At 38.5% G+C, this 67,792-nt stretch overlaps 2 protein-coding genes across 3 annotated transcripts; both read right to left on the reverse strand.

The window, feature by feature from the left end:
* Nucleotides 1–33,864: 33,864 nt before the first annotated feature.
* LOC145797050 (uncharacterized) lies at nt 33,865–59,010 on the reverse strand. Of its 2 annotated transcripts, XM_082883177.1 has the most exons (17): nt 58,667–59,010; nt 57,720–58,056; nt 56,744–56,842; nt 56,299–56,362; nt 55,918–55,945; nt 55,510–55,556; nt 54,639–54,698; nt 52,734–52,830; nt 51,945–52,209; nt 51,340–51,382; nt 51,165–51,227; nt 50,992–51,070; nt 50,805–50,850; nt 50,617–50,715; nt 50,450–50,518; nt 50,048–50,360; nt 33,865–35,471 (listed from the first exon to the last, which is right to left on the reverse strand). In XM_082883177.1, the coding sequence occupies exons 5-17, from the start codon at nt 55,929–55,931 to the stop codon at nt 35,299–35,301; spliced, it is 1,368 nt and encodes a 455-aa protein (XP_082739303.1). In that variant the 5' UTR covers nt 55,932–55,945; nt 56,299–56,362; nt 56,744–56,842; nt 57,720–58,056; nt 58,667–59,010; the 3' UTR covers nt 33,865–35,298. The 2 variants fall into 2 exon arrangements, with proteins under 2 accessions (XP_082739303.1, XP_082739304.1); XM_082883178.1 differs by lacking the exons at nt 50,048–50,360; nt 50,450–50,518 and having other exon boundaries at nt 55,471–55,556; nt 58,667–59,009.
* On the reverse strand, nt 33,956–34,981 carry LOC114261110 (uncharacterized). The gene has a single exon (XM_082885425.1). The coding sequence runs from the start codon at nt 34,979–34,981 to the stop codon at nt 33,956–33,958; it is 1,026 nt and encodes a 341-aa protein (XP_082741551.1).
* Nucleotides 59,011–67,792: the final 8,782 nt, after the last annotated feature.

The following is a 67,792-nucleotide window of genomic DNA, read 5'->3' on the forward strand; positions in this document are numbered from 1 at the left end:
TCATCCAAGACGCCCTGGTTCTCCGGTCCCTCAATCATTTGAACAAATCCTTTGGCAGTCCGGCTCCCGTTGACTGCTACGAAGCACTGTTTTGACATGACCTGATCGCCTCAAATCTCCTCGATTGCCCCAATAACCGAGGGGATCTCATTACTTGGTGAAAAGTCGATGCCACGGCTTGCATGGCGTGAAGCCACCCCCTTCCAAGGATCAAATTGTAAGTAGATGGCACCCGCAACACCCAGAACTCCACCTGTTTGACCACGGATCCCGCTTTGACCAGCAAGATAATCTTTCCCAAAGGCCACTTCGGTTGTGAGTTGAAACCAACCAATGACGAAGTCGCCGGGGCCAAATCCATATCTCGGAGCTTGAGCTGTTTGAAAGTGTCGTAGTACATGATCTCGACTGAGCTTCCCTGATCGATCAAGATCCGTTTGACTTCAAAATCTTTGACGCGGAGTGTAACTACTAAGGCGTCATTGTGCGGTGTCTGAATGCGCTCCAGGTCCCTTGAGGAGAAGCTGATCACATCTTTCGCTTCTGTCTTCCCTCTCTTGAGCGCAGGCTGAACTGATAAGACTTCCGGCTTGTGCTCTGCCTTCTTGATCATACCACGGAGCTCGCAAACACGCGCCGGTTCCACTATGCCGTGGATGACATTTACAACCCCTTGAGGAGGTGCATCTCGGTCATCCGGTCCCCGCGGATCAGCCGGAACCTGATTTGCCTTGACGCCCCCATCAATGTAAAGATCCAGGTGCCCGGCTGCGACTAGCTCTTCCAAGTGTTGCCTCAAAGGCAAACAATCCTCTGTTCGGTGGCCCCGCTCCCGATGAAATGTGCAACGATACCGTGGATTGTAACCCTTTTGTCCATCGCCCAACTTAGCAGGAAACCGGACATATTTCTCGTCTCGGATTTCGCTAAGTATGCGATAGATTGGAATCTTGAAGACTGTGGTTATGCCAGTTCGTGCCTTCAATCTTCTGTTTGCATCCGCTACGTCATCTCGGGGGTAGTCATCCCGGTCAGTCCGACGTCCTCTACCCTGGTTTTTGCGATTTGAGCCACAGTCCGATTCCTCTGCTCGGTCACTTGAGCGGCTGGACTCTTGCCCAACTGCGTGCACTTTGCCTGCTGTCTTCTTGTCCGTTACTACCGGAGTTGCCTTCACGGTAGATGCTGATGCGTCATCCTCTACTCGGATGTGCTCATTGATGCGCTGTATGAGCTGGCCCATGGAGGTCGGTTGGTGCATGGTAAGCGAGTCCCGCAATCTATGGCCGACCGGGAGACCACGCTTATATTGCGTGATTGCGAGGTTAACCGAGCAATCCAAGATCTCGTTGAAGGTTTCCCAATACCTTGAGTTGTATGCCTTCAGTTTGTCGCTCTGTTCCATCTTGACACTTAGTAAGTGATCGACTTCCTTTGGTGTTTTTGTGTTGGTTTTGAAGTGTGTAACAAACGCCTCGGCCAACTGATGCCACCTTTGTACGCTCCCTTCCGGCAACCTCTCGAACCACTTTAAGCCCAGCTCGCCTAAACTTGACGGGAAGATTAGGCACATAAGTCCGTCATTTCGCCTATGTTCGGCCATAACCTGTCGGAAGTGGCTCACATGCATGTAAGGATCGGTTTTTCCGTCGTAGAGTGTGAACTTAGGCTGGTGGAAGCCTGCCGGAAGCGGTGTTGTTTCTATTTCCAGGGAAAAAGGGGTGGCACTCAGCCTGGCCAAGTCCGTATCTTCTGAGCTTCGCGCCGGCGAGCCCGCTCCTTTAAGACCGCCCGTAAAACCTCTGAATGAGCGGAGTAAGAGTACCTCGACGTCGTCACCGGACGTGAGGGTTTGTAGGTGCTGTCTTGTGCGCTAGATTTTTCTGCATGCGTGTCGGAATCACCAACCTGGTAACTTCTGGTAATAGATATGGACTGAGTGCGTCGCTGACTCTGACCGCCTGAACGGTGGGATGGGGTGCGCTCACTGTGGTCACCCACTCCAACTACACCTTTCCTTTTGACATGCTGCTTCAGATCCTCCATCTCCGCCGCCATTCACCGGATGACAGCGTCTTGGTCCCTCAACTTATTTTCCAGATGTCTGGCGTGTGAGTCTCTCCTCCGCCGGTGACCGTCTGGGCTCCGTGAATGACCATGACTTCTTCCGCGCTTATCCCGCGCGTCTCCTGACTGTCCTCCGGTGGACGTCCCCAAGTCCGCCATTGGATGGATGGCGGGAGGGCCTTCTCTCCTTCGGGTGAACTCCGGGGTGGCTCCGTCTATGGCAGACAACGGAAACTCGTCGTTGTTCGCCATGGACAGCGATCAGATGAACCTGGAAGACAAGGTTTTGTCTGTCAAGCTTCCCACAGACGGCGCCAAATGTACGGGGAGCAAATATTCAGGCAAGCCCGTATTCCTTCCTTCCAAGTTCCTGTCTGTCCGATTGACCTGCAAGCACTACGGCGTTGAGCTACCCGGCGGTGTGTGGTCGGAAAACCCCTCCGACGGTCAAGTTAGCACACACCTTAGGATAAAGAGAGAGAGAGGAATGTTAGAGTGTAGGAGTTCCTTACAAAGTGTTCATCTATCTTTTGTATGGGGGGCGCAAACATGCTTATATACCCTTCTGCGTCTCCAACCTGCTCCCAATGGTCTCTCGACACGTGGCTCTGCTATCCCATCTGTCAGCACGAATCCTGCTGAGCGTCACCTAATCTCAACTGCCCGCTCACTCTATTGGGAGCTTGACAGCCGAGCTACACCATCTTGTCTGCCAACGGTCGTGCTGTGCTTCATGTGCAAGCACTCCACTAGCTAAGTTTAACGAGGACCGGGCTGGGCAACATTTCGGCAAAGCCAAGCAAACAGGTACCTCGGCTGACCACGCATTTCCGGACGCCGGTCACTTAACTTGACTAGCTTCGCCTCCGCCAAACATGTAGCTCGGTCCAACCAAACGTTGCCTTAACCGAGCAACTTCTTTCCAAACTGGGCCACACATCCTCGCCCTAACACTTGCCCGACCCAAATCTGTCCGGCAAAACCCTGTCTGGCCTAGATCTGTCCGGCCCAGTACCAGATCATTAATCTCCCTCTTAACAACCAATAAAACATATACACGTTCATAAGGAAATAACTAAAGTAATACATATTACCAATTCCATCTCCACCGGCCTATAGCACAAATGAAAGATTTTACAACACAAATCATCCAATACATTTTTCTAGCCTCACCTGGACGGGGGTGCCTATTAGGTCACACTTTTCCGGACGCAAACCGGAAGGGAAAAGAACCTATGTCAATGCACCATGCTTTACTGGCCCCATCTGGAGAGAAACGGACCTCATTTCACACTTCATCGAGCATAAACTGGTAGGGAGAGGAAACCTCTGTCAAGACGTCACGCTTTATCGGCTTAACTGGCGAGAAACAGACCTCCCAAACAACATACAAATAAAGCATAACACGCTAACCAATAAAGTAATACAATGGTGTAATACATACACCTAGTCCAATTATCACAACTACAACCTTTAACAATTAAATGCATTAACTCACTTCTTTCAAAATGTGGTCCATGCACCGCCGTTCAGCGGCGGGTTTTTCTATATTTTCAAAATGTTTCCAAAACACAATACGAATTACTAATCACCAAAACCATAACAATCCCTACAGTCTCATAACATGACCATATCCACAGGCATTCCAGTTCTTTCTAATAACTTAATCTATAACGCAATAATGGAATTGTCTATTCACAATGTCTATCTACAATTAACATCACATCATCCTACATTACATAGCCCGTCCTACAATAGTACTCATAACCTATATCTAGCAACAAGCAATACCATTCTCCACTGATGGCTAAGGACAAAACTCTAGACGCCAATCACGTATAGAAGTAATAAATACACCTTTAGGTAATTCCATATCCCTGTTCATTGCAAACTCTCGTGTTTTATAAAAAGGTAAATAAGTTCTACTTTATTTTGAAGACAAAACCTCATTACTCCAAATCCCAACAACACCAAAATAACCAACATCCACCAATATTAATCTAAAATCCCAATATTCGTAAACAACAACAACACAACCCAATTTCTATTCAACATTAAACTTTCCTTTAACATTCCAAAATTTACAAATGAAATACCAAACCCTTCCAATTTATATCCTAAACATGAATTTACAACCCATAATCAATTATTAACATAACCTACAAACCCACCAATTTAAACCCAAATCAACCCATATGCTTTTTAACAAAATCAACTATAAACTATGTTTTTAAATGCCATAAAAATTACCACAAGTCTATCTATAGCAAGGTATTGAAAAGAAGCTCTAGAATCCCTATTTTTTGAAGCGAAGAGGAGAAAAGTCAAAAATCCACCGGCGACGAAAACATGATCCGAACAAATTAAATCGAAGCCCTCGTAACCCTCTACGTTTTGATCTATGGGACTAGGGGTAGAAAATGTGTGTAGCTAGATGAAATCAAAGGTTTTAGGTCCAAGAAATCCTAACAATGGCAGAAAGAGGAAAAAAGAGAGAGAGAGAGAGAGAGAGAGAGAGAGAAAGTGACTTTTTCAGTGCACTACGGACTTAAATAGATGACTCATTAAGGTCGCGGTCCACACCATCGCGGGCGCAAACTTACTACCTCAATAGGTCGCGGGTGCGACCTCCAACATCACAGGCACGACCAGCTACCCTTCACGATCACGGGCGCAACTAGGCTTGCCAACAAATTGTGGTTGTTGCTCTGTAGCAAACCTGTTGCCCCACTACGGTCCAAACCATACTAGTAAGGTTAAAAACAATTGGGACAACCCCGTGCCTTGACTGAAAGAACAAAATGGATTGGTTCTTGACTCGGGCCATTACGCATTCCACTACTACAATTCAAATCACCATACTCGAAACCCTCTGTTGAATTGAATCTCCCGTTTATTCTCTAAGGTCTAACCTCCTATCAAACACCTATGACTGCAACTTATCGAGGCTCCCAAGTGAAAGCCCTAATAGATCTGGATACTCAAGCTCCAGATCTTGGGCGCCTCTCATTGGACTCTGAAAACCCTAACTCAAGCTCGCAAACTCTTGTAGTAGACTCCAAATTTGGATTTGGATCTTCTAGATCTAGAGTTTGATAGAGTTAGAGACGAAGTCGTTGGAGACTTTGCTGTCATCGATGCTAGAGACGAGGCAACAGATGGAGGTGATAAAAGAGAAGAAGGGCGAGAAAGAGAGAGAGAGAAAAAAAAATGCGTAGTGGTGTTGATAGCGACGGAGGTAGTAATGTCGGCAGTTGAAGAGGAAAGAAGAGAGAGAGAGAGAGAGAGTGTGTGTGTGTGTGTGTCGTGTTGACTATTTGTTTAGGGAGTAAATTACATGTACACCCCTTGAGGTTTACACTTAATACAGATTTTCCCTCCATATTTGAGAAATTACAACCCCCTCCCCAAGTTTTCCAATCACATTACAAGGTGCCCCTTGCCATTAAATGATTGTTAAAAACTAAACAGCAATTGATGATGTCATGGTCCTAAAATTTTTAAAAGACTATATTACCCTCATCTTTACAAACCCTAATCCTATTCTAACAACTCTTTTGTATTCTTCCATTATCTTCTCTTTATGCTTTACTCTCTTTCATTTCCTCTCTCACAGAGCAACTACCACAAACACTAAGGTTATCTTTATAAACTATCATCCGCCATCACTGACTACCATCTGCAACAACCACCGAGCAACAAAAGATCATTTTCGCAGCCACCACATGCATCTGCTACGCTTATGGTGAGATCCTCCGCGACAACCATCATTTCTAGGCTAAGCTTGTCTGTAAATCGAACATGGCTACAATCCCTCGAAGCCTAAATCTCAATCATCACCCATCTTAAAAATCTCTACACCACCACACCACCACCACACCATCTCTCCATCTTTGCTCTCATCACCATCACCACTCTCTCTCTCTCTCTCTCTCTCTCTCTCTCTCTCTCTCTGTATATATATATATATATATATAATCTTGCGTTTTGATTTGAGATTTTATTTGGAGTATTTGAAAGGTGTTGAAAAGTGCTTCGATTGAAACCCTGTTTGATGATATTGGATTCCACAACATTCACTAGATAAACTCCTAATGTGTTGTTTCTGTTTTGAATTTTATTAAAGAATTCATTAATTGAGCTTCTCTAATTTTAGATAACAACATAACACCGGTTCAACAAGCTCATGTTCAAAGTCATGTGAATTTCAAAAGTTAGGTCAAAAAGCATGCTCGCATGGATTGATAATAAGGCATATATAAAATAAATAAATAAACAATAAATAAAAAAAGATGATATCATTTAGAAGTTGCTAGACCAGATTTTCTTTATTTTTGTGTTTTTGATTTTATTTATTTATTGTTTGATTGATCATAGGGCTCAAGATTTTGTATATTATTGTTTGAGGGTAACTGGTGTAGGTGCATACCAAGTGTTTGAAGGAATTCTTGAAGGCAGTTATGTGGATTTTTGTTTTGTTTTTTGGGGGCTGAATTATGTTATCTAGGCTTGGCAAAGACTTGGACAAATTGTTGTGATGTATAGTGGCCAGTTGTTATGGGTTGAGGGGCTTGCAAGATTAGATTCTTATTCACAATATTGATGATCTCTGTCAACACACCCATGAAAGCAATCTCAACATTTGTTGCTTTACATCAGGTTATGGTGCAATACAAAACATTAAAGGGTAATACAATCATTTTGATTTTTTTGTTAAGGATGTTAGTCAACAAATGCTGAGAAAGGGGCAGTTGTAATTTCTGAAACCTCAAGAGGGAATCTGTATTAATGACAAACCTCAAGGGATGTGGGTATAATTTACCCTTGTTTAGGGTTTAGTTTAGAAAACAATATATATATATATATATATATGGGTATTTTGGTCATTTCGATTAAGTATGTCTTTATAGATAAAGTATTTTAGAGTATGAATTTTTATACAAATAAAATTCGCATTTAGATTTATGGATCGAGTGCCTTTCATTATATGAAATATTGATTTTTCTTTATTATCTTTTTGAATTGTTTATAGGTATTATGTGTAATTATATATAACTATGTAAAGTTTAAATAAAATATAATCTTTCATAATAAGGTATTTTGTATTAGTTCAACAAAAAAAAAAAAAAAAATGAAAGGAATTTCATGTTAAATATAAAACTCAATATAATTAATATTAAAATATAAATAAGATAAACATAAAAATAAGAAATATCTTTAATATTTAATTTAAAAAATTAAATACTTGAATAAAAATAAGAAAAATAAAATAAAATTAATTCGTAAAGTATTTCTTAGTTCGTATAATTCTATTAAGTTTTGGTTATGAGTAGTTTAGATTAAATAAAAGTCTTTTTTAATTATTAAATTTTAAAAATAATTAGGTATAAGGGTATTGTTGTGGCATTTAAAAAGAGAGAGAGAAGAGATGCATTACATACGAGAGATAAATATGTTAGAGCAAACGCCCAACTTTTAATATATATATATATATATATATGATATGCTACTTTTTTATGCTATTAATAATTTTACCCAAAAATAAGGTCTAATTTTAATGAATTAATTAGTCTAGCTACCAAAAATAAAAAATAAAATATCAAATCTATAAAATCTTCGTGCAAATGGTTGGATTAACTTTTGAACTTTGGTTCTACTACTGTCACCGTCATATCATAACTGGTTTGCATATACTAATAGTGTCATTCAGTTCCTCGATATGTACTAATCACTTACTTCATGTAAAGTACGCAGAAGCCGTATAGCATTCGCTCCATTTAATTGTAGATTTTTCATGATACAACTAAGGTCATTTGTACACTGTAAAGATATTATGGCCTCCAAATATAACTAGTTACTTAGTTGCAAAGGTAAAGCATGAGCCTAGTCTCTAAGAGGCAAACCACCATAGCGCCACACCCTAGCATTGACCTCAAGAAACAAGGCACTATATAGATCTCCAGTTGCAAGTCTTGGTGGCACCACAACATCTCCATTGATTGATATCTCCAAGGGCAGCCATCATAGTGCCACCATATCACCATAGATTGATTACTGAGGTTATGAGCCTAGCCTAATTGGGGGCACATAAACTATAGCGATCCTAGATTTTAACTCGGGTCTTGTGGTTTAATGTTGTTACTTATGTCTTTTCCTTCTCTTACTCTTTGAAATTGAGTTTTGGAATGTCTTAAGCGTGTAATAACCCTGCTACAGATTGGCATCCCATCGAGCTACACTCAGCTTGACCCATCACCCAGCTAATCATCTCGGTCAGACAAAGCCTTGCCCTCCCAATTAAGTCCCACTTTCAGCAACTTATCCAACCGTCCTGGTACCTATCTCAGCCCAAATCCGAAATACAAAATGCCTTCTTGGCCCATAGCGCGGCCCATCTTCCAAGAAAGACTTATCCTAGCTCAGCCCAATTTGTTCACAAATTACCCTCTCAGATTTTGTCGTAGATTATACAACAATGGTCCTCGTCTTGCTCTAGCCATGCCCACGAGCACAGAATCAAGATAAATGCATTGCCTAAATAGCATGAGAATGAAGCATCCGTCAACCAAGAACATTTTCACAAATTTTTCACTGCTTATTTCAATGTTCTCTGCATAACACGGTCAGACACTTTCTTCCAATTGTTCAAGTAAATTAACGAGTCTTTCAAAGTCTTTCCTGGAACAAAAGCATTGAGGGTCTATTTTTTCAACTCATCATTTATAGAATCCAAATTTGGGCTTGAAGCATGCAATGGGCCTATCAAAACGGTTGTCAAATTGTAGTGTTTTTCATTGTCATTCTAGAGTTCGTTGGGAACCTTGAAGACATACGGAGATGTTCGAGGATGAGGTAAATTATTTAAACACTCGTTACGAAAAGTAGCAACCTTGAAGTATTTTTATGAGATAGATGATCATCTTCTATTTCATGTGCCATTGTATGTCAAAAATATTTTTGAGATGCTACAGCGCGTGAGATAGAAGATGATCATATGTCTTATACAAATATTTCAAAGTTATTACTTTCTCTATAGGAGAGTTTTAAGTAATTTATCTCCTCGAACATCTATGTATGTCTTTAGGGTTCCCAAGGAACTCTGGAATGACAACGAAAAACTCTAGTCCAACAGCCATTTCAATAGGCCCATTGTATACTTGAAACCCAAATTTGGATTTTATAGACGTGGAGTAGAAAAAAATGGCTTATCGATGCTTTTGTTTATCAATTGCCTCCCGGAAATACTTTGAAAGATCTCATTATTAACTAGACCAATTGGAAGAAACTGTCAAACCCTGTTAGGTAGAGAACATTGAAATAAGTAGTGAAAAACTTGTGAGAATGTTCTTGGTTGATGGATGTTTCATTCTCATGCTATTTAGACAATGCATGGCTAAAGCAAGACGAGGACCACTGTTGTATAATCTACGACAAGATCTATTATTAGTTGAAAACTAGCTTCCTTTCTTCGTGCTAGAAGTTTTATGGGAGGTAGTGTACCCACCAACGAATGAGCCCTACGAGCACAACTTAGTCCTACATGCTCCCCTATTCTTCGAAGACATATAACTAAAAGCAATTTTAGACAATGGCCAATGAACCACAACCTTGTCAAATTTGTCAAAGCCACACTTTATTGCTTCTATTACTTGAGAAAGAAAAAAAAAATTCACTTAGAAGAAAATAGAAAAAGCGCTACAGTCCCAAAAAAAAAAATGTGTGTGTGTGTTTGGTGTGTCCTTGCCTCGTTGGATGTGCGCTTACATCGTCTGGTAAGATCCTCTCTCTCTCATTTTACTATCTACTTTTCACCTTCTTACATTGAGGACAATGTTGTATTCCAGTTGGGGGGTGAGGGTTTTAATAAAAACAATTCATGTCTGTACTTGCTGCACTTGATTGCACCACTTCACTTGATGTTCATTTTGTGTCAGTATGGTAGTGATATGAGCATATGTTAAATGGGGAACATAGTTGTGATAACCCTGCCCCTTATTATGCTAATTGGTCCTTAATACAAATGTGATTATGTGTTTTGATATGATTTTGTGTGTGCCATTATGTGAAAATATGTGGTTTTGAATTTCTATCTGTTCACTGTAAGAATATCTGTTTGATTATCTGCTTTGGAATTTAAATTGAAGGCCCTATCGGCCACCGAAACCAAAACTGATTAAGCCATTGTGATTGTCATAATTTTTAGAGCCTACGGTGAAATTTAATTGAAAATTGATTTGGATCAAATTAATTAGATTAAATTAATGGGTTGGTGCCCAATTATTTTACATTAGAATAATGTATTTGAGAGGGGGCTTTTAGAGGCCATTATACACCCTCACTTTGTTCCTTTTTGAGCTCATCATCCGAAATTCCTCTCTAGAGAGAGAGAGAGAGGACCTGATTTAAAGAGAGGGAGGGTTCAATTTCAAAGATTTTGCTAAGGAGCTCAAACTTTGAAGGGCTAGGCTCAAGAACTTGCTTCTATCTGGAAGATTGAACCTCTAGGTGAGCATTTGAGCATAAACTTATGAGTGTAAGTTTGTAAATTGTGTATTCAAGCTAGTTGGGTGATCAAGAGCAAGAATTGAAATGAATTTGAAGTTAAAATGAACATGCATGTGCATAATTGTTACAATTTTGGGTGTTTTAGCATGTAGCATGTTAAGTATGAAGAATGGAGCATCAAACCTTACATGCATGAGTAGTTTTGTGTAGCTTCATGATTTGGAGCAGCATTTGTACCATTTGTAACAGAAATGAAGTCAAAATTTGACATGCATGCATGATTGAAGAAGTTATGGAATTGGTATGAAGTTTGAATGTTTTGATTTTGATCATACGAAAGAAATGTCGATCTATTTGGGAATTATATGATGACTTTGAATAATTTGGTGTCATGCTTTTATACTCCCATGTAATGTAATGTGTTTGCATGTTTTTGAATTGAAATCATGTGTTTTGGAACCTTTGAATGTCAAGTTTCGGCTCAAGAACATGTTCTGGAAAACCCAGAAAATTTGATGTCTGCTCGAGCGGGGAAACCGACGCTCAAGCGTGAATTCCGTGCTCCTAGTATTTTTGCAGACTTGGATGTCCGCTCGAGCGGGGAAATCCACGCTCGAGCGGGGAGCTATGTAGACAGACCTTCAGCTCGAGCGCCAAACTTCACGCTCGAGCGTAAATTTGATGCATCCAGTACTTTTGCAGACCTCAGGGGTCCGCTCGAGCGGAGTGGTCCACGCTCGAGCAGGGACCCTGTTTTCTGAAATTTTGAAAATGCATTATGTGTTCCGTTCCCTTTCACTTCTAAATACTCTTAGGCATACATTGAGCATAGTAAATGAGTTAGAAGAATAAGAATTAAACCTAAAGAGGAATATATGAATTAAGGACGGATTGAATCGGTTGTGACCCATATGTGTTATGTGATGTGTAGGGTCAAGCTCCAGGGCAAATCAATTAACCGATCACTGTGAGTAATATCGATGTTTTGAAGTTGTCATTTTTCCAATTGCTTATCTCCTTACAAGCCTTATAAGTTTGCTAGTTTGACATGAACGAATGGGCCAGAGGCTAGTTTGACATGAACGAATGGTCCAGAGGCCAGTTTGACATGAACGAATGGTCCAGAGGCCAGTTTGACATGAACGAATGGGCCAGAGACCAGTTTGACATGAAAGATTGAATGGGCCAGAGGCCAGTTTGACATGAAAGATTGAATGGGCCAAAGGCCAGTTTAATATGAATAACAGTTTGACACAAATAACAGTTTGATACGAATAATAGTTTGACTTGAATGATACTAATGAATTGGGCCCGAGGCCGTATGATGTGTTTGGAACCGTAGTTGCTTAACTTACATATGTCTACGTATGTATGTACTAGTTAGAAATATAAATTGGGCCCAAGGCCGTTTGATGTATATTGTTCCAATGTATATTCTTTATTTGATACTATTCACTAGGCTTTCGCTCACGCTCATTCATGTGTTTGTAGGTGAGCCAAGAGAGGTCCAGACCTAGCCTCAGTGAAGTCTGTATGGAACAACTAAAGTTTTGAAGAGTCAGCTCTTGCGTCTCATACACGAGACACGTCTTCGCCCTTTTGCCTTTCTGTGTATTTTGTCATGTTGGCGAGGACTTCGGTATACGTCTGTGTATAGTTTTATTTGGCTGACTTAGATTTGAATGATCCTATCTGTACAGAACCTTATGCTATTACACTTTCTGTTGTGAGTTATTAACATATGTGAATGTGAAATGTTATGATGTGCATATAAGCACGGCTCTATGGACAAAGTTTTAAATTTGTTTCCGTTTGGCCTATGTACTCTGATGAGTTTTGTCTTATTTGATTTGAGGCTGTAGGTAATCTCGTGATTACTGGCCGGTTATGGCCTTAACCCATAGGGGCGGGTTCGAGTCGTGACAGAGTGGTATCAGAGCACGAGTTAATAACTCACACACTTGTCCAAAAGAGCAATAAGTGTCTAGAAAAGATTTAGGATGCGTTCATGTGATAAGTATGAATCTGAAAGCATCAAGAATATGCTTAAATGTTTAATATGAACGAATATATATTATAAGTTTGTGATTCGCTTGCATTGTAAATTGTCTGAATACATATGCTTTTTAGTATATGCATACCTGTGAATCTTTTGTACAAAGTATAATGCAAGTTTAATCAAATATTGAGAACATGTGATAATATGAGATGTGAATTGTTGCACTAATGTGTACAACAAGTTTGTTTTGTTATAAGGCACATATATGAACATATGAATCATGAAAAGTTGCTTATGTGCATTCGATTATGTCAATGGGTGTCTATGTGAAATATGAACGTGATTTGAGTATATAATTACTTAGTAAATGTTCAGCATGCGATATCTGATAAGTATGCAATCATCTGTTACGTATGTGATTAATTGTGTCTTGTCAATACATAAAATGAGAAAATAACAATGTGTCTATGTGCGAATGTACACATGTGTATCTGTGTTTATCTTTGTATTGGGCATCCCGGTATTTGGCAAGGCTTAATAAGAATTTGTGTAGAACACGGATAAAGTAAGGGCATACGAGTTGGCAGACTCTTCCATAGCCCGACTTGATAAACTGGAAAGAATAATATAAGAAATGGCAGAGATTTTGAGACAACAACGTCAGTTGCCACTACGGTGAGAACCTTTGCCACCATCAGTGTAAGAAACGCCGAGGGGTTTGTTATTGGACTTCTGGGCTCGTTATAGGAATTGTCCCCGAACTGGACAAATGTGAATAAATCTTTTGCCTCAGCTAGATTCGTACCAATGGTCGGAATTGCTAATTAGGATAGAGTAATTGCACTCATCCCAGAAAGCACTCAGAATACTGCGACCGTTATCCCAAGTATCTATACTATTTATAAACGAATGCTTATGTGATGATTGATTCTGAATTAGTACATGTGCACATCTTTGCTTAGGATATTAATTGATTTGGATCGACATCTTCTTTTTTTTTTTTTTTTTTTTCGTATCTGCTGCATGTGTATCTAGATTGGTTAGACCCACAAGATCGAGACCGTATTCATTGAATGTATTGGGATATCGATTAACTTTGTACATGCACATGTACATCTGGACTTATGCTCAGGGTAATTTATTATATTACTGTCTTTAAAGGCTGAACCATTGGAATTATGACTCTGTGATTGTGTGACCGGGTTGAGCACCCCAAATAATGAACTCTATAAATTGCGAGATCATGTATTCTGATTGGTAGAAAATTGACTGGACTATGTGACTATATTAAGCTTGACTTGTCAACCTATGTTTTGTGACTAATTTGGAACCTCTGCGTGACAAATCCTATATTATGTGTAATCGAAGAACTTTGTTTAATGTGTTACTGTGTACCATGTGCTTGCATCTAAGACTTATTCGAGAACTGCTATATTGATTATGATACATACCTCCTGATATGAACAACTGCATGCATATGCAACTGCACCTGAACTTATGTAGACAATGCTATATTGTACATGACTTGAAATACTTTCATATGAACGGATGTGATGAATGAGTCCGATATGACTTTGAGGACTGATGAACTTAGAACAGTTGTGAAACTATCAACCATGTACCTAAGTAAACGAAGTATGCCTTACAGAACCAAATGTACTCTATTTGAGAAAATTTTTATCTGATTTGATCCGATAGAACCTTTGTCTGATTTGGCCTGGTAGAACCCTCATTGGATATAATTTGATGGGACCTTTGTTTGACTTAATTTGGCAAGACCTTTGCTTGGATTAATCGATAAGACCCTCTATCTAATCTGATTTTGTAAAGAGGATTAAGAATCGTGTATAAATAAATGGCCAGATTATTCTTGGCAGAAAAACTGATAGACCCAAAACTTGAATCCGTTTGGAGTACTTGACTTATTTGAAAGACCTTTTGTGGGCTATCAACAGATCGATCTAACCATGAACACTATGAAGAGCCGACCTATAGTTGTTAGAGACATACGTGCTACAAGTGAACGGGATTGAGCAAATCCAGTGATTGGGAGTTTTATGGAACAATGCTTGTGTATTGTCACATTCTTGTTTGTTTGACGCTATGGGAACCGATGGCGGCAGATTGATTTGACTATAAGCAGTACTGAACATTTATCCTTGACTGATCAGAATATGTTTTGTATGGGAGAGTAGTTGCTTCAGTGTTATTGGATTTTGGGAAATCAGGTTATGGTGAGTGGTATTATGTTTGTTTTGATGACATTCTTGGGGCGTCATTTCGTGCTAGGGGACGTTAAGCCTATGTAGCACCTTTGTTGAGATACCTCTTTTGCCACCGACGGTTTTGTATGGGTGGGTTTGTTTTATTGATCTCGAGTCGGCCAACGACGGTCGTGAACGGGTGTGCTTTGATTCCGAGACGATTATTCCTTTGTTTTGTCTAGAATGTCATTCTTTGGTATTATGTGGATGTTATTAGCATCAAAGGAGCTTTGAAAAACCCTGATTATCCGAAAGTGTGTGAATTCAGTACGCTCTGTGTAAATAACTGCTTAGTGCCATTATATTCTGTAATTGGGGCTCTGGGAATGCGTAAATTGTGCTTAATATGTGATTGACTCCTTTGATATTGTCCTTGACATCATGGGGATTTGTGTATGCATTGCCTTATGCTTTTGACGATTATCAGATAATATGGAAAGACTCGATAGAATAGGGGATTGAATGTGGACTGAATTGTAAACAGTAAACTGTTGAATGAATTGAGGACACGTGTATTGTGTTAGAAATTGATTGCTTCGATGCTACCTTTGTTGATTCGTGAATCAGTATCTAGATCCACTTCATATTCCTGAAGACCTTTGGTTAACCTTGGATAACTGTGATGAGTCACTAAACTAAGTACTGATTTGGTTCTGAATTGCGGAATTATTGAGGAATGAATTGAACTTCTGTGACAAGGAAATGGATCAAATTTCTATGGCAAGGTTAGTTGGCATTTGAAACAAATATGTTGGCGACCTATTGTGAAGAAGGAAATTGTTGAATTTGCGTCTGAATGTTTTTGGTGCCAACGAGTCAAAGCTGAATAACAGATATTGGCGGAACTACTGTAACCTCTCTCTATTTCGGAATGGAAATGGAAATATGTGACTACGAATTTCATTGTAGGACTACCTCGGACGCCCAAGGTATGAGTCCCATTTGGGTTATTGTATATGAAATTACTAAGTTTGCTCGTTTCCTCCCTGTAAAATTTTCGTATGATGCTTGTAGACTAGCCACTGCTTACATCGATAAGATTGCTTGTTTGCATGAGGTCCCAGTATCTATTGTTTTAGACAGGAATCCTAAAATATGTTTGAATTCTAACGAGCCTTCAAAAGGCGATGGGAACTAAATTGGGGTTCAGCGCTGCTTTCTATTTGCAGATTGATGTATGATTAGAAGGAACTTTTTAGACTCTGGGAGAAATGTTCCAAATGTGTGCTTTAGATTTTCGGGGAATTAGAAAAATCTATCCATCGTTGGCAGGCTTCGCTTACAACAATAGCTCACACTCTAGTTTCGGTATGGCACTATACAAGCCTTGTATGGCGAGAAAGGTAAGTCTTTGATTGATTGAGAACAGAGTGTTGCTTGATTTTGAAACTAAGCAGATAATTCTCAGAAGGATTGGAACCGTTGAATAAGAAAGTATTCCGAATTGTTTTCAGCTAAAGGAAAAATAAGTTTGGAGGACCAAACTTCCTAAAGGGAGGAAGATTGTGATAACCCTGCCCCCTTACTATGCTAATTGGTCCTGAATACAAATGTGATTATGTGTTTTGATATGATTTTGTGTGTGCCATTATGTGAAAATATGTGGTTTTGAATTTCTATCTGTTCACCGTAGGAATATCTGTTTGATTATCTGCTTTGGAATTTAAATTGAAGGCCCTATTAGCCACCGAAACCAAAATTGATTACGCCATTGTGATTGTCATAATTTTTAGAGCCTACGGTGAAATTTAATTGAAAATTGATTTGGATCAAATTAATTAGATTAAATTAATGGGTTGGTGCTCAATTATTTTACATTAGAATAATGTATTTGAGAGGGGGATTTTAGAGGCCATTATACACTCTCACTTTGTTCTTTTTTGAGCTCATCATCCGAAATTCCTCTCTAGAGAGAGAGAGAGGACCGGATTTAAAGAGAGGGAGGGTTCAATTTCGAAGATTTTGCTAAGGAGCTCAAACTTTGAAGGGCTAGGCTCAAGAACTTGCTTCTATCTGGAAGATTGAACCTCTAGGTGAGCATTTGAGCATAAAGTTATGAGTGTAAGTTTGTAAATTGTGTATTCAAGCTAGTTGGGTGATCAAGAGCAAGAATTGAAATGAATTTGAAGTTAAAATGAACATGCATGTACATAATTGTTACAATTTTGGGTGTTTTAGCATGTAGCATGTTAAGTATGAAGAATGGAGCATCAAACCTTACATGCATGAGTAGTTTTGTGTAGCTTCATGATTTGGAGCAGCATTTGTACCATTTGTAACAGAAATGAAGTCAAAATTTGACATGCATGCATGATTGAAGAAGTTATGGAATTGGTATGAAGTTTGAATGTTTGGATTTTGATCATACGAAAGAAATGTCGATCTATTTGGGAATTATATGATGACTTTGAACAATTTGGTGACATGCTTTTATACTCCCATGTAATGTAATGTGTTTGCATGTTTTTGAACTGAAATCATGTGTTTTGGAACCTTTGAATGTCAAGTTTCGGCTCAAGAACATGTTCTGGAAAACCCAGAAAATTTGATGTCTGCTCGAGCGAGGAAACCGACGCTCGAGCGTGAATTCCGTGCTCCTAGTATTTTTGCAGACTTGGATGTCCGCTCGAGCGGGGAAGTCCACGCTTGAGCGGGGAGCTATGTAGACAGACCTTCAGCTCGAGCGCCAGACTTCACGCTCGAGCGTAAATTTGATGCATCCAGTACTTTTGCAGACCTCAGGGGTCCGCTCGAGCGGGGAGGTCCACGCTCGAGCGGGGACCCTGTTTTCTGGAATTTTGAAAATGCATTATGTGTTCCGTTTTCCATTCCCTTTCACTTCTAAATACTCTTAGGCATACATTGAGCATAGTAAATGAGTTAGAAGAATAAGAATTAAGCCTAAAGAGGAATATGTGAATTAAGGACGGATTGAATTGGTTGTGACCCATATGTGTTATGTGATGTGTAGGGTCAAGCTCCAGGGCAAATCAATCAGTTGATTACTGTGAGTAATATCGATATTTTGAAGTTGTCATTTGTCCAATTGCTTATCTCCTTACAAGCCTTATAAGTTTGCTAGTTTGACATGAATGAATGGGCCAGAGGCCAGTTTGACATGAACGAATAGGCCAGAGGCCAGTTTGACATGAAAGATTGAATGGGCAAGAGGCCAGTTTGACATGAAAGATTGAATGGGCCAGAGGCTAGTTTGATACGCATAACAGTTTGATACGAATAACAGTTTGACTTGAATGATACTAATGAATTGGGCCCGAAGTCGTATGATGTGTTTGGAACCACAGTTACTTAACTTACATATGTCTATGTATGTATGTACTAGTTAGAAATATAAATTGGGCACAAGGCCGTTTGATGTATATTGTTCTAATGTATATTCTTTATTTGATACTATTCACTGGCTTTTCGCTTACGCTCATTCATGTGTTTGTAGGTGAGCCAAGAGAGGTCCAGACCCAGCCTGAGTGAAGTCTGTATAGAACAACCAAAGTTTTGAAGAGTCAGCCCTTGCATCTCACGCACGAGACACGTCTTCGCCCTTTTGCCTTTCTGTGTATTTTGTCATGTTGGCGAGGACTTTGGTATACGTCTGTGTATAATTTTGTTTGGCTGACTTAGATTTGAATGATCCTATCTGTACAGAACCTTATGCTACTACGCTTTCTGCTATGAGTTATTAACATATGTGAATGTGGAATATTATGATGTGCATATAAGCACGGCTCTATGGACAAAGTTTTAAATTTGCTTCCGTTTGGCCCCTTTACTCTGATGATTTTTGTCTTATTTGGTTTGAGGCCGTAGGTAATCTCGTGATTACTAGCCGATTATGGCCTTAACCCATAGTGGACTTGTTTGAAAAGGGTTTATTGGGTAGATAATTGCATGTGATGTTTGCACTAGGAGAGTTTTTTGTATTTGTGGTATTAGTACACTTGTCATGAGTATGCCTTGATTCACATGAACACACTTTTATAACGGTGACCTCTCTATTCTAATCCATGGTGTACATCATTGATAATTACTAGTGGTGCAGAAAAGAACCAATGAGTAGCCTTGATTCTAAAAAAAAAAAAAAAAAAAAATGCTTGACTTGTTTGGGTTTGTAGCCTCTTTAACTCGAGTTATTAAGCTCGTAGGGGTGTCTCTACACCTAGTGCCCTAAAACCGTATGGTTTAGGAGTCATTGGTCCAATACTTGTTACATAGGTTAATTAGAAAACTTAAGGGACCTGGACATTGCACAGTAAAGAAAAAAAGTTAATAATAATAATAATAAGAATAATAATAAAGACTTGTTCGGGTCCGTAGCCTTTTCAGCTCGAGTTATTAAGCCCGTAGAGGTGTTTTCACACCTAGTGCCCTAAAACTGTCTGGTTTGGGAGTCATTGGCCCAATGCTTGTTACATGGGTTGATTAAAAAGCTTAATGAATCAAGACATTGCACAGTCTTTCAAAAAATTCAAAAAAAAAAATAAATAAAAAATTTGAGAATCCTGGTTGCAAAAGTTTAGTTTTTCTATATATGTTGGGTGTTGTTATAAGTTGCACTGGGCTATTATAGTGGACAGTTAACTAGTATGGAGATTGCACTTTACCCCAAGGGTACTGATGATGTGTCTACTAGCATTCACAAATACATGGAACTTAATTTTTGTAATACTGAATTGCGGGGTTTGCTCAATAGATTCCTTCATGCTTGTCCATTGTGCCTTCAATGACTCATCATGTCTTAATATCACACTGTAGTGGAACATAAGTTGATTGTTAGGTGGAGTAGTGTGGTTAATTGTTGTTGAGCAAATATGAATATGTTGATGTTTGTGGGTATCATTTCTAGAAGCCCTCACGAGACTATACTCGTCCATTTGGGGTAACCTTGTGGTTGAAAGGCTTGTTGCATATGCTAAATGCAATCGTGATTCCTATGAAAGTGGCTTAGAGTTATTTTACTTTTCTTATTTCTTTTGTTTTGCTCGAGGACTAGGAAAATGTAAGTTGGGGGATGTGATGTAGGCCCAAAGGTACCACATTGAGGCCACTTAAGTTACATTTTTAGTCTTTCAATATTGTTTATTTGGTGGAGATGATGTGTTTTGTGCACTTGTACAGATTTGGCAAGCAATACGCAAATTCAATCAAAAAACGGTGTGAAAGTAGATTCTCTGTGCGAGGAGCGAAAAATCCTGGCCTGCCACCTCACTGCACGTGCGGCCCACCTAGGGTTGCATGCTTGAAATTTTAAGGCTCTTCTGCTGGGAATAAAAAAGAAAAAAAGAAAAGAAAAAAGAAGTGAGACTAAAGAGGGGTTCGAAGATTTTTGGGAGAAAAGGGAGAGAGAGGCCAGGGTTTAGAAGAAAAGAACTTGAAGCTTGAAGAATGTCTCCCATGGTGGCTTCTTCCTCCTCCACCTCTTCCCACTCCTCCATGAGTGGCTAGGCTACTATTTCTATGGTTTTGATGAAACCCTAGCCAAGTAAATAGGGTTTTCTTTTTACTTTTTGATTATGTAAAGGTTTGAACAAATTGTATGGTGTTTAAGAAGTTTGAAATATATTTTTCAGTATTCTCTTTAAGTATTCTTCTTTCTGTGATTGTTGAATGCTTTCTATACAATGGTTTTCTGTGCTTTCATGTTTAAGGTATGAGACGAGCCATACTACAAGGGACAAGTCGTGTTGCTATCCTAGTTTAGAGTGAACAACTCGTACTACTTGTTAAGATGGTTCGTGCCTATACGTTAAACGTGTTAATTTTCTTGTTAAATGCTTCGAATTTGTAGTTGCGAAGTATCATTTAGTTTGAACCATAACATAATTGAATCTCAAATTGAAGCCTTATTTATGTAACTAGTGGTAGACTCATTATCCTAGGTTTTTTCCAAAAATTAATAATTCCAATTTTATTTATAATTGATAGTTTAATCGCTTTGTTTAATTTAATTATTATTATTTTATGACTCCCTCAATATTTTTATCAAAATTAATTTAGGAATCTAACAATTAAATTAGTTTAATTTCCTGTTTGTCCCTGAAGATCGATACCTGGACTTACCACTATTTAAGGAATTTGGTATAGTTCAATGATTATTTTTGTTGTGTGAAATGGCCCATCAGTTGTTATCTATTGTTTATCGTTGGGTGGTTTATTCACATGAGCCGGACCGTGTAAATCCGGGGCGTGACAAAATTTATCACTGAATATATCTTTGATTCTTGTGTTGGTTTGTGATGGTAATGACTAGATTTGCTTTTTAATTTTTTTTTTTTTTTTTTTTTACAAACAGTCATTGATAAATTTATCACTAAATGAGTCAATAATAAATTTATCACTAAATTTGTCTTTGATTCTTCGTATTGATCTGTGAATGTGAAGAATGATGAGAACTATTTTCTAGTAAGTGCTCCTTATCGCTTTTATTCATTTTCTTCATTCTTTTTCTTATTTTTTTTTCTCTTATCACCACTAGATTTGAAGAGGTGGTGGTTGTAGTGACATGATGGAGATCGAAAATGACTAAAAAAAAATTGTTGGAGGTAGTTGACAGAGGTTGGTAGTGGTCACCGCCAGTCAAAAGCAACGACTAAAGGGGCAGCCAGAGGTCGGGTGGTTGTCGCTGGCAGCTAGAGACAACGACCGGAGGTGAACTTAATTCCCATTAAGTTTGATTGAAAGTTAGTCCTAGTAAAATCGTCGCAAAAAATAATTTTTTGTGACGATTTTTTGCTAATGTCGCTAAAAATTAGCAATTAGTAATTTTTTTTGTCATGATTTTTGTAATTGTCGCTAAAACTTACAATTAGTGACATTTTTCCGTAGCGAATTTTTCAAATTATCGCTAAAAGTTGAAAATTAGTAACTTTTTTTTTTGATGATTTTTTTTAAACTGTCGTTAAAACTTATAATTAGTGACGTTTTTTGTAAGAAATTTTTTAAAATTTTAAATTGTTACTAAAAATTAACAATTAGTGGCGTCTTTTAATAATGTTTGATGATAAATGTCATTAATTATTATAAGACATATTAGACAATAAGTCCGCCTATTAAAACCTACATGTGAATCCCTCGAACTATCGACGATTTGAATTTATCTCTCTCATTTTGCTCATTGAATAGAATTATTTCTTTATTAATTTTTCTTGGTCTGGTATCATAAAGAACGGAGAATGGTTCAGCTAATCCCACTTAGCCAAGAAACAATCCCTAAGCCTTAGTAATGAGTTTGGCCAGCTTAGGCCCAAGCCCATAGGCTTTGACCGATTAATGGCTTGGGCTTGTCCATTGTAAATTTTTAGAGTCCAACTAACCCATGGGTTTCAAAATGTGGACTTGAGGATTTTGGATCGGGCTTTGGTCATCTAGGCTAAATATGGGCGTTTTTAGTACATTTAAAATTGAGCAAATTACTTGAAAGTCCTAAGTAAAAGAGGATAAGTCTATTTTGTCCCAAAATCTTTAAAATACTCTCAAAAGTCCACTATGTATTTTCCTTCTTCATTCTTCTCTGTGCATTCCTTTTTCTCTATCTCTATCTCTTACTCTTCTTGATTTCTAGTGACCGGTGACCATTCCTTACTTCTTCTTTTTTTCTTTTTAATGTATAGTCACCAGTGATCGATGACCATCATTGCTTGGGGTTCACCGACACCACCAACCATTAACTCCTTACTTTACTTTCACTGACAGCGAAAGAGACGAGTTTTCGACGAAGAAGATGAGTAGACCTACTCATATCTACATCAAATCTAAGTAAATCTACATGAGATCTAGCTAAATCTACATGAGATCTAAAAATAGTTGCCAAAGTACAATATTCTCTATATATCTATTTCTCTCCTTCGATTTCTCAAATTTTCTACTTTTTCTCTGCTACACACTTCTATTTTCTTATTTTAATGGAGAAAATTTTCAAGTTCTGAAAAAGTTGTTTTTAAGTTTTAATTACAGGCAGTGAAAATTGTAAAATTTTACAGTTTCAGTTTTTTTGGTGCTGAAATGAATCATGCTTTAAAACTGCAAAATTTTGCAATTTCGTAACATTCTTTAGTACTGTAAAATTTTTGCAGTTTCATAGGATGTTTTCCAATTTGATTAATAAGAATAAATGCTTAATAGAATCATGCTTTGAAACTGTAACATTTTACAGTTTCAAAGCTTACTTTTTAGTTTGACCAATATTGGAGATTATTTCCTTAAACCCTACAAAAATTGAAAAATAATATATATTTTTTTCCATTGTTGTTTGTTGCTGTTATATAGATGTATATATATATATTTTTTCCTTATCAATATTTTGCTATATTTTTTCACTATAATTTCTTCATTTATTCTTTTTTTTTTCCAACAATATTTTGAATATTCCAGTGAGTCTCCGATGATGTTATTAACGTTCAACGAACATTCTGGACATTCCAGCGACTTCTAGTAACGTTCAGAACATTCTGGCGATACTCCGGCGACTTTCCAGTGATGTTAAATATTCTGGCGAGTTTTCGGTGACCGTTTGACGGAAGTTCGGTAATGGTGGGATCTAGCAACGTTTTTAAAGTTATAAAAAACAATTAAAAAAAAATTTTTTTGGTAACAATTAAAAATATGTAAGACTAATTGGTACAAGTGTTTTGTTTTGGGATTAGATGGATTTTGAATTTTGTATATGAGACTTACTGGTAAGTGTCCCTTTAAAATGTATTAGAAAAGGAAATAACAATAAAAACTTTTGGAATGCATTGCAACGGCTAAAAAATCATGAAAAATAAAAAAAAATAAAAAAAAATAAACTTTATTTATTAAAATACAAAATTACGTCAATACATTTAGTATGTCATTAAAAATGCGTATGTACACAAAGAGAGCGAGAGACATTAATATCCATTATTTAGTATATTTGGATCTAATATGGCCTCATTTCCTTGATGCTTTTCACAAACCAAATAATTGAAACCTCCAATATTCCAATCTTGATACAATAAACTTGAGGATTATCTGGGAAGCCTGCTTTTGCAGTGTTTAATGGAATTTGTGGCTTCCTAGGAACAATATTATTTTCAGTCAAAGGCAAGTGAATTGGGACAAGTTGATTGATGTGATCAAATTCAAGTTGCATTCTGAATTAAATCAAATTTGGGTTTGAAGGCTTCTTCATTAGTGATTTAATGTTTCACATTGAAGAGGTCAGAAAAATCAAATCTAAGAAGCAAGCACCTTGCTCGCTTTATCTTGTGTTTCTTTTTGGGACTACATATGATTTTGTTTGCTTTCAAGTGCTAACATAATTGAGATGCAATGGCCAAGCCTTGATGCGGTTTTTCCAATAGCTTGATCCGATTTTCGTTTTGTTCTTTCATCAAATAAATGTTTTTTTTTTTTGGCAAAAAAAAAACCTTGATATCATATGCACCAACGCTATGTTTAGATTGATTGATTTGGAGAGAAAAGAAAAGAAATAGAGTGATATGTATTTCTTTTGTTTGTTTGGATAACCTAAGTAGAGAGAAATGTGAAGAAATAGAGAGAAATGGAGAGAAACTCATTTCTCTTATAAGTCTCATTTTCAATCTTCCTAAAAGTAGAGAGATTGAGAGAGAAAAGAAACCACTATTTTCATAATACCAATTTTATCCCTATAAAAATAAAAGAAATAAATGATTGAAAATATAAAAAATTTATTTTGATAATATAACATAAAATAATTTCTTTTCTTTTCTTTTAATGAAACCTAACCAAACAAGAATGAGAAAAATCACAATCATTTCTTTTGTTTTATTTCTTCCTTATCTAAATAAAAAGGAAAAAAATCACAATCATTTCTTTCATTTTCTTTCCTCTTATTACTTCAGTAATCCTTACTTTTTTTTTTTTTTTTTCTCTCTTAGGTTTCCAAACGTAGTGCAATCCTCTCCTCAAATAGTAAATCTCCAACATCACCCCATCAGTCATCAATTGGGGAGGGGAGAAGATTGTGGGAAATACACAGGAGGAGAGGGAGGACTTTCAATCCAAGAACAATAATCCTTGACTGCATTACCATACAAAAGACTATATGGCCCATATCTGAAAACCTCACCAAAGCATGCACTACCAAGCCCTTTGATTGCTTTGCAACAATGAAGACCTATCCTAATTTGTCTCTCATTCAACGATCTCCGTAGATCCTCATGACATCCTTCAACACGACTCACATATCGCCAGCATTCAAAATGGGGCCCTTCTACTAGTCGTTTTGTGTTGCGTGCCATAGCAGTGGTGGGTATGCTGGTTGTGGCTGCCAATGCCATTGCCATGACCGTGAACACCATCGTTTGTGTGAGAGACACCATTGTTTTTTTTTTCCGTGTAAATTTTTGTCTTATGAAATGTTGATGGTTTGATGGAATGGAGGGCTTGTAGGTCTGTTGGGTTTGGGCTTTAAATCATGGAGTACTATATATAAGCAACTGTTCTCTATTCACGCACTATTGGTGTAACGTATAGACATGTAATGAATGTCTCTTTTTTACGTTTTAAGTTGGGAATGCTATGCTATTAATGTCTCACATCAAATGTTATCAAAGTACTTTAGTTCATCTTTTATAGGTAACTATTTAGTAGTTTCGGAGTGTTATATAATATTATTTATGTAGTATTAGAAACTCATGTAGCAAAAAATTTTATGAGTAAAATAGCGAGACGAATCCAGAATTTCATCTTTGAGAGGACCAAAACGCGATTAAAAAAAATCCAATTTACTGTGAATGAATTTTTCTATAGCTCTCCTGTGATGTAGTTGTTGATTAAATGATAGGTCACACCATATAATGATCAAGAATTTCCTATACTCAAATTATTTTTCCCATTGTTTGATCAAACCAGTTAATTATTTTTCAGACAAACATGATCCAATCGATAGCTCCCGATATCCGATTGACTTGATTTTTGGTATGCTTGATTTTCTTAAAATGCATTACAAAATAAACAATTTGAATTATCAAAACGGACCCAAATTGTATCAACAGTAGACTAGAGTGGACCGTCTAATTAAATATCTCAATTGAAAAGCATCCAATCCTAAAGAAAATGGAATCATCCTAGCATTATTCTCAATGAATGAATCAAACAAGTCAGTTGAAAATCGTAAACCAACAAACTTTTATGGGTAATCTATTTTTTTCAAAATAAAATTGATTTTTGATTATACAAAGTAAATAAGTAAAATAATTAGTATCAATTTTCTTTCTTTTCTTTTTTAAGGTTTAAAATCCTGGCATAGGATGTAAAGAGCAAAAGACAAGTTTTATTGTTGTTTTTGTTTTGTTTTGTTAATTAGAGGCACCAGAATCTCCTATTTGTGAATATTGGGATGAATAAAACAGAGGTTAATCTGTAGGGGGGTTTGATATTCGGATGGGTTTGATATTCTATAATCTAATTATATGAAGCATGGTTCACATATATATATATACACACACACATACGCACACAAACAAAATGGGAAATTGGATGGCATATAGAGTTTAGAAAGACAGGCAGCCTTGGGATATCTACGCAGCTCTGGCCTTGTCCAATTCATGTCAATATGATGGAGCAGACTTGGCATTTGAAATGAGTTTGGAGGATGGCTGCTGGTGGTGATGGTGCTTTTCAGGGCGAGTTGTGCCGGTTTTGTGGTAGGGTAGTGAATCAGGACCATTTGAATACTAAAAAATGAGATCGAAAATAGAAAAAATTGGAGAAAATATATTGTTGTAAATAGGTGATTGGATTTCCAGTTTTGCCTGCTGCACTGCGACGAAGCTCCTTTTTCATTGTTGAGAGAATGTGGTATTTCTACTTGCACAAGGTAATAAACAAGGGGTTCAGATCCTCTCTGAAGAAATTGTCTATGCTTTAACCCAGAGATCACCATGTCGTTATCTGAGGATTCAAAGGCTGAGAAGCATGGAAAATAAATGGAATGGTGCCATTTAATGAAGGACACCAGCGTGGTTTCAAAACCACATCATTTCAACTATTAACAGCAGCAAAACCTTGCCTCATCTGTTTCTTCACTCATGTTTCTTCCTACACAGACTTCATCCCTCTTGGCTGGGGATCCATATACAGACCCAAACTTCTCTTTTCGCCCACACCTAGCTTCATTCATTGCAGCCCCTCAAGGAAATTAAACCCTTATAAGAATAAAACAAGGATAATACTGTACTAAAATGCAACAAGTAGATTGAAAGACCAAAATGAGAAATCTCTATGAAATTATGTTACCTGTAAATTGTTATACGATAGGGTACTTTTACAATTTACACTACAAGAATTTAAGGTACTTCTAGTCTAGAAAAACTTTTTTAACTAGACTTCCAATAAAAATGTGACTTCTTTTTCTTTTCTTTTTTCCAAATTAATCATATAATAGCAACACATTTCTATAAGCATTATAATCTATTTTTGACGTTTTGTCATATCAAAATTTCACTCACCTTAAATTTTAGTTTATTATATTTGATTTTTTTTTACACCTAAGGGAACCTTAAGGAAATACATTGAGAAAAACTGTTGGAATCGCTTTGGATCTCTAAATTTGCCGTTTTAGAATGAAAATGTACCATGTTTCCGAATGTACGTTCCAAAACATAGTTCGCTAGGGTATCAACGTTTTCTGGTTAGCTACTAAATACTGCAAGCAATGCGAGTGTCTGCTAGTTGGTACCTCATTATAATTTTTCTGTTAAGAAATATCTATTTAATTGTGATGAGGTTTGCTAGCAGTAGAACTTAGAAGCACTTGCAATGAAGGTTTCTCAAGATATGTATCAACTTTATATATGTTGCAATAACATTTAAATAGCGGAGATAAATATCTCTACTTCTTATTAAGTATTTCTAGCATGGAAAATTTAATACAATATAAATGAGAACATACACACCAAAATTAAGCATTTTTAGAGCAGTCCTTTGGGTAGAAAAGTAGCCTTTTCATTATACAATTATATATGAACCATTGATTCATCTGTTGGTGAGTTTCAGGTATGCTTTTACGGTCATCTATGGCATGGCCAAGCACATATGGTCATGACCATTATTCGATTGAGATCTATAGCTACCACAGCATGCCAACTTGCTTTGAGGTGACAGGTGATCATAGAAAGGTTCACAAACCCTTCTGCCTTGCCTTGCTCATAGCACAGATCAAATTTCAATGGATTTAAATTGGGCCTCTTCAGGTACAACTGTGAGAAGTACTTTTGCAGTTATCTTTCTAAAATATCATATGCAGGTTTGAGAATACAAGAATATATTATACCAGAGTCAACTATGCACCCACCAGCAATGTCATTGCCTGTTAACGCAAACTGCTTCAAGAGAGATACCAAAGTCTGCTTGTCATTTGATCATGTTTTTAGGACTACTACTTCAAGAGGTTGATCAACATCCTTTTCTGTATCGACAAGGGTATCCATCAAAATCAGAAAGGATGTGAAGCAAGAACTTTGTTCTGATTGACCATGAGAGCATTGCTCAAAAGATTCTTGAAGAGAGAGTTGATTCTCACAAGAGCAAAGCTAGCATTGTGAGCATAACAAATCGTGCCTCCACAGGTTGACATCCGATCCAACCTAGTAGTAAGCGATCCTCCACAAGCAACCAAAAAAATCCTTGGTGAACTAGGCAAAAACTTGAACTACGTACATACATACTTTTAAAAAAAGGGTAAAGCCAATAGACATAGAGAAACAGGTGCTATTGCAGCTACACCTCCCAATTTGTCAGCTATACCACGAAGAATGGCATGGATTGGTAGGAAATACCATTCCAGCACAATATGAGGCAGGGTGGGCATTGGATTAGCAGGTATATATAATTGTCGGGATGCCCTAAAGCATTAGGAGCATAGAAAATCCAAATGGAAAAAAAGATAGCAAAAGCTACCCCATTGGTAAATTTAATATTTGTTAAGGAAACAACAAAGCTACTGGGTTTGAGCTTGATTCCATACAATGCTAGTTTTGATTTGTTTCTTATAGTACAATTGCCTAGCATGTAGCACATGGGTTTAAAAGAGGGAATTACAGGGTGTGCAGCAGCTAAAAAAGACACTTTCTTTTTTTTTTGGGACCCTTTGTCTTTAGTACTTTTTTAAAAAAAATTGTGTCAAAAATCTAGTCTAAAATGATCTTAGAAGGGAAAAAATTGAAACGTCTATAAAAAAAATTACTAAAGGCAAAAAACAAAAAAACAAAAACAGTCAACTTTGTAAGCTTTGTCATCTTCACTAGACTTTTTTCATTTTATTTTTTTAAAATTTTCAATTCCATCTAGTCTAATAGGATGCAAAATTGATTTTTTTTTTTAATAAACAAATACTAATGACAAAAAAAGTCAACGAAAAAGTTATTAAAAAAGCAATTGCCAAACACAACCTTAGTGTCTATTCTTTTTTCCATGAGTAACTTCTGATAATAAATGTGAGGGGAAAAAGGCTGTCATAAACAGGACAAGGCAATATATATATAACAAATATAAGATGAAAATTTTCTTGTATGTGTCTTGTGTGTGTTAAAACAACCTTGTTGGCTTGCCCTGTGTAGAAATTGCAATGACACATCAAAGGAAAGTATTATCTTAAAGTAGTATTCATATTTACAAGTGACTGTGAAAAGCCAATACTTTTGAATTGAATTAATTATACATCAAGTGGAAGTATTATCTTAAAACTATATTCATAACTTGAGGATATCAAGTGGAAGTATTAGTCGAAAAAGGGTGTTCGGAGGGCGAAAACGCAAAACAGCCCCCAAACCATTGTATTCATGTCACGACAAACTTCCTCATGACAAATAGGACATGTTGCAACAGACAGAATGTAATTAGCATGAGTAGGTTGGGAGTTAAAGCCGAAAACACTTTAAACTTAGTTGAAAAAGGACGTTCGGAGGGCGAAAATGCAAAATTGCCCCCGAACCACTATATTCATGTCATGGCAAGCTTCCTCGTGACAAATAGGACCTGTTGCAACAGACAGAATGTAATTAGCACACGTAGGTTGGGAGTTAGAGTTGAAAACACCTTAAACTTAGTCGAAAAAAGGCAATATGTGACGATTAAATTCTACAGCAAATGAAAAGGTTAACAGAGTAAGTGTTAACGTTGTCAGCATTGGGTGCTATTGAGGTTTCATATTTCTTACTATTACATATGTTTAGAGCAAATTACCAAGTTTGGTACATGGTGATGGGTATTTTAATGGCCTAACAAGTGAAGCAACAAGGAACACTAAAAGTCTGAATTCATAAGACATAGGCCTCAACTCTCAATGTGTCAACTCTCATATGTAGAGGTATTATGATTTTTTTCAAATATAGATGAATTGTTAACATTGGTGATTATTTGCTAACATGAATTGTTGCTATGTTTAACTATGCTGGAACTTCTATGTGCTTATAATTTTGATTATGGATTTTTTTTTTTCTTCTAAAATATTCCTCATGTATTATATCCAGTGAAATAAATTATTTTGTGGCTATTAATTTGTGTTTGTGCATTAATTCTCATGTAGTTTACCTGCTATCATTGTATGAATTGCATTTGCATTACAAAGTATTTGTGTGCAGATCGGAGTATGATACCCTTGGTACCTCTGTTAAAGCTGCTGTTGTTTATCTTGGAACAGCATTAGTGAAGGTTGGTTGATGCAATTTCACGTTGCCACTTGACCTTTCATTTGATTCATTTTTGTATCTCTGATTTACATCTAATCTTCTCCATTTCGATAGATATATTTCTCACCTCCAGCTTCATACTTTTAATTTCTATTAACAGCTTTTTTCCCCTGCGACAGCTTTTTTGCCTAGCAACCTTTCTTAAGGTGTCTGAAAATGACAGCTTTGATCCATATCAGGTACTTTGTGGATGTTTTTTTTTTTCTCTTTCTTTTTCTTTTTCTTTTTTTTTTCTTTGTTGTTTTTTTTGGTTTTTGTGATATTGGGTGTTTAGACTTTAGATTCTATATGGAGGATTGTGTTGCTGAAGTCCTCATGTTCATCATCATATATTAGAATCTAATTTTGATGTAATACCTTATGAACAATATGCAAAGCATATATCTGGGTATATATGTGTATATAATATTCTATTCAATTATGTTTTAATATTATTAGATGGATAAAAATCCATTCGCACCTTATTACACAGAAATTATAATAAAAAGAAAAAGAAATCTACTACTTTTTGTTACTAGATCATTTTGCAGGTTTTATGGTCTTTCTAACCATGTTCATGGACTTGAATATTAATGATATCTAAGACTTGTTACAAATATTTATTCCTCTATTATCTTTTCTATTAACTTTATCTTTGAAGATTGGGACTTCAGTTGTTTAGTCATTATTATGCAATTAATAAGAGAAAAAAAAAAACACTGATGTATAGGGGAGATTATTTGGTGCTTGTTCATTGATCCATCCAGTACTCATGATCCATCCAGCCATTTTTATCCAGTACTCATGTTCATGGAGATAGATTTGAGCACTGGATGGATCAATGAACAAGCACCAAATAATCAAATCTATGAGAGAAGAAATTCCAAATAATTTATGAGGAGAAATTTCATAATTTATGAGGAGAAATTCATAATTTATGAATATTTGTAACAAGCACCAAATAGATTGAGGAGAAATTCATTTTGTGCTTGTTCATTGATCCATACAGAATATGGAATTTCTCAATCTATCTCATAATTTATGAGGAGAAATTCCAAATAAGCATGAAATTCCTCAGAAATTCCAGTACTCAAATCTATCTCATAAATTATTTGGTGAGATTGAGGAATTTCTTCTCTCATGATCTGTATAAAAATGGCTGCCAAAAAATCTCTGATAAGGAATTAAAGCTATTACAGCAGTTTGTTCTAACCTGAAGGTCTACTCCATTTGTTGTGGTTCATTCATTGCATTTTCATTAGTTAGTATATTTGTTGCTATATAACTCATATAGTCTATTATATCCTCATAAATCATTATTTGCCTATTTTAGTTGAAATCTTTGAAATAACAATCTGTTAAGCTAAAAGGAATCATTTACTAATTTTTCTTTATTTAGTCTTGCTATATCAATTGATATATTCGTTGTGTTATTCATCTAATTCAATTGAGTTAGTCATCTAATTTTTCCTTCTCCATAAGCTAAATTACTTGTTAAATAAATTGAACCATATTCTGTTTAAACAAAAATCAAGCTCTGCATTTTTGATTAGTTACTTCACTGGTTTTTCCTCATTTTGTTTTGCTATATTAGTTATAATACTTGTTCAGCTATTCATCTTGAACAAATTAACTATCTGATTTCTCACTTCCATTAGCTCAAATCACTTGTTAAGTAAACTACAATCTGTCAATTTCTGATTAGGAAAAGGAAACATATAAATGTGTAAATACCTTAAGGTTATACATTTGAATTGAGCCAATAATTCATTTGAAAAGATTAATTACATTGGAATTTTAATTACAACCTCTGAACCATAAAAAGATAATAAATTTCTTTGATCGTAAAATATAAAAAGATAATAAATTTCAAGTTGTATGCTTTTTTTTTTTTTTTTTTTATAATTTTAAATGCAATGTTATTCAATAAAATATTAACGGATATTATGTTCTTGTTACAGATTGATAATGTTGGCATGGATACAGTGATGTTCTTGGGCCAAATTGATGATGTTTGCATGGGCGAAATTTACATTATATTTTTGTTTATGGAAAACATGTACACCTGATATGTTTTGTTATTAATTTTTTTTTTTTTTTAATTTAGATTCTTATTTATGGATTCTTATGTTCTTTGATATGTACGGTTAATAGTTAAGTTTTGTATATGGTTGAAAATTGAATGCTACATATTGTTGAGAATTGAATGAATGGATGAATAATTTTGTATATGCACAGGTTACAGGTGGCGCAAAAAATATTACAGAACAAATTATAAAAACTAAATGACACCTTTTGGTGACTAAACAAATATCACAGGTTAGCTTTTGACTACTAAAATTTTAATCGCCAATTGTCAAAAAGTGAAACTTTTGGTTACTAAACTTTTAGTCGTCAATTGTAAAAAAGAAACTTTTGGCTACTAAATTTGTCTTTAATTCTTAAAAAGTGAAACTTTTGACTACCAAATAGTTAGTCACCAAACATACATACTCAATTGGCTAGGAAATAATTTAGTCACAAGAAGTAAAAAATATATATATTTAATTATTTTTAAAAAATATATGGCGACTAAATCTTTGTTGCCAATAAGTCACTTTTGGTTACCAAAAAAATTTTAGTCACCAATTGTTTCCCCGACAAATTGTTGGAGATCAAACGGGCGACCAAATATATTAATCGCCAAAAGTAATTGGCAACTAAAAACAAGGCTTTTGGCGACTAAAATTTTAATCGTCACAAGTGAAATTTCTTGTAGTGCTAGCTATTGCTAAGTGAGTGGTGAGAGGGGGAGACGGGGAGAGAGAGGTTAGTGGATAAAATTAAAGAGAGATGTACTTCAAGATAGAAGACTAGTATTTTATTATATTAAATTCAGTAACTATCTAATTCAATTTTGAAATAAACATATAAATTTGACCCATTCTTTAAATAAATACCCACAAATCCTTTAATTTCAAATTGATAAATCCAAACATAATCTTTAAACTATTTGTAAAGTTGCAAAGTTGGAGAGAGATTCCAACTCAGTATGTGTATAACATGTTCTGTCACTTTAATGTATCATAATAGTATAATAGGGATTTTTTGTGCCCCAATGTTTCCCCTTTTTTCTTCCAAAATTTCTATCTAATAGATAATAGTTTGGTGATTGCTAACTTTTAGCTAATCACTAGCAATGATGTATGGGATTCATGATTATTTTAATTACTTGTGAATTAAACAAGCCCAAATCCACCACTTAGCCATTAAAGCCGCATATTAGTGCTATGATACTACTTGTCATGAAATCATCAAAGACAATCCAACTTTTCATGAAAAATAAAAATTAAACACCAACTAGAAGTAACATGATCACATTAAATTTTTCAGAATGTTTTAACATTTTCCGGCTTGTACTTGTGGAAAGTTTCGAGTTGCTCTGAAAGTCCTTAAAGCTGTAGCTGTAAAGCCAAATTAGTATCCGGAGTGTCCGATGGTACTGAATATTGTTGATTATTAATAGCCATAGCCAACTGAGAAGATTGAATGGTCAGTTCTGCTTGGTGGGTATGTCCAAAAGTCCTTCGCTTGTTGCTTACTTGGCCCAAGGATGATGATGATGGAATTGGTCCCTCATTAACCGAAACTTGCTGGAATCTGGGTTGCAAGAAACCATCTTGCCCCAAATGATTTATTTGGTTAAGCCGTGCTTTCAAGAAAGGTAGATCAAAAGCAAACGGAGAGACTAATGGCACGACACCATTTGATTCCACAGTATGGCCCCCTTGCTGCAGGTAGGAGCTACTCTTCTCACCTTTTGGTCCCACTGCAGCTGCCATGGAGCCATTGGACTGACTCAAACTTGAGACCCCACTGGTATGCCAGATCCATGAAGATGATGATGTCGAACTGTTACTGTTTCTCAACTTGAATTCAAACTTGTTTGAGCAAGAATTCTCTGAAGCTAAATTCGATGGCTGCACTTGACTATCTGTTTTGCTCGAGTCCACTGTTGCAGCCAGAGACTTGCAGGAATTCAAAACTTCAGCTCCAGAAGTGGAAGAACTCAATCCCAGATGGGTGTTACTGATTTGTTTCTCAAGAACCTTGTCTCTGTCACTAATACTAAAAGTCTTCTTCCCATCATGTTCGCGGTTGGTCACAACTTTTCCCCCCAAAGCACTATGAACACCCATCCTATCACTCGTATGAGCCTTTTCTCCATCATCAGCGTCAGTCAAATCAATTATGTCAGTAGTTGCTGTTTTAAGGGCTGAACAACACCCAGGAAGGGGATCAAATAAGTCCCAAGACGTATTTGGGATTAATGTATCCAGAGTCCTAGGACCATTATGAGCAGAGGCAAATGCAGCAGGAGCTTGACATGTAGCAACTTGTCCGAAAGAGTTTGAAGCTGGAGTTTGAAAATTGGAAGCATCTTCCAAGCATCCTTGTAACTTTCGGTTGGCAATCATTTGGGCTGTTGGTCCTAAACCTTTAGCAAACAACATCAAACTTTCCCTGTAGCTAATATCACACTGATTCAACTACAGCCACAATCATCAAGTAATTATCCTCACTATAGATAATCAGGACTATCTGACAAGTCAATCTTTATCATTCATAAAGCAAATACTAAAGCGATTCAAAACTACCACTATAAACAATTTAGATGTATTAGAGCACATGAAATAGTCTTAGCGAGGCCAATTTTTAAATGGTTTAATACAATGTAGAAATGAAAATATAGAGTTCAAAAAGATGCAAATAGTTATAAGACTGGTAAGAGAGATCATTTCACTAGAATGAAACAGTAGGAAATGAATCTTATAGGAGACACTTGTTGTGGGGCACTACGAATTGTTGAAAAAATAGAATCATTTTCATTGTGGAAGGATAACCATGGTTTATATGTGCAACGCCGATCCACTTCAACAAAATTAGATCTTCTACCATCTCTAGCACCTGATTACAGAATGCAAGGAACACAAGACAATTAAACTACATTTTACAACAAGATTTGCATGCACATTGCACAGAGATGCACACATACACAAACACACACACGAACACTAATGAAAGTGTGTGAGTAATTTTCTGATCACACTGCCCGTTTAGTAATTAGCTAGAGAGCACTGGCAGAATAGATGGCTTCAGTAATCCTGCAACAGAAAGAAAAGGCTTCGGCGGTGGCTCTTCCACCCGGGGGCACTCCGACGATTAAGTCAGTATATCTCTCAAAGATAATCAAGTGCTAAAAACTGCTCAAAGTATAAAATTGCGTACCTTAGACCCACGGGGGTACCTCTCTTTTATAGTTTACTTAATCCTAGTCCCACAAGAAGCCTGACTTCTATAGACTCCAATTCAGTACTTACTTTGGACTCTTCAAGAGATAAAGATAAAACTCCCTAAGAGCTTTATCTTTATCTTGACTAAGTCTCCTCTTCATTCTAGGACTCTTGTCCCCTATCCGTTTATCTCGGATTTTGATATCTTCGGAGATAACCTCGGCAACGCCGAAATAACTCCGACATAATGACCAGGACACGTGACACCTCGGCTGACACATCGGCGTCACCTTGCCACGTGTTGGTACTCAGAAATATATCCCCACAACTGCCTCCTAGGTTCTATTTCCTCGACATTCTGAGATGATGGAACCTATATCGGTACTTCCTCCTGTATATCGGCTTAAGAACTCCTCAGCCGATATCATTCATTTCAGGCCGACATGTTCTCTTCAGGGAACAAGAATTCCAGTGAACTCTTTCACGTGTATGAGCTGTCATGCATTATTTACTCAACCGTTTCATTCACTCGTCTTTACCTCATTGGACCGTGTTCATGACGCGCTTGCAAGCCGTCTCTCCCTCACGTGCGCCGTCTGACGCATACGTTCTTCTAGGTGTATTGATTACTTTTTGCCGCCGTTTTTCATTTTTGACAAAAAACTTTCCCCCTTTCTTCACTTTTCCATTTCTGCATCTGATTTTTCTTGCTTTTTCTCTCTCTAAACTCTTTCTTTCGAATCCGCCATTGCTCAAGCTCCAAGCTCTGTAATTTCCTTTCGTTCTTCCTTTCTGTGGAGCTTTCGTTACTCTGTTATTCCTGCAACCTTCGTCTGACTTCGGCAATCTTCATACCGGCTTCACTATTTTCTGGTAAGCTACTGTTCCTTTCGTTTTCAATTCTGTTGATATTCTTCATTACTTGTTGCCTTTACTGCATCTATTGAAACTTTTAATTTACGATTCATACACCTGAATGCGTTGATTTCGCTTTTTGCTTATGCCTTGAATCCATGTACTGTTTATAGTTCTTCTTGCACGCCTTGCCACTGTTCTTGGCCTTCAACCCTTTGTATTCTTCATGTTCTTGATAGTCCATCTCTGTTCTTGATTCTGAAACTTCGTATTTGTTTTCTGTTTTTTGTGTCTTTTCCAGATCTGTGCCTTTGATCTTCATCTTTATAGCTTTAGGTTTGGGATTTGTTTGTAAAACCCACGATTTAGGGCAAAACTGAAACATCCCTTCCAAATTTCTTCATCAACTTAAACCTAGGTTTTTTGCCGAGGTCCCAATAACCCTATTTGAACCATCTTCTTATTGAAACCCAATACCTTTAGTTATCCCGACATCATGGGTATGTGGGAACATCGGGTAAACACGCCCTCTAAGCTGGAATTTTTTAGGCAAGAGTTTGAAATCCCAGACGATGTCAATCTGAGGTTGGCTGGGGATGATGACTCCATCATGCCTACAGAAAACTCCATGCCCTTCCCTGTGGTTGCCTTTATCGAGTGTGGACTCCGATTTCCACTTAACATCCTTTTTCGCGAGATTCTTCATTACTACAAGTTGAATCCCATGCAACTGGCCATTAACTCTTATCGAGTGATCTATGGCATTATTGCCTTAGCTAAACAGGAAAACGTTAGGATCACCCTAGCCGATATCCAGTACTGCTATACCATGTGTGCCCTTAATTTGAAAGAAAAAGGCTACATTTATTACCTTAAGCCGAGGTCTACAGAATTCAAAATCGTAGCTGACCTCCCAGACTCCAACAAGGGGGCTGGAGATGACTATTTCATTACCTCGAGAAATTGGGAGTTTGCTCCAGACGAGGACATCCATCTCTACCCTCTTCCCCGATCAATTTTAGAGGGCAAGGGTAAGAGCCCAGTATTCAGCTTTGCCTGTTTTCTTTTGAAGTCTTAAATACTTTGTCTGTTTCTGACGTCTGTTCTCCTTGCAGCTGTTCGTCAGCCACCGAAAAATTTTCGTCAATCCTTTGTTCCTAGCAAAGATTTGAAGAAACTTCTGGACTTGCCAATCCACAAAAGAAAGGCGCCTCTGCTCCTCAATTTTATCCCAACTTATAAGTCAACCTTGCCCGACGTCCCTAAGAGGAAGAAGAAAAGTCTCTCTCCACCTTCTGCCACTACTCCACAGACCGCATCCACATCTCGGACAGATCAGGGGTCAACTTCTAATCCGGCCGAGCAACCGTCTACTTCAGTTCCATACTTGGTTCCAATTTCACAGCACTGCCGCCGACGTCGAACAGTTTCTACTGCCGAGATGGGTCGTGCAAAACCAGTTGCGAAAGATCTTCTGGCCAGTATTCCATCATCGGTTGACGATCAACCAGCACAAACCCTTCCTCCACCTAAGCCAAAAAAATTAAGAAGGCCCAACCAAAGGCTAAAGTTACTTAGACGGAGTCTGAGGATGCTCTGCCTATATCAAGGTTGGCTGAGAGTGACAAACCTCAAACCTCTGCTAGGAAGAGGCGCTTGGAAACCCAGCCATCAGAGTCCCCAAAATCTAAAAAGCCGAGGTCTTCTTCCGCTACGACTTCGGGATCCAAGAAGAGTGGTGCCCCCTGGTCCCCAAAAATTACTCTGGAGGACAAGCCAGTCTTGGCTACTGACAGTGCCGACGACATCAATGTCGGCGTAGCCCTAAGCACAGCTCTGCTCCTTCCCGGTGACCTTGACCACAACGCCGAGTTAAGCGAGTACGAGAATTATGCGTTGATGCTTTAACGCTCCGTTCAAGTAGGTGTCTTCTTCTTAGTAATTTTCTTCTTTCTGTTTTGTACTTAGAAAATTTTGTGCTAACTTTTGCCTTGTGTTCTTTTAGGCAATCCAGCATGCCCACTCATTTTCTGTTCAGTCCTTTGAAAATCAGCAAAAGCTGGCCGACATGAAGGAGTTCTCTTCTATTCAAAAGATCAATAAGGGCCTTGAATCAAAAATGAAGAAGCTGGAGGATCAAGCCGAAGCTGCAATTAAAGCTCAAAATAATGCCGAAGAGAAGGCTGAGGCTGCTGAGGCTATCAGAAAGGTGGCTGAGTCTCAGAAGAGAGAAGCTGAGGAAAAAATGGCCCAGGCTGAAAAGGAGCTTCAGGAGGCTCTGGCCACCAAAGACGCCGAAATCAAGGAAGCTGATGAAAAGGCGTATACTCAAGGCATGGCCGACGTTACTGAGGCCTATGAACTTCAAGTGAAGCAGGCATGCAACAAGGGTTTCACCCTTGGTTGGATGTCTCTTCTGAAAAAACTTAATGTCCCTGATGATTCGCCTCTGAGAAATGCCGACACTATTCCTCTTCCATTCCCTTCACCTCCTCCACCAACTCAGTCCGATGAAGATTCAGAGTCTGAAAATGAGGAAGAGGATGATGTCTTGGTGAGAAAGGCGAAGGAGGCTACTGCGTCCAAGTCCCTTCCTTCAACTGAGCAAGTCCTAGACTTGACTCAAGATGAAGAGGGTGATGTAGTTGTGAAGGAAACTACCCCTGAGCAGGCATCCTCCGACGTTCCTGTAGCCGACAAAAGTATTGATGAAACCCTTGCCCAGATTGATGCCGAGATCGCGTTGGAGAGGGCGGCCGAGGCATCTTCTCAGCAAACATCTGATCTTCAAATTCAACCATCTGGTGGAGAGGAGTCTTAGCTTTATGTTCTTCTTTTGCTTACTTGTATTTTGTTGCTTCTTTATCTTTTGGAACAATGTATGCTTTTTGTATGGCCAATGTGCCCTTTTCTTGGTGAATGAATATAACTTTTCTTTTCTAAGTGCTTGCACTCCTGTCTTCTCTTTTTTGTCTTTGCATGATTCTATACTTAGAATATTCTGCATATGTATTCTCTTCCTTCTTTGTGTAGCCTTCTTGGGGTGACACACCTCGGTTATAACAACCGATGATCTATCTCGGCAAGTTCTTGTCCTGCAAATTGCTTATAAATTTTAACAAGGATAAACACATACTGGTTTAATCATTATAAACTTTTATAATAAGTGCTAAGCAATATATATTGGCTTAACTTCAACTTGTAAATTGCTACAAATTTCAACAAGCGTTAAGCATTTCTTCGGTTTAACTTCAACTTGTAAATTGCTACAAATTTCAACAAGTGAAGATAAACAATTATCTCGGCTTAACTTCAACTTGTAAATTGCTACAAATTTCAACAAGCGTTAAACATTACTTCGGTTTAACTTCAACTTGTAAATTGCTACAAATTTCAACAAGTGAAGATAAACAATTATCTCGGCTTAACTTTAACTTGTAAATTGCTACAAATTTCAACAAGCGTTAAGCATTACTTCGGTTTAACTTCAACTTGTAAATTGCTACAAATTTCAACAAGTGTTAAGCATTTTTGTCTTCTCTCTGCCCCCAATGTGAACCTAAGTTCTACTTGGGTTCTCATTATTCAGAAACAATCATTATGCATCTTTTATCAATTCACAAGTCTTTGGAGAACTCTGCTAAAATTTTATTGATGATGTCGGTAAAAAATAACAAGGAACATCTAATGATAGAAAAATTTCAAATTACAAGTGTTCCAGGGTCTTGGCAATGCTTTGCCCTCATTATCTTCGAGCCGGTATGCTCTATTGCCCAATATCGAAGTAATTCTATAGGATCCTTCCCAGTTTGGGCCAAGCTTGCCCTCTCTGGGGTCCTTGTTGCCAACAACTTTCCTCAGGACTAGGTCGCCGACCTGAAAATCCCTTGGATTAACCTTCTTATTGTAAGCTCTAGCAAGTTGCTGCTGGTATGCTGTGAGCTGAATTGCAGCTTTCTCCCTTCTTTCTTCTAAGAGATCCAGATCTCGGGCTAAAAGTATTAGTCTCATTCTGTACTCCCTGGGTTCTGATCCCTGGGATGTCGATCTCCAGTGGGATGACTGCTTCTGTGCCGTAGGCCATAGCAAAGGGGGTTTCCCCTGTTGATCTTCTCGGCGTAGTCCGATATGCCCAGAGTACATTGGGCAACTCATCTACCCACTTTCCTTTTGCTGCCTGCAGTCTCTTCTTTATCCCATCCAAAATTACTTTGTTGAATGCTTCTGCTTGCCCGTTGCTTTGGGGAAAACTTGGTGTTGAAAAGTAATTCTTTATTTTGAATTTCGCACAGAAGTTCTTGATGAGTTTGCTGTCAAACTGCGTTCCGTTGTCGAAAACTATTGCTCTTGGAGTGCCAAATCTGGTGATGATGTTTCTCCATATGAAGTTCTTGACGTCCACATCTCGGATTTTGGCAAGAGGTTCTGCTTCTATCCACTTCGTGAAGTAATCTGTTACTACCAGCAAGTACTTCCTTTGCCCAGTTGCTTGGGGCAACTGCCCAATGAGATCCATGCCCCATTGGGCAAATGGCTATGGACTGGATACAGGGTTCAAGTCAGCAGCTGGCTGGTGTATCAAAGGTGCGAACCTTTGGCATTGTTCACACTTCTTCACGTAGGCTCCTGCATCTTTTTGCATGTAGGGCCACCAATATCCCTGGGTAATGGCCCTATGAGCTAGTGATCTGCCCCCAGCGTGGCTTCCACAAATCCCTTCATGAATTTCGTATAGAAAATCTTCAACCTGCAAAGGGTGTACGCACCTTAAAAGGGGTCCAGTGAAGGACCTTCTGTAGAGATGTCCGTCCGCTGTCAGATTGAATCTTGCTGACTTCAATCTGACCTTGTGTGCTTCCTAATGGTCTTCTGGCAGCTTTCCCTCTTTTAGGAATGCAACAATTGCATCCATCCAGCTTGGTCCCAAGTCCACACACATTGCTTCTTGTTCTGTGATCGGTTGTTCTATGCTCGGGCTTGACAGATAGTCAATCATTATTGTCCTTGTTTTTCCAGTTTATATTGAGCTTGCCAAGTTGGCCAACGCGTCGGCGTGGTTGTTATCATCTCGGCTGACTTGAAGAAGTCGGCAGTTGCGAAACAAGGCTGCCAGCCTGATGACTTCCTTTGCGTATGCCGACATTCTCTCATCTCGGGTTGCAAACTCTCCTGTTGCCTGATTTACTATAAGTTGTGAATCACAAAAAATTATTATCTCATCTGCTTCTGCTGCCGCTGCCAGCTTTAGTCCCGCAATCAATACTTCGTATTCTGCCTCATTGTTCGAGGCCTTGAACCCTAATCGAATAGACTGTTCCAATATCTCCCCATCAGGAGATATTAACACTACTCCTGCCCCTGATGCTTGCCGGTTTGAGCTCCCATCGACAAATAGGCGAAAGGAGTCGCCGATGTAAATGCTGCAGGGTCTGAGTTTTTCCTTTCCATGTTCTTTTGCCTTTGGCTGGGCTTCTCCTTGTTTGCTTGGACATCGTTCATCTTGGCTCAACAGAGCCCGATGTTTCATGGATTCTGGTGTGAATTCGGCCACGAAGTCGGCCAAAACTTGGCCCTTAATTGCTGTTCTCGGCCTGAACTCCAGGTCATACCGTCCCAAGGCTACTGCCCATCTTGCTATTCTTCCTGTTAAGTCTCCTTGTTGTAACAAGGACTTCAGTGGGTGCCCTGTTAGCACTATAATCTTGTGCGCTTGAAAGTAATGGTTCAGCTTTTTTGAAGCCATTACTAAAGCTAGTGCCAATTTTTCTAAGGGTAGATACCTTGTTTTTGCATCGGCTAGGGTTTTGCTTACATAGTAAACAACCCTTTGCTCCCCTTTTTCTTCACGAATTAATACCGCACTTATTGCATGTTCTGAAACGGCTAAGTACAAAAACAGTTCTTCTCCAGGTTCAGGTGTTGAAAGGACTGGGGCCGTGGTCAGATATTTCTTTAGGTCGGACAAAGCGGCCTCACATTCCTCAGTCCATAGGAAGTCCGTGGCCTTCTTCACCAGGTTGAAGAAAGGTTTACATTTGTCTGAGCTTCGGCTGATGAATCTGTTTAGGGCTGCGGCCCTTCCAGTTAGCATCTGCACCTGTTTTGCCGACATCGGGCTTTTCAGCTCTAGGATGGCCTTGATTTGATCTGGGCTGGCCTCAATGCCCTTTCTTGTTACCAGGTACCCCATAAATTTGCCTGATCCAACTCCAAACGCGCACTTCGATGCGTTAAGTTGGAGCCGGTATGTTTTGAGTATATCAAAGACCTTCTTTAGGTCGGCAAGATGACCTTTAGGTTCCTTGGTCTTCACGACCATGTCATCGATGTAGACTTCTACTGTTCGGCCAATCAGGTGTTTGAACATTTTGGTTACCAGCCTTTGGTAAGTTGCTCCTGCGTTTTTCAACCCGAAAGGCATTACTCTGTAGCAGTACAGGCCTTTTGGGGTGATGAAGGCGGTTTTTTCTTCGTCTGGGGGGTACATGGCGATCTGGTGGTACCCCCTATAGGCGTCTAGAAAACTCATTCTTCCATGCCCTGAAGTGGCATCTACTAGCTGGTCAATTTTGGGCAGGGGAAAGTTGTCTTTGGGACAGGCTTTGTTGAGGCTGGTAAAGTCTATGCAGACCCTCCATTTACCGTTCTTCTTCTTTACCACCACTGTATTGGATAGCCACGTTGGGTAGTGTACTTCTCTAATGGCCCTGGCATCCAGAAGTCTGTCTACTTCTTCTTCTACTGCTTCGATGTGTAGCAACGTCGGTCTTTTGGCCCGTTGAATTACAGGTTTGGCCGATCTGTCAACATTCAGTTTGTGGCAAGTGACCTCGGGGTCAATGACAGGCATTTCGTAAGGTGTCCAAGCGAACACCTCAATATTTGCTCTTAAAAAAGTCTCCAACTCTTTTTCTTCTTCTTCGGCTAAGCCCGAGCCGAGAAGAAAGAAGCGTTCTTCATTCCCATCTTGGACAAGGATTTTCTTTAGCGCCTCTTCGCTCTTCTTGGCTGGTTCTTTGCCGACGTCTTCTAAGACTTCCACGTCCTCATCTTCAATTTCTGCCTTTTCTGGTTCTCGAATGTTGCAGGTGGATTTCATTGCTGCCATAGAGCAATTCTTTGCCTGTAGTTGATCTCCTTTGACTTTTTCAATCCCATGCTCTGTTGGGAACCGTAATAGCTGATGCAACGTTGAGGGGACTGCCCCCATTGCATGCAACTATGGCCTTCCCAAGATGATGTTGTATGGCGAAGGTGTGTTGATCACCATGAATTCTGTCCTGATCTTCTTAGTGCCGGCTTGTACTTCCAAGCTGGTTGCGCCTAGTGGCCACGTCGGCGTTCCATTGAAGCCGACCATCGGGCCATTGGATTGCTCCAAGTCATCAGGTTGAAAGCCCAGCTCCTTGTAACATCTAACATGCATGATGTCGCAAGAGCTGCCTTGATCAATCAGGATGCGTTTCACTTGGCACTCCCCAACCTGGAGGGATACTACCAAGGCATCATTATGTGGATGCTGGACAATCTCTAGGTCGGCTTCAGTAAAGGCTATCGTAGGTCTTTGGCATTCTTCTGGCCGAGGTCTTTTATGTCCGACCTGGTTCACGTGCTGTAGGTGTTTTACCTTCTGGGTCTCTCCTCGTATGTGGTTTTCGTTCACTTTTGAGTGAATTACATTAACCACCCGTGGTCCTCCTACCTGTGGTTGCTGTGCTGGGGGAGGCGGAGCTACTGGTGCTTGAGGCAATCTTGCCTGTTCTTCCCTTGTCCTGGCCTCATCGACAAGGTCCCTCAGATGGCCTTGCCTCACCAAGTCTTCTAAGTGTACTTTTAGGGCTCTGCAACCCTGAGTTGGGTGCCCTTCTTCATTGTGGTAAGCACAACGCCTACCGACGTTTCTTCCCATAAATTCCCCTGGTGTTCTTGTCGGTGCTCTGAAATAGGGCTGGTTTCGTATTTGATCCAAAACTTTGTGGATCAGGACTCGGAATACAGTCGCTACTGCCTGTTTAGCCCGCAAGTCCATTTCTTGCTTAATCGGTCCATTGTTACCTCGGCTTTGCTTCGGCGAGCCGTTTCCTTTCTCCTGCTTTGTCTCTTTGTTTCTCAATGCATCCTCCTCGGCTCTGGCGTACTTCTCGATTCTCGCCATGAGTTCTTCTATGCTTTTTGGCAATGTCTTTGCCAAAGATTTCCGTAGTGGGCAGTCATCTTTCAGGCCGTTCTTGAAGGATACAATCGCCACCTCTTGGTTGCAATCAGGTATTCGATTGAACACCTCGTAGTACCTTTTTGCGTAGGCCCTAAGGCCTTCATCCTTGGTGATTTTTAAAGCCATCAGTGCATCGACCCTTAAGGGCAGTAGTTTGTTCGTCACAAACCTGGCCACAAACATCTCGGCCAGGCCTTCCCAAGTCTTCACGCTTCCCTTCGGTAGTTTATGGAACCAATCTGATGCAATCTCCCCGAAGGATGAGGGGAATACTTTGCAAAGCAACGGCTCGTTCCCACTATATAATGCCATTGAATTCAGATATAGTCCAACATGAAAGTTGGGATCTGACTTACCATCATATATTTGGAACCTCGACATACTGAATCTCTTTGGTGCTTCAAATTTGTCCAGTTCCGCCGAGAATGGTGTCCTCGGCTTAGCCGGGGAAGTTACCTCGGCTTCAGCATTCTGTTGCTTTCTCTTGAGACAATCTCTCAAGTCTTCTTTACTCCTCCCTGAAGCTCGGCTGTCTTTGGATTTCAATCTTTTCGGCACACTACTTTCGGTCTCGTAGTGGGCCCGTTTTGATCTTTTGTTAAAATCCACCTACTCTCCACCTACTTCACCCACTTAAACCTACTCCACTAAACCTAACCCACTACACCACTACCACCACCTACTCTCCACCTACTTCACCCACTTAAACCTACTCCACTAAACCTAACCCACTACACTACTACCATCCACTATCACCACTCACCTACCTCACCTACTCCCAAATCCTCTCCTATATAATAGCTTGTAATATACAAAAAATACTCTCCACCTACTTCACCCACTTAAACCTACTCCACTAAACCTAACCCACTACACCACTACCACCTCACCTACTCCACTAAACCTAACCCACTACACCACTACCACCTCCACTTCACCTACTCCTTACCTACTACACACTCACCCTCTTCTATATATAGGAATCATGAATCATTGTAATAAATATCAACATACATCAATCAATAATACAATTCTCTATTTCTCTTTATACATTAAATTTCTACATGGTATCAGAGCTATAGGTTAAGCTCTTGGTGCTCTTCACCTTCTGGCGGGCGGCAACTTTGCCTTAACCGCCCGCCAGACCTCAACCAATTGAAACCTCCAACACATACCTCTCTCTCACCACTATTGATAGATCTCATCTGAACCAGGGTTTCTCTCTCTGCTTCTTCCTCTCCCATGCCCAAATGTGACATCTGTCAGGAGACAGTTGGCTATTTCTTTTGTCTCGAGGATAGAGCTTTACTGTGTCGGAAATGTGATGTTGCCATACACACAGCAAATACCTTTGTGTCTGGTCATCGGAGATTTCTACTTACAGGAGTGAAAGTAGGGCTTGAACCCACTGAACCTGGTGTGTCTGCTTCCTCAGGGAAGGCACAATCTAGTGAGAAAATCTCAGAAACAGAATCTCGTTCTGTGTCTAGAAAGGGTACCCCAATGCTGTTGACTGGTCAGTATAACAAAGTATCACCTGTCCAAGTTGCTGGGGTTGGGGATTTTCAACCAAGTAAGTTGCCATTGGCTGGAGGATCCACAGCTGGAAGTATTCCACAGTGGCAGTTTGATGATTATCTTGGACTAGCTGACTTCAATCAGAACTATGGCCACCAATCTCTCTCTCTCTCTCTCATCTTTCCTCTTTTTCTACACAATATTTTTGTACCACCGCCCACTCCATGATACCAATATTATTATTATTATTATTATTATTATTATTATTATTATTATTATTATTATTATTATTATTTTCACAAAAAAAAAAAAAATTCATTCCAGTTGATTTTTCTGCATTACCACACCTACCATTCGAGTTTGCCAAACACACTTGCTTTATTCATTTCAGGGATCAACCCCGATCACAATTTTACACCAAAAAAAAAAAAAAAAAAAAAAAAAAACACAAACAACACCCACAGATTTGTTTTCTTTTCTGCAGCCGGCCACCCACCGCCCTCACTTCTTCACCTATGCCGCCGGTCTTTTCTTCTTGCCTCCGTCCTGGGCAGCCCTTGATGGTGCTGCCTCCGTGTTTCCCACTCCACTGGGCATGATCACTACTCCCTGCTCCTCCACTGCAGCATATGGTGGCCCTCCAAATCGGAACATCACGGTGGCCTTCCATTTCAGCTCCTTGTTTTCCGCCTTTAGCACACTTATCTCTGCTCGCGCATCCTTATACATGCGTTGGAGCAGAGCCAGTTGGGCGTTTAACTGCTGCACCTCATTTGTCCTACTCTGCAGCCGGTTCGACAAATTTGTAACCGCAGTCATGGTTTCCACACATGACTTCAATGTATACTGATTGGCCTCCACATCCGACTGCACTGCCATTCTTTGCTCCACAGACCGCATAGGAAAGTTCAACGGAGCAAACTCCGGGGCGCTTGGTTGAGTTTCCAGTGCCACCGCACCAGTTATTTCTCTTGTGGACTCGTTCAGGTCTGGAAAGAGCGTGAGCAGACCACGGGAAGAGGATGCCATATTCTGGGTAGTTGAACGGGAAGAAGAGGCCATGTTTTTTGGGTTGCTGAGTGTTTCAGCGAAATAGCAATTTCAGACTGATAATGTTCGGAAGGGGAGTGTTTCAAGATTTGCAGCTCTTAGAGGCAATCTCTCAGAAAATGAAGAGTTTTTCAGAAGTTTTTTCCCAGGTTTTTTTTGTCTTCGCTTCTGCCTCAAGCACAGCCTCCGCATTGGTTTATATCGACAATGACGACGCGACCGACACGCCACTCTGTCGCTCACGTGCCTCGTCGCGTCTCCGGCTCACCTTTTGATGGCTCGACGCTTTCTGTCGGGCACGCCTTTTGATGAAGTGGGCGCGCCTTTTGAGGGCGCGACTTTTGAGGGCTCACTATATATATCCATATATATATATATTTGGGCAGCCTATATACACCATCATACAGTGTATTTTTTAAGGGTCCGACAAGACTCTGTAAACTGTCCCGACATTGATTCCGGTTAGCTCCTTTATGGGTCCGACAAGACTCTGTAAACTGTCCCGACATTAATTCCGGTTAGCTCCTTCAAGGGTCCGACAAGACTCTGTAAACTGTCCCGACATTGATTCCGGTTAGCTCCTTAATGGGTCCGACAAGACTCTGTAAACTGTCCCGACATTGATTCCGGTTAGTTTCTACAAGGGTCCAGCAAGACTCCGTAAACTGTCACAACATTGTCTGCTACAACGGTCCGACATGACCCCATAAACTGTCTTCTACATCGGTCTGACACCGCCATCCAGTGTCCTCTACACCGTTATGACACCACCATACAGTGTCCTCTACATGGTTATGACACCCCCATACAGTGTCCTCTACAACGTTATGACATCACCATCCAGTGTCTTCACCAATGGTCTGACACGACCATACAGCGTCTCTTATCCTCTTTTATTTTTATGTATTTTCTTGTTTTGTTACTCTCTCCAAACTCAAGTTGATTAGTTCCTATCCCCCTTGAGTTTGCGGGGGGCTGTTAAAATCCACCTACTCTCCACCTACTTCACCCACTTAAACCTACTCCACTAAACCTAACCCACTACACCACTACCACCACCTACTCTCCACCTACTTCACCCACTTAAACCTACTCCACTAAACCTAACCCACTACACCACTACCATCCACTACCACCACTCACCTACCTCACCTACTCCCAAATCCTCTCCTATATAATAGCTTGTAATATACAAAAAATACTCTCCACCTACTTCACCCACTTAAACCTACTCCACTAAACCTAACCCACTACACCACTACCACCTCACCTACTCCACTAAACCTAACCCACTACACCACTACCACCTCCACTTCACCTACTCCTTACCTACTACACACTCACCCTCTTCTATATATAGGAATCATGAATCATTGTAATAAATATCAACATACATCAATCAATAATACAATTCTCTATTTCTCTTTATACATTAAATTTCTACATCTTTCTCCATGGGTTGTGTCAAAGCAGAGCGCCTGCCTTTGAACATGCCGATGTTCTTTGGGCTCTGGGTCTTTCGTGTGATGCGTCCTTCGGGACTCCTCTCGTCTTGGTTCCTCTCGTCCGACTTCCCTGGAAAATCGGTGAGTGCCTTCCGCTTCTGGTGTGCTGAGGGGCTTCGGAGATTGTTTTCCTTCCTCTCTTTTGGGTATTAGTTGCTGGAATTGGCGTGTCGTGCAGCGGGTATGGTGGCTGCGTGACATTGTTTTGCATCATGAAGTTGACAACCGACTGCAGGTCTGCCAACTTGTTTGCCAATTCTTTTACTTCCTCATCCCTCCGTAGGCACCTATCCTTCCATACTTGGAGGTTATCTTCGTTATAGTACTTGCTTTGGTCTGTTTTTTTCGAAGTGTCGCCCTCCTGGCCGACGTCTTTCTCTCCGTGGCCCTGGTCACGAGTTTCTGCATTGTGGTTGTCTCCTTCAACGTCAAGGTCAATTGGTCTGCCACTCCAAGCAGGAGTGTCGTCCCTAATATTTTCCTTCTGTCCGTTACTGGCCATCTATTCTTCTAAGTTCCCACAGACGGTGCCAAATTGTGTGAGTAATTTTCTGATCACACTGCCCACTTAGTAATCAACTAGAGAGCACTGGCAGAATAGATGGCTTCAGTAATTCTGCAACAGAAAGAAAAGGCTCCGGCAGTGGCTCTTCCACCCGGGGGCACTCCGACGATTAAGTCAGTATATCTCTCAAAGATAATCAAGTGCTAAAAACTGCTCAAAGTATAAAATTGCGTACCTTAGACCCACGGGGGTGCCTCTCTTTTATAGTTTACTTAATCCCAGTCCCACAAGAAGCCTGACTTCTATGGACTCCAATTTAGTACTTACTTTGGACTCTTCAAGAGATAAAGATAAAACTCTCTAAGAGCTTTATCCTCATCTTGACTAAGTCTCCTCTTCATTCTAGGACTCTTGTCCCCTATCCGTTTATCTCAGATTCCGATATCTTTGGAGATAACCTCGGCAACGCCGAAATAACCTCGGCATAATGACCAGGACACGTGGCACCTCGGCTGACACATCGGCGTCACCTTGCCACGTGTTGGTACTCAGAAATATATCCCCAGAGAAAGCAAATACGAAACTAGACATTCCTGACTTACCAGGGGGAAAATCATGTTCTCTAGTGTCAACACGAGTACAAGAGAACCTAGGTTTTCCTTGGATATTTCTCCTTCGATTTGATGGACCATTTAAAGAACATCGTGTGCCTTTTGACGAAACATCAGTAGTCATACAACTGGATCTGACATTGGTAGCAAACCTAGGACTCGAGTTAAAATTCAAACCCTTGTCTTCTCCCTGGGGCCTCCTACTTGATCTCCGTCTTGTCTCCGAGAACTCCGATTCAAAGTTTTCAAAATCAGTTTTTAGAACATGAAAAACCTTCTTAGCTAGATCATATATGACACGAGCCTGTGAAATATCATACTGGTATTCAATTAATGGAGAAAAATCAAGATCTTCGTGTTAGCTATAATTGTTCCAAAATCTGGTAACAATACCTGTTTGAAATAAATGGTACCCGTGGAGTTAAAATGCATCGCATTTCTTGATATTAAAAATACGTCATGCTGCATATTATAACAGATACTAAATAGATGGTGAAGAACAATTTAACCTGGGAAGTAGATTAATAATTATGACAGTAACTTCCAACAATGGAACAAACCTCAAATTGCTCAAGATTTGTATACATTCCTTCATGATGTTTAGCCCTCATGGTGCCAAAATCCATAGGCTCTTTAATAATTTCGTAATAATCCTCAACCTCACATAGAAGCACGAAATCTCATCAATTATAGTGGGTTAGTAGGGACCAAAACAATCAAATGATGAAATCAATAACCAAAAATAAACCTCTTTGGGATCAACTGGTTCAGCAAATATTTCATATGTATCTCGCCTGATACCAAAAGAAAAATGTTTAAACAACAAAATATTTCCTCCAAGAAATATACCATTGTAAAATTTCTTCCTAAATCATTTTCTCCTTTTACCATTCCTAAACTTCAAAAGGTGCAAAATACACTTGAGTAGTACTCACCTTTGCAATATGTCCAAGACAAGCTCAAGGATGCGTTTTTCTGGCATGAATGGAACGAGCGACATAACTAATGGTTGACCTAGTGAAGCGATAACAAGCTATGATTAAGACATTATCCTCATACTTATGATCGATATGATAAATTTGCAAATTTGACAGAAAAATTGCACAACCAGTGGAGGTAGCATTATCATCAAGTTTTGCACTTCCTTCAGGTTTGATAACCAATGGTTGATCTGATTCAGGAAACAACTGAATTACATAGTGATGTGACATGCCATCAAGTAAGAAACCTTAATTTGTGTAATTAACACAGTGACACATATGTTATGGAGCAAAACAACTCACCACTATTGGTTGAATGATGTTCATGATTTGGGCTCTCTATGCCCTGCACATAATTTGAAATGGATTTTGAAACTAGCACTTATACAGCATGTTAACAATTTGAAGCCCATAAATAATTTCACATGTACACAAATAGCTCCTTAAGATCAGATTGAAAGCAATATTTATTATTACAATCTTGAAGAATTATTGAGTCATATCTGTTTGTCTCTACTTGACAGACAAACAGAAAATGGTGACACCAAATAATTAAGCTACTCGCATCAAGTTCAGCAAACAAACAAATTAATAAGAAAAAATCTACAAAATAAATTAATGGAAAAAAGTAGATGCGGAGAATTCACTACTACAACAAACAAACTTCAATGATAGCCAGCATTGAAAATAATGATATATTTATTGTACAACATTATGTCATATGCAAACAAGAATGCATGAATGGCACGCGACTTTGTACTATTTTCTGTAGCTTGCCTTGTATCTTCCAAGACTTTTGGGATTGAAATACAAGCACATAAAAAAAGAGCATAACAATTGATAATTCAAAGAAGAAAGAAACAAATATATACATACAATTACAAAATAAAAATCAGAGATGCAAAGACCTGTTTGGGTTTGGTTAGAAGAGAATTAAGTAGAGGTTGTTGGAGTTTTCTTTTGATGCTGGCCCTGGTAGTGGTATCGGAGGGGGCACCCTGGTGGTGGTGGTGGTCTTCCTCCATCCGCAAGCAGTTGTGTGAGTGCGAAGAAAACGAGGAGGGACTGGTTGGTGGTGTTGGTTGGTGTGGCACTGGCTTCCATGGATCAAGGGCTGAGATACGCGGGCTTCTCCTTCTTTGCCCATCTCTCCACACTGATCTTTGTATTTTCCTATATATTCATACATACAACCATTTACATATATAAACAGGGAAAAGTGAAGATGCTATTGCTAAGTTTCACAGATATCATGTCATAGGTTACCTGGACATGCACACGAATTACAGAAAACAATATCTTATTGGGAAAAATAATTTTTTTTTAAAAAAAAAAAAAATGAAAATGAAAAGGCATATGTAAGGGAGATAGAGGAAGAGACTTTATATGAGAGAGAGAGAGAGAGAGAGAGCTGTGTAAGAGCTGTGATGTGAGTATGCAATTGGGGTAAGGAAGAAAGATGAGTTGGTAACGGCTGTAAAATAGAGAGAAGAGGGAAGTTTTCTGAATATGTATGGTATGGGAACTAAAAATATTCCAAATCTCCCATATGAGGAAATAAACCCATTAATTTCATTCAAAGAAATTTAAGTTGGGTTTGAGGAGTGGTGTGAGCAAAGAATGCAAGCGCCTTCTAGATTCAAAGCAAAAACAAAAACAAAAAAGTGGGGGAAGAGAGATATAAAGACACAAACTACCACTGCACAGGAGCAGTTCCTAACTGCCATTGCACCACTCCAGAGTTTTTAGTAAGACATGAGGCAAACTCTCTTCTCTTCTCTCCTCTTCCTCTTCCTATCACAATGTGTTAAAATAATTGTTAATTTCTGAATTAAGAGTTGACAGAGAGAGTGTGTAAGACATGAGCCAAAAAATTGGAAACCAAGTATTGCATGCCACTAATTCCCTCCCTGCTCTAAAAGTAAATTAGAAGATTTTTGTTATAAAATGCTTTTTTTTTTTAAATTTTATTTTATGTTTCCCATTTCAAGTATCTAAATGGCAGATTGAGATCCTCTACGTTAATTCATACTTCTTTGGTAGTTTCCCTCAAGCATTAACATCTCTTGAGCATTAATTCTATTTAGAAGCTTTAATCATTTTTTTCACTTGCCATCTTTCACCTTGTCAATCAGCATATTAGACAATCTTTCCACATAAAGCACTAAAAGATTAGGAGAGAATCTTTACTTAATCCAATTTTGAGGCAAAATTAAGTTTATTGAGTCTTTACTAGAGAAAATCCCATGAAATTCTGTCATAAACTTTTGCAAAATTAATTTTCATGCCACTAGTTATAACTTTCTTATCCCCTAAAAGTAAGAATGATTTGCTAAGTTATAGTAATAATATTATTGGTGGTTCTCAGAAGCACAAAATTACTCTCATTAGAACTAATAATTGTATTCACTAAGGTTTAATCCTATTCACTAGGATTTTCATTCACATTGCAAGGACTGGGTCTAAATTGTTTCATTTCACACTCTAATATTTACGAACTACTCTCCCACTCTCTCTCCCTCTCTCTCTCACTACTACAAAATCATAAATAAATTACATTTTTTATATGTGGTGTATGTTATTTAATCAGTTTTATCAAAATGTGATCTTTGGGAATGATTAAAAAGGATCATTTTTAATCACACGTTTTGAGTGTCATTAAAAGATGATTTCATCACACGTTATGCGTGTGATAATAAATATTTAGATCACACTTTTAATGTGTGATGTATAATTAATAAAACCTGTGATAATAAATATTTAGATCACATATTTTAAGCGTGATTAATATCTAATAAAACACGTGATTAATAATAAGATAAAGTCACCGTTATATGCATTTCTTATCACAATTAATGCGTGTGATAAAAAAAAAAAAAAAGATTTGACATATTTGAAAAATAATTAATATTATTTTTATACGCCTTTGAATAATGTAATACACACTATATACTATCCTTTGAATCACAACCGCATATTGAATGGAATAACGTCATATATTTTATAAATGAAAGCTGAATGTTCAAACGTATATACAAAGGAATTAAAAAAAAAAAAAAATATTTCACCGTGATTACATATATTAAAAAAATGAAAAAACTTGAAACACAAAGTCCTTGAATTCTTTGACCATATTTTGCATCTCTCCAAACAATTTCTAACCTGAAAAATGAAAATACAAATTAATTCAAAGGCAAAATTTGCCTCTTCTTTAAAAATAATTTTGGACTATAAGGTAGTGTTTGGTTAATTCAAATGAATAATCATTCATTTAAAATGTCTATTCTTCCATAAAAAAAAATTAAAAATTACATTACCAATGGAATCATAATTCACCATTGTACTAGGAAATGGTCATTCCTTAGAAATGATCTTTCAATAAGGAAGCCAAATAGTGACCATTCCATTTCATTCCAGTCAACCAAATACAACATAAGGATTTAGCAGGAGTATGATAATCACTGTAAGGTAAGGAGTTGATTCTAGTATCAATGGCAAGAAATTTGTCTCCCAAAAAGATCTTTTTTGGTTTTTATAATGAATTCAGTAAAATTATTTCCAAAACCAGAAGTGCCTCTATTAATACCTGATTTAATGCTCACCTTCGAATAATGGAAACTCCACACAATTTCTTGTAGAAGTCAACCCCAGTATATATTGACCTGCATTAGTATACCAACAAATTAACAAAATTTATGTTTTGGGATAGGCAACTTAACATAAAACAGTTAAATGTACCAAAAGGGAAAAAAAAATGTGAACAGTTCCAATTTGCTGCAGATAGAAATATGTAGTAGTCCACTACCTTTTTTTCTGTTTTCTTTTTCAATAAAAGGATATGCACTCCCTCTTTATGACATTGAAAGTAAAGACAAACAAGAGAACAGTATGATGCTAAATGTTAATATCTAAATGAAGTTTAAAGTTAAAACTAATTTGCCATGAATGGTTAATTTAAGATGTCACAGAAAACTACAAAATTATTCAACAAGAAAGAAAGAAAATGAGTAAGAAGACTAAAAGTGAGCTGGCCACATTATTTCATTCTCATGTACACTTTTTAAAAGCAAAGGAAATATATGCGTTCAAAAAAGATGATAAAAAAAAGGAATAAATCACACCCCAATGAAACAACATTCACGGTCATCAGTCATTACTCCGCATAAGTTAATCCCAACAATTTATAGCTAGTTTAAAAATCTAGTTTAGCCATATGCAGAGGAATAGCTTTTCATAAAATTGACACCATCAGGAGACACTAAATTATACGCTAGCAAGAGAAAACACAGAGTCATATATGTAAAAAACACAAACAAATAAAAATTGAAGGCATGTAAAGTTCTCAGTTTAAATTCAGAGAACTGAAGGAAACTTGAGATAAAAAGGAAGTAGTCTACTTATATTCCAAATTTCATCAGAGAGAGAGGAAGAGACTTGAATTGAGTCCATGCCTTGCTACTAATTTTTCTCCACCTGTTGGAGTGACTACTTGCTTCTCAGTAAAAGGCCAATGCCACGACCTGAAAGTCAAAAACAATAAAAGCAATGATGATTGGTAAGATTTAACATTTTTATTCTATTAACCTTTTGAATTGTTCTTCCTTTACAACTTCTCATTTGAATTATTCTTTTTGCTAGGTAAGAGTTCAATGAATTTTGAGACTTGTAGGAAAGAGTTGGCTAGGAATAACCTTCTGATTCTTCACAGATCCTAATTGTTACAAGTCAATTTGGCATTTCATTGAGTGACTGAATAAAATAATTTTTTTTTTAAAAGAAAAGAGCAAAAAAAGGTATGAAATCCTCTCCGTCACAATAATATGATATTGAGTACTTCAAATCTCCTCCCCTCTATCAGCAACCAACGGCAAGAAGCTTTACCCAAAAATTGACATTTCGCCGAAAACAGCTGGCCATGAAAACCAAATATAATATCATCAGTAAAGATAGAACATCTGTCAATTGAACTATATAACAAAGAGGACGAAAAAACTATAACAGTATCATCTTATTTCTGAGATCTCAAAGCCTCTTCTAAATTTTGGATATATGCTCATAAAAGCTCCTAAAGTCGATATATATGTTTTCAAAGTGTCAAAAAAAAATTTTTGATAATGGTATTAACATTTCCTTAGGGACTGTTGAACAAATTGATATAGAAAGTTCCATGGCTGAGTAGAACAATAACATATAGTGATGTTCATAGGAATGCAGTACAAAATCAACTAGTGAAGTTGAAAAAGTAGACTAAATTTGAAGTACCTGTTCAAAACTTCAATTGAAGGTAGTTATGTCTTCTGTGAATAGAACCCACAAAAAAATCTACCTGTATATATACAGAAAGAAAGTTACATTCTCATCTTGTATAAGAGGAATGAGTAGGCAATGAAATCAGAGACATGGAATGACAAAGCATTCTTTACTTTTGAGTGGAAGGTTGACTTGGTTCACAATGAGGATTTCAAAACAAGCAATCAACTGTTAAATCTTCTCTAAATGGATTAAACAAATTCATCAATTTACTAAAATGTAAGCCAATTTTGATTAAGTGTTAAGAATTCCTACTTATACTATACATGTTATTATGCAAATGAGATGAATTACTTACGGGGAAAAAAAAAAAAAAATTGCATAAAATCTTTCATTTCAGAAAGGAAAGCCCTAAAGTTGAATTTTGCATCTTACACCAGGTTTTGTGTTTACTTGCCTAGGAGCAAAATCCAACTTAAGGTAGTTGCGCCTGCTCCCAAAATAATTTTCACCATATAACAAGCTGTATGTCAAGAAAGATGTGTTGCCCGCCTCTCTACAAAAGGAATGATTAGGCAAGGGCTTAAATTTCTACTATGTACAAAGCCAAGAAAACAAAACTTTAAGAATGAACACCATTTCATGTTACATAAAACGAAATCATACATTTAAGATTGCAACAATCTGACCCCAAAACAAAGGTACCTCACAATGCCGAGGGATAAAATCAGCTAATCCTGTTTCTTAGGCATTTGAGTTTCTAGCATTTCCTTCTTCAACATCCCTGCTAGTTCATCATTCCCTTGCTTTGTATTTGCATCAATGAAAGCACTATAAATCTCCAAATTTGGTTCAAACCCTTTCCCTACCATCTCTGCCTGAAGCTTCAATGCTTCTTCTGTCCTCCCCTCTTGACATAATCCCTTTATTAGAAACTCGTAACTCTTCCTCTTCGATGTAATCTCATGTTTTCTCATTGCAACTCTCAAAAACTCCAAAGTCTTACATCCCCAATCTTATAATACCCATTAATGAGATGCTCAAAAGTGACACAAGAACTCTCCATACCACTCAACCCCATTTCTCTGAAACACTCTGCAGCCCTTCCAACCTCTCCAATTCTACAAAACCCACCAATCATGGTGTATGCCACAACATCATGCTTCAAACCCTTGATTCCCATCTCTAATAATTTCTAGTAGCTAACTGATACATTAATATCATATTTTTAATAGTTTTGGATTTAGTAACTAACTATTATGGATGTGTGCCCAATCCTCATATCAAAACTAAACTTATAAAGAGCAATAATTGCAATTTTATAGAATATACTAATAAAAGAATCTACTATAACAAACCTGAGAACCTATATCTAAGAGAATTGGAGAACTAATAACCATTTCAAGAGAAGTACATGATCCACATAATTATACCTGAGTTTTGCTTTGTAGCTGTCAACAATTTCCTGGTTTTCTTCTTTTGTAGAATACCAAATGACCCTAGGAATGACAAAGTATGAAACCTTTCTACATATTGGGCATGCCCTCAACGTGGAGTTGACATCCATTCCAGAGGTTGGGGAACTACTATGCCAATTCCTGATACAAGATATACAGAATGAATGAGACCAAAAATTGAATCAGAAACCAAAAATTGGTGAAAAATTGTCGATGAAGATACAGTGGAGGACTGTGATCGAAAAACTTTAACATGTTCATATCTGTATCGGCTTCCATAAGAACAGACTCCTTTCTGGTAGAAGGTGCACACCTGCAATATTATTTCAATAAGAAACAAAAAAAAAAAAAGAAAGGGAAATTTTTTTTACAGGACTAATGGAATTAATGAGTTGACTATCAAAGAAGATAGCAGACAGTTTACATTATTTGATGGGTCTTTCTAATCAATTCTAGCTCCTTCTATATCTCAACAATTTCCTAATAATCACCACCACCTAGAACTGATGGCTATAATACTACACCTTCTGAAAGCAGCATTATATTTCTTTTGCTTAAGCTCGGTAAGGTTCATTATTTGTTACTAGACCAAGAGTATAAATTTCTATTCCAGATTTTATAGCTTAATGTTGGTGGCTGGTAGTTAGAATGCCTCTTTATTCATGGTTGAGACACCAACAGATTTTATACTTCTATTTTCAGAGGCATATTAGCAAACAGGTGGTGTACATAATTTACACATAAATTAAATTAAAGAAAAAAACTTGGAATGAACAAATTGAATCAAAATCAAAATCAAAATGACATAGGAGATAGACGACTTTGACCAACCCTAGCATTAAAAAATCACTTGTTAGGGTTTTGAAAATTAGGAGAGCGAAAGGGGCAGAGTGAGAGCAACAAACGAGAGAGAGAGAGAGAACTTAATAGATAATTGTAGTCGTCGGTGGTAGTCGCAGTCGCAGCGGAGGGTGCGGTCGCGAAGGACGCTGCTGATGGTGAAGGTGCTCGTGTGCATGACAAGGCAAGCGAAAGAGTATTTTTGTGAGAGAGAGAGAGAGAGAGAGAGAGAGAGAGGTGGTTCCAGAGACCAGAGAGATGGTGGTTTCAGAGATGTAAGAAAACTGACTTAGGGAAGAGAATTGGAAAGGAAGAGTCATGCTGTGTTTTGGAAATTCTATCCTGTTTGTAAAAGTGAAGAATCGTGCCTCTCTATTTGTGAGTGACACTAGAATTGGCGCCAAGATTGAAAATTTTATTTTATATATAATCATACTAATTGGAAGTGTGTTAATTGAAAAAAGACATACAAAATAACTATAATCGCATGTTAATTGGAATTTGTGATTAAAGAATATATATATAATCGCACTTAATTAATTAAAAAGTGACATAAAAATAAATATTATTATATTCAATTAAATCAAATGTGATTAAAATATCAATCCAATTTTTTTTATCACATTTCCAATAAAGTGAAATTTCTTTATTTGTCAAAGTGTGATCTTTAACTATTTTTATAATAGTATCTATTTTTTCCTTTCTCTTTTCATCCCTTGGACCGAAGCCCTATGCTCGCTTGAGCTCCCCAGCCTCTCCTTCTCTTCTCTTTCTTCTCTTTTTATAGGCAAAGTACTTCTAATATTATAATAAAACATATATATCTATATAACAATGGAAGGGTTGATTTGAAAATGTCTTTGAAATTAATGGTTCAGATCTATCTAATTTAAAAAGCAATGGCTCAGATTTATTTTTGAAAATGTCTCTCTCACAAACTATCTTTAATGGTTTAGATTTGTCTAATTTAAAAACAATGGCTGAGATTGAAAAGAGTTTCGATGGTCTAGATTTTTCAATGGTCTATTTTTCAATGGTTCAGATTTGTTTACCTATCTACTCTCACCAACCCACTGCACTCTTTACATCTGGTAAGGCACTCTTTACATCATATGAACAAAGCTCTGAGAAAGCTTTGAAGAAGGAAGAAAGCTCTGAAGAATTAAGAACACAGCTTAATCGAAAGCTCTCTTCTCCACCATCACCAAGTAAGGCACTTTTCTCTCCTCACTTTCTTTTTGTTTTTCCATTCATTTTTTTTACCTCTGTTTTTTTTTTTTTTCATCATCCCGTCATCCCCACCTTTAGTTTGAATCTATATAACAACTGCTCAGATTTTTTTTTTACCTTCAGTTTGTTTTTTTCTGAAGCAAAAAATATATATATATATATGAAGCAAAAAATTTACTTACTCTATATCTGAAGCAAAAAATTCAGAGGGTTAAGATGATTTGTTTGTTTTAGCTTTTTCCCTCCAAAATTTCTTTGTTTTAGCTTTTTCCCTCCAAAATTTTCATCTCTCTCTCTCCATTTTCCTCACTGGTTTTAGCAATCTCCACCAACTCTCCATTTTCCTCACTGGTTTTAGCAATCTCCAGCAACTCTTCATAAGTGACACTCCTATTCTTCTCTGCTCTTTCACTTGAAATGGGTTAAAAATATGATGGATTTTGATTTCATTGAAATGGGTTTATGATGGGTTGAAAATTTACATTTTCTTTTTGTACAGTTGATAGGTTTATATATTTCCATTTCATTGATGGGTTTTATCAACTAATCTATGATTATAATGGGTTTCGATTTTGGTTTTGGTTTCTATAAAATTGTATTTTGGTTTTGTATTTTGAAATTGGTTTATATTTCGATTTTGGATTTTGGATTTGGACTTTGGATTTGGATTTCTATAAAATTATATTTCGATTTTGGATTTTGGAAAGGGGTTTATAATGGGTTTATGATTATAATGGGTTTATATTTACTCATAGAATTCTTATTCAATAATTTTCTTTTTGTATGGTCTGTTTTGTATTTTAGGTTCATATTTGTGGGTTTCATCAACTAAACCTATGAGGATTTTAGAAAATTATTGAATAATAATTCTATGAGTAAATGGGTGCTGATGAAACATTAGCATTCTGTCTTTGGTTTGACATGGGTTTCTAGCATTTTGACATGGGTTTCTATTATAGGGCTGTTTGCACCCTGTTAATTTTCCTTTTCTTAATTCATTGAGAAAATGTTATTGATTGTTTCTTAGGTCCTTGCGTGCATTACAAAAGTATTTTACTGAGATGCCTTATTGAAAATGCATGTGAACCAAATTTTTTTCATACCTCATAACTAGCTCTTATATTATTGATGAATTGAACAGTTTAATAGGGGAGTTTAAAAAACTCCATTAGAAGTATGAAAGGAGTGAGCTTTTCTCCTTGGTTTTCCCTTTCTTTTTTTGTTTTGTTTTGTTTTGTTTTTTTTCTTTTTCTGATAGTACTGTGCATACAATGCACTCTATTCTAATACACGGTCACCTTTTGAAAAACTTGGCAAAAATTCTTCCCAAACTCTTAACATTGGTGTTATTTGCAGATTTTCAGGTCACCTGGTAAACCGCTTGTGCCTGCTGTTTCTGGACGAGTCCAAGGTATGTTTTTTAAAAAAAAAGTACTGGCTCTCTTAAACTGTTTTCAAGAATAGTATTATTGTTGCTTCATGAAGGCAATTTATGACATCTATTAAAGCATTCCAATTTATACATGAAACACAATTAATGAAATTTATTTTCTTTTACTCTCAATAAAGCTCTGTTATTAGAATCAATTCGGTGGGTAATCGATACAAACGGGTTGTGTGAATCGCAAATAACTATGAATCGGAGGTGAATCGGTGAACCGAATTGGTGAATCGTGAATCAATTGGATTTGCTAAAATCGATGTTTGGCTTTCTTTTTTGGTTTTTTATTGTTGGATAAGGGTTCACAAAACCTTAATCAAAAGCCCATTTTATTTTGCACCCTGTTTTTGGTGATAATCAAGATATTTGCAGATTTTCATTCCCCCATTTGATATGTGATGTTTAGTCAAGATATGTAATATAGATAAATCTCATCTTCATCATAATTAGACCCTAGGAATTTTCAACAAATTAATAAAAGTTTGTGTGAACCAACTTCGCCCATTAAATCTCATCTTCATAATTACTAATAGATATTTTTAACTCTTGTGATGATTCTATCGTCAGGAATTCTTAGAATGCATTAAGTGTTTTTTTTTTTTTTTAATTTCAACATTCCATGTAATTTTATAATATGAATCGCGATGCAATTGGATTTGTCTGATACATATAATCAGCAGATAAATATGTATATATGAGAGTTACTTTATAAAAAATAGGTTCCTCAACATAACTCAACGTTAGAGAGGTTTCTCGATAGTAAAAATAAAATAAAATGATATATCAGTCAATTTTGAGTTACATATCACCATTGAAAAAGAAATAGCAGTTGAGGACTATAATGCCTTCAACCCTCTTTTCAAAGCAATATATAAAAGTTGCATGACACTTGGAAAGCTATAATATAGAATAATTGAAAGACTCGCATGGCATATAAATAGTTTCTCATATTTTTGTCGTAGGTATTATTCAATTCAAGGTGGGTGAATATGTTTAGTCTCATTGCCTCCATACTTTGATTTGAGAAACAAAAAGGAAGTTTTGGTTTCTTGGAAAATGACTATAGCGATCCCGGGTTTACCCTTGTTGTACAGTGATCCGGACATGTGTCCGTGGATGTTGGTAGTTGTTTATTATCTTGTTTACATCCTTTTTACTTTGTATTTGAGTTATAGGATGTGTTGGGCAGGTTTGTTACAGGTTGGTTGTGTTTGGGAGCCTAGTGTTGCTGCCCAGATTTTTGGACCTTCGCTCGAGCGAGGAGTTGGTCGCTCGAGCGAGAGTTGAGTTTGTGTCTGGTGGATCGAGCCAGAGTGGCTTCGCTCGAGCGAGCGATTGCGTCTGGTTCTGGACCTGAGAGTTGCATTTCTTGGCTCGAGCGAGCTTTTCTTGGCTCGAGCGGTCTGGTTTGTTCTTCGCTCGAGCGAGAGGTTTGTCGCTCGAGCGTGCTTCTGGTTGCAGACCTGAGGGTTTGAGTTGTTGGCTCGAGCGAGCATTCTTTGGCTCGAGCGAGAGTTCCTTGGCTCGAGCAAGAGTTTCTGTGTCTGGTCGCTCGAGCGACAAAGGCTTCGCTCGAGCGAGTGTGTTTTATATCAGCGGACAGTAGCGTTTTTGAACATCACTTTTTCACTCCCTTTTTCTTTCAAAACCTAGATCCGACACACTCTCTCTCTACACTTATATTCTCTCTAAGAATTGATCTCCCTAGAGTGTGTATCTAGCCTAGGGCCTTTGTTAAATAGATAGAGGGTGCTGAGGGCTTTGATTTAATCTGAAAAAGTTTGGATTTGGAGCACGTTGATCTTCGGGACTTCATCTCCTTTTTGGCTCAAACTTCGAGGTAGGGATATCCTACTCCTCTCTATGGATTTTGTCTTTAAATTTTGGTATTTTGAGATGTTAGGGTTGGTTTGGTAATTTTGTGGAAGTTTGGGGCTTTTGTGTAATTTTACAAAAGTTGGGGTTTTATTCATAATAAACCTAGATGCATGTTTGGCATGGAGAAATGGAATAAATGTTGAATCATTGATGAAAATGGGACCTAAGGGTTGTAATGTTAATTATGGGAATCGACCTAATTACATTGTTTAATTAATTGGGATAATTAATTGTGAAGAATGAGGAAATGAAATGTTGATTGAATATCCATTGTGCATTTATTTTCTGTTTAGAAATAACTACTTTGGGCTATCGGTGGAGGATAGTCGTGATTGTTGTAGACAATGCATGATGATTAGGCAAACGGAAACTAATCACTGGAATGTGTCATGGAATTTGACGATTGATAGAATACATTAACTACATGTATTGAGTGATTGTATATAGAACCAATGTGTTTGTATACGTTATGTGTAGAGGAGGAGATGGTGGATGTACTCCGCGGTTTAGGGGAAGATAGGGGATGTACCTCTAAACCGGATAGTGTTGGGAGAAGATAGGGGATGAACTCCGTAGATACAGCTCATATGCTTGTCTAGAGAAGTGAAGATAGAGCTTATATGCTTATCTTTGTGAAGTGTGGATACATCTTATATGCTTATCTGTGAATGTGGGATATTGTTGTTAAACATATCTGTTGAGAATGTGGATAGAGCTTACATGTCTATCTGTTGAAAAAGGGAAAATGAAAAGTAACTTGGACTCATAAGTCGTGTGGCATAAATATGTGATTTATGTGAATGTATCAGTGTTGGCCATCTATCAATTGCTAATCTTTTAGTCATTGTTCATGGTTGGTTTAGTGTATTTCTACTGGGCTGTGGCTCACCCTATATGGGAATATCATTTTCAGGTATAGGAAGCATGCCACCTCCAAGGACATAGCTTGGGACGCTAGAGGCGGACATACTTTTGTCGTATTACTTTTTGATGTATTACATGTAATTTCAAGCCAAGGGCTTAATGTGTACAGAGTTAGTACTATTTTGTTGTAACCAAGTGTTAACTTGGAAAGCTGTAAGCCCATAGGGCATTTGATTTTGTTGTTAACATGTAATACTTTTGTAATGAAACACAGATGAATAGAAAAATGTGGTTATTTCATATGTTAATGAATGTTTTATTTGATGGGTTTAATGTTATTATTTTGAGGGCGTTACAACTTGGTATCAGAGCGTACCGGGTTCGAATACTTTGGGTACGTGGGAAGTGATTAGGATCACAATGGGTTTGTCTCGCTTGATAGAGACTTAGATGTAGTATCATATGCTATGTGCTTATTTGATAACATGTTTATGTGACTATGTGGGTATGGGATTTAGTTTCTGGGATGTTGATTGGATCCTTGGGTTTCTGTGAGTCTTGTTGGAAAAGCACTTGATCAATGCTATTTCTAACCGGAACTCTAGTAACACCTCGGGACTATCATTATCCGGGAATGAAATTCGTAAGTGCTTATGTGTTTATGTGCTTACGTGGAGAGAATTACAGTTGTCCATGCATTAGGACGTGAGTGTTTAGTTTCGGCACATTTATGAGTGTGCTAATGTTCTGTGTTACCTTTATTAGGATGTCAGGACGAGGAAGAGGTGCTAGGCGTGGTAGACCTGCAAGGCAGGAAGTACCGTTACAGGGTGAGATTCCGGCAGTGCAGGAGGGAGTTGGCCAGGCCAATGTGGCCGAGCCAGTGGGTCAGCAGGCCATGGGTGCCTTGGCCAGAGAGATAGCAGGAGCTTTGGGTATTCTTAGAGTTGGGAATCAGGCATCTGAGGCAGGGCCTTCTTTCTTGAAGAGGGAGTTCTTCCGGTCTAATCCGGATGAGTTTATCGGGGATCCGCAGGAGCCACTGAAGGCTGATGAGTGGCTAGAGCAAATGAGTAAGACGTTCGAGATGCTTGGCATCGAGGACGGAGCACTGAAAGTGACCTTGGCATCCTTCCAACTGAAGGGAGATGCGGGTCAATGGTGGAAGTACGAGAAGGCTCGTGTTGGTGGTACTTGGGAGGCATTTGTGAATGCTTTTCAGGAGAGGTTTTTGTCTGCAGCAGCTAGGGAGAAGCTGAGGGATCAGTTTAGCCGGCTTAAGCAGCAGGGCTTGTCAGTGGCCGAGTTTGAGACTACTTTTACCAGTCTGTCCAGGTTTGCACCTGAACTGGTGGCGTCTGAGGAACGCCGTTGCTATGAGTTTGAGCGGAAGTTGAGGCGGGGCCTCAAGCTGAGAGTTGGTGGGTCTTACATCCGAGAGTATAGACACCTAGTGGATGCTGCAGCTCATATGGAGCTCATGATGCAGGAGGAGGATGAGGAACAGAGGGGCTCCAAGAGGAGCCAAGATGGTCAGGGAGATGGCAGGAGGCAGAGGGGTTCTAACCCTCAGCAGTCGCAGGGTGGTGTTGCTAGATCGACCTTTCCAGTGCCGAGTGCGGGCTCCGGGAGAGGTGGTCAGGGGGAGTTTGTTTGTTACAAGTGTGGCCAGTTGGGTCACAAGGTTTCTGTTTGCCCGCAGAAGGGTGGGGGTCAGAGAGCTGTTTCTTCTTCAGCTAGACCGCAGAGTCAGAGTTTGGGCAGGGGACAGCCCTTGTCTTGTTATCAGTGTGGACAGCCTGGGCACCTGAAGAGGTTTTGCCCGCAGTTGAGTGCCACTTCGGGAGCGTCTGGTTCTAGGCAGACGCAGGGTTTTCAGCCAGCTCAGTCTGTGCAGGCCTCGAGGGCCAATCCGGGAGCTTCGTCATCCCAGTCTGTGCAGCAGTCTTTTGCTCCGAGAGGTGAGCAGGTAGACCAGGGGCTACGGGGCGCGTGTATGCTGTTACCGCGCAGGATTTAGTACCGGCTCCATCGGTAGTGAGAGGTACTTTTCTGTTTTGCAACTCGGTTGCTAATGTGTTGATAGACACGGGTGCATCTCATTCTTTTGTATCTGCTGCATTTGCATCTGTTTTGGAATTGGAGTTAGCACAGTTAGCATCTCCGATTTGTGTGGTATCGCCTTTGGGTGGTGAGTTGATCCTGAAACAGGGTGTTAGAGGATGTGATATAGAGGTCGCCGACTATAAGCTTCCTTTTCCGTTTGTTGTCATGCCCATGAAGGGTTTTGATGTTATTTTGGGTATGGACTGGCTATCGTCATACCGGGCTGTTATCGATTGCTACCGCCAGAGGGTCACGTTATGTACCTTGAGCGGGGAGTGGTTCCATTTCTTGGGAGACCGGGTTGGTAGTGTTTTGCCACTAGGGTATGATTCGTGAGGGCGAAGTGAGCTTAGTAGTCTACTTGCCAGCTTTGAGAGTGGTGAGAGTGGTGAGACCCAGTTTGTGTTGCCGAGGGTGGTTTGTGAGTATTCGGATGTTTTTCCCGAAGACCTTGTTAGTTTTCCACCTTACCGAGAGATAGAGTTCTCTATTGATTTAGTGCCCGGCACGGCGCCGATTTCCATGGCACCTTACCGTTTTGCTCCAGCAGAGTTGGTTGAGTTGAAAGTTCAGCTCTAGGAATTGCTAGATAAGGGCTTTGTTCGCCCTAGTGTTTCGCCGTGGGGAGCACCGGCCCTCTTTGTTAAAAAGAAAGATGGTGCCTTGAGATTGTGTATTGATTACCGGAAGTTGAATCGGGCTACGGTTAAGAATAAGTATCCTATGCCCCGTATAGATGATCTGTTTGACCAGTTGAAGGGTTACCGTTGTTTCTCTAAGATAGACTTGAGATCGGGTTACCACCAGTTGAGGGTCAGGGAGGAGGATGTTCCTAAGACGGCATTCCGTTCGCGGTATGGCCATTATGAGTTTCTGGTGATGCCATTTGGGCTTACCAATGCGCCGGCAGTCTTTATGGACTTGATGAACCGGATTTTCCGGGAGTTCTTAGACCGATTTGTGGTTGTCTTCGTGGACGACATTCTTATCTATTCGCCTTCTGAGGAGGAGCACGAGGAACACTTGAGAGTGGTGCTTGAGTTACTTAGAGCCCATAGGCTGTATGCCAAGTTTGGGAAGTGTGAGTTCTGGCTGAGGGAAGTCAAATTTTTAGGCCACGTGGTATCCGGGGAAGGGGTGTCTGTTGATACATCCAAGGTAGAGGCAGTGCAGGATTGGGCACAGCCTAAGAGTGTGTTTGAGATCCGCAGTTTTCTGGGATTAGCTGGGTATTACCGTCGGTTTGTGAAAGATTTCTCCAGGCTAGCGTCACCGTTGACTAGACTGACTTGGAAGGGAGTCAAGTTTGTGTGGAGTGAGACTTGTGAAAAGTCGTTCCAAGAGCTGAAAGTTAGATTGACCACCGCTCCGGTGTTGATTATTCCGGAGAGAGGGTTGGGTTATGCGGTTTATTGTGATGCCTCACGAGAGGGTTTGGGTTGTGTGTTGATGCAAGAAGGGAAAGTAGTAGCTTATGGCTCATGTCAGTTGAAAATACACAAGAAGAATTACCCCACACACGACCTAGAGTTAGCAGCAGTGATCTTTGCCTTGAAAATCTGGAGGCACTACCTTTATAGTGAGAGGTTCGAGGTATTCTCGGATCATAAGAGTTTGAAGTATCTGTTTACACAGAGAGACTTGAATCTGAGGCAGAGGAGATGGATGGAGTTCATCGAGGATTATGATT

The sequence above is a fragment of the Camellia sinensis genome, chromosome 8, assembly GCF_055761805.1.
Source record: "Camellia sinensis isolate YWXY chromosome 8, ASM5576180v1, whole genome shotgun sequence".
Lineage (NCBI taxonomy): Eukaryota > Viridiplantae > Streptophyta > Magnoliopsida > Ericales > Theaceae > Camellia > Camellia sinensis.

Excerpts from the sequence above, each read along its gene's own strand:
- LOC145797050 (XM_082883177.1), bottom strand. Across the intron at positions 50,851-50,991 it reads GTCTTGGACATATTGCAAAG|GCGAGATACATATGAAATAT; the intron begins GTGAGTACTACT and ends TTTTGGTATCAG. Across the intron at positions 50,519-50,616 it reads CAAATCTTGAGCAATTTGAG|CATGACGTATTTTTAATATC; the intron begins GTTTGTTCCATT and ends TATAATATGCAG.
- LOC114261110 (XM_082885425.1), bottom strand. The coding sequence starts at position 34,981 with ATGATTGCCAACCGAAAGTTACAAGGATGCTTGGAAGATGCTTCCAAT.